Source organism: Vicia villosa, unplaced genomic scaffold (genome assembly GCF_029867415.1).
Source record: "Vicia villosa cultivar HV-30 ecotype Madison, WI unplaced genomic scaffold, Vvil1.0 ctg.002954F_1_1, whole genome shotgun sequence".
Classification (NCBI taxonomy): domain Eukaryota; kingdom Viridiplantae; phylum Streptophyta; class Magnoliopsida; order Fabales; family Fabaceae; genus Vicia; species Vicia villosa.
The window spans coordinates 159,821-231,287 of NW_026706075.1; the positions used below are offsets into that span (position 1 = coordinate 159,821).

General features: G+C 31.4%; 2 protein-coding genes across 2 annotated transcripts; both read left to right on the forward strand.

Moving 5' to 3' along the window:
• The first annotated feature begins 24,148 nt into the window (after nucleotides 1-24,148).
• Nucleotides 24,149-25,439, forward strand: LOC131640132 (uncharacterized). Its single transcript, XM_058910535.1, has 3 exons — nucleotides 24,149-24,417; nucleotides 24,729-24,799; nucleotides 25,029-25,439. Exons 1-3 carry the CDS (start codon nucleotides 24,245-24,247, stop codon nucleotides 25,274-25,276), a joined length of 492 nt encoding a protein of 163 aa, XP_058766518.1. The 5' UTR covers nucleotides 24,149-24,244; the 3' UTR covers nucleotides 25,277-25,439.
• Nucleotides 25,440-63,816: 38,377 nt separating this feature from the next.
• Nucleotides 63,817-66,221, forward strand: LOC131640129 (protein DETOXIFICATION 18-like). The gene is made up of 7 exons (XM_058910532.1): nucleotides 63,817-64,211; nucleotides 64,301-64,845; nucleotides 65,055-65,141; nucleotides 65,231-65,287; nucleotides 65,405-65,643; nucleotides 65,733-65,851; nucleotides 65,985-66,221. Exons 1-7 carry the CDS (start codon nucleotides 63,933-63,935, stop codon nucleotides 66,114-66,116), a joined length of 1,458 nt encoding a protein of 485 aa, XP_058766515.1. The 5' UTR covers nucleotides 63,817-63,932; the 3' UTR covers nucleotides 66,117-66,221.
• Nucleotides 66,222-71,467: the final 5,246 nt, after the last annotated feature.

The following is a 71,467-nucleotide window of genomic DNA, read 5'->3' on the forward strand; positions in this document are numbered from 1 at the left end:
GATATAGCGACCATTACTGGCCTTCAAACAACTGGGAGATCTTCCACCCAAATGAAAGAAATGGTGATACCATCAATTTCAATATTGATTGTGACAACTTTGGACACTATAAAATTGATCATTACGACATGCCACTGTCGAGGTATCTGATGAAGAACATATTTCTTTCTTAGTGTTGTGGTTGTCACTTTTTATTTTTTGTTGGAAATTCTTGAAAGTAGCGAGGATATTCTTGACCTTATCTAATCAATTGCGTGAAGGTCTAAACATTTGGCTAAGCAAATTCATATTTGGTTCTTTGTATGAGACCTTTGGGTTATATATTGATTCTCTCAAAACCTACAAACCTGGAACTAATTTTCTGCTGGCTGGCCTCTACTGGTTACTTTAGTTATGGATAAATTCTATGTTAGAACCATCCCTACCAATTGACAAACTAAACAACGTAGATGAAAAAATCAAGAATAGAAAGGACGGAGGCACTCCCTTGTCCTCGATGACTCCCACTAAGAATGGGAATACCTTACAAGAGGCTTTCATAGGATATGTCATGATGTTTGCAAAGTGCCATAATTATAATTCATACATGGCTCCTTTTGCCAAGCGAACTCATGGTCCTTACTGGTTTACTCGAGAATTTCATGCTCCTAGTGCTGATCAAGAAGCAGAATCTCTTGCAATATAGGAGGCGTTCCTTGTCCCAAAACTACTTTCGACCAGGTTATGGGTTTCTAAAGAGAATATAAAAATACTATGTTACCAACCCAACCTTGTATCTCGACAATTTGGACTCAACCAACTTCTGCCCAAATCCTTCTTCAGTAGAAAGAACGAACTATGTCTCTGCAACGTCAACTTTTATGAGGATGATTCTGCTGACAAAGCGTAAGAAAGGTGAAACAAGCAAGGACCTATAAAATATTACTGTTATCAGCATTCTTCCCCTAAGACACCCATGCGAACAACAAAGAAGAAAGCAAAGATCTTTGAAACTGATTCTCGAAAGGCCTCTCCTACTCCAAGTGTTTCCCCCAAGGCTAAGATAAAGAAATGAAAAGCTAAAAACTCTGAACGTGCCAATTCCAACCACGACATTGGTGTACCTAAGGTAAATTTCTTTATCACAATTTTCCCGCCTTTGGTAAATATTTTCCCAATACTGACCACTTGATTATTTGAAGGGGGTCCTCCTTGCAACCCCATATTAAGTATCAAATGCACACTCCTCGTTACTCCTAGTTTCCTCTCTGTTCAACCTAAGTCGAACAAAGGTTCTGGTGAAGTCGACTAGCCCTCAGAGTCCTAAAAAGAAATCCTAGTCCAGATGTTGAGTATCAACGTACCCTTGGGTCTCTCTCAAACACTAATAGTGACGGTTTAAACCATGAGAGGATGAAAATTCCTGAAGAAGGAATACCTGAACCAGAGGAACCCGACAAAGATTCTTCCCCTTATAACTATGACCATGGCAAAGACGTTCATGAAGACCAAGAGATCTTTGAATCCTCTGAAGAGAAAAGGATGAAAAAGGAATAAAAGGTGTTGAAATTAATTTGAAGACTGCTACAACAATCGATGATCCCTTTGATACAAATTTGACCGTCAAACCTCTTCCAACAACTACTAACTCTTAGTCTCAAGAAGAACTGGAAAATTTGAAGACAAAACCTTTTGATTTTTTGAAGCTGATAACGAGCGCTCAAAGTAGCTCTACTGAAAAATGTTCAAGTTCTTCGACAATGTCTGGCAGAGATTCTTGCGTCGAACCCATTGAAGATATTCTTCGACAACTGAAGACAAAAATCATTGGTGTTGACTTATTTACAACAATGTAGTAGGACCTTGTGTATCACTATGGAATTAAGAGTTTACTAAAGAAGATCTACATCCTTAGTGTGCCTTCTACCATTGTTGGTTTTGTGGTTGGGTTTGAGCCTTTGCTTGATCAAGTCATTGTAGATCTTACTTGCAAAAGTAATGTGCAACAGAAGTTATTGCCCAAACAAGAGACTATATCCAAAGAATGAGACCTTGTTAGCAAGTTCAAAAATCAGGTAGAAAAGTTAGATAAGTCTTTCTGAAAAGGGGATGAGGAGTTTGAGGTTTGTGCTGCCAACATCCTCAAGTGGAAACAACAAATCGAGGAGTTGCAATTGAAAACGAAAAAGGCTGAAGAGAGGAAAATTGAAATCTGAAGCCTAAGTCGAAAGCAGATGGAGGACGAAGCATTGGTCGGCGTTCAACACTGGTAAAACATTCAAGGATTAGACGTGGAGATTGAAGGCTTTACTTCATTCGTATCATTAACTGAGTGTTGACTTGCAGCGTCGAAAATTAAATATGAAAAGATTAAAGCTTCACTTCCCTTTTTAACTTTACTTTGTAATATTTGAATATGCCACTTGTGGAATTTTGACCTTGGGCTACAAACCCTTAGTCTTGCTTTATGGAAGTTTTAATTTCATTCTTCATGTATTTTTATTTCCTGCAACATAGGCATATATTCTTTCAAATATTTTTCGTTTATTGGCGGGATTCGACCCTTAGGGGGCAGTTCATCCACTTCATATGCATTGTTGGAAAATGCTTGTATGGGCAAAATTACTAAGCCTCGGTCTTTTGTGTCAATGGGCAAAATTACTTTCCAATATTTCTTTTTACTGTAAGCTTTGGCCACTCGCTCTTTTTGTCGTATCAGAACATCTAGGGCACCCAATATTTCTTCGTCTAAACAACCACCTTGTCGAACATCATACTGTTAGTTTGGTTCTACATCTTTGAAATAGTTTTGATGATAACAAACACATAATTTTAATAAGAACATATATGCTCCCTAATCATTTATTTATGTTATAGAAGTTCTGATACTTACCCAGATCAAAGAATAAGAAACAAATTCTAAAAGAAGCACAAGAACAAGAAGTATTTGCCACTTGATCTCCGTTCTAAGAAGATCATGTTCTGAAAGTCACTACAACAAGCTCTCCAAGATCAAAGTAGTGAGGTTATCGATTGCTCAGGTTTTAACTGTGATTTCTCAGAAGCAGAAGTTTTGATCAAGCTCTGATAAGAAAAATGCTTCTTGCACCAAACGCTGACGTAATGCTCTGATACATAATATTCTGATACTTAGTTTCGTTACAAGTCATTTAATTCAAGATCTTCTAGTAACGGCTGGAACTTTAATTCTAGGGACAAAATCCTTATTTTTGGAAAGAACTTAAAACGACTTATATCAACCATCCAAAAATGAAGAAGTGTGTCTTGGATCCAAAGCTTCACTATATATTGAAGACACTACTGAAGTTTGAAACAAGAATTCTCACACACAAACAATTACGAAGAGCTCTCAAATTATTAATCATTCTTTTATTTTTTTTGTGCATTGTTCTTAAACATTGTGTATACATCACAGTTGTGATATAGCTTTCTAGAAGCAATTCTTAACCACTTTCTAGTTGTAAGTTTATAATTGTTTTTCCTTGAGAAACCGGGTTGTAGTTTGAGTCTCAAGAAGACATTGACGGTTGTTATTGTGAAAGTTGTAATCAAGTTTGATTTAGTGGATTAAGTCCTTGTAAGAGAGAGGCAAAATCACCTTGGCGGATGGACTGGAGTAGTTTGAGTTCAAACGAACTAGGATAACTAAACGTGTTATTAAGTTTTTATTTGTTTAAAAACCCAATCCAACCCCCATTATTGTGTTTTTCTATCCTTCACATACCCCAATAATGTTCAACTGAGATTTCAAATTTCCTTTGAATCTTGACTGACTGCAAGTGTATTTCTATAGGGAGTACCGTATCATGCCCATAGGTGAGTCGAAATGGTGTAAAATTAATCAATTCTTTAGACGAGTTTCGACATGCCCATAATACTTGATCTAGGGTCTTATGCCAATTATTTGGTTTCGGACCTATGTGTTTTTTGATCAATCCAATTATAATCTTGTTGAATGCTTCGACTTGGCCATTGGCTTGTGCATGGTAGGGTGTTGAGGTTAACAGTTTAAACCCTATATCTGAGACTAACTCTGTCATTTTTCGACCCGTAAACATTGTACCTTGATATGTGGTAATCCTTTATTCCAAATCTATATAATATGATTCTAAATAAAGGTAATCATTTCCTCTTGGTCGATGTTAGGTAAAGGAATTTCTTCTATCCATTTTATAAAATAGTCGATTCCTACTAGGATATATCTATGCCCCCTTGATGACGAATGTTTAACTTCTCCTATAATGTCCAAAGCCAATCCTCTGAAAAGGCCATGGTTTGATTATTGAGTTTGGAATTCTTGGAATCCTTTTTGCAGAGTCTATGCTACCTTTTAGCATAGTTAGCCAATAAACTCCAAGTCGAAACAATAGCCACTTCATCTTATGGTCTGCCTGGTGAGCACCACATGATCCCATGTGAACTTTGGAAATATGCCTCACTTTTGGAAAGACATTTGAGAATGGTTCCTTCATAATTTTTCTTAAATAACTCATTTCTCAAAATCATATAGCTCAGATCTCTATATTTGATCTTTCGATCAGTCATTCCCACGGGATTTTCTAAGTAAACATGAATAGATTTTTGCCAATCATTATCCAACATATCAGCGATGGTAAAAGTTTCATACGTGGAAGTATCTTTAGTGTGGGGTATTACCTAGATTTTTAGATTTATAGTATGTGGAACCCCAAAGATTTCGAAGTATAAATCTCACAAGCATGTGAAATTTGAAAATTTTCGAGATGTTGCATACATGCCCCCACGAGTTTTGTTGTTGATGTTATTGTTAACGCATGCTTAGTGTCATACCCTAATTTTGACCCCCTTAGATGTCACATCATATGGCATCTCATACACTCCATCAATTCAAAAGCAAATACCCAAAGCAGTCACTTGTTCATCAAGTACTCAAGTTAAGGTTACCAGCCAAGGAAATTCAAGTAGAGGATCAATCAATGATTGAGGTGACCCTCAAAACAATCATAAGGCTCAAAATGCTTCATGCATTTACACATAATCTCTAATCTCAAGGCATCAAGACTCAAGTCCATCAAAGGCACCAGATTAGGGTTTTGAGCCTATCAGGGGCTGAAATCAGGGTTTTCACTTGGGAAGACTCATAAGGCTTCAAAGCATGATCCAAAGGGCTCAAGTATCTTCAAATGATTCCTCCATCAATATCTAATGCAAGATTTACTTCAATTCAATTTCAACAACCCCTAATTTCATCTGGCCCATAATTAGGGTTTTTTACCTAATTCACCTAGGGAGTTGACTTTTGATCAGGACAAGATCCCATGACTCAGATCATAGTTCAAGTATCTCTATTACTTCATCATAAGCCACTCATATCACTAATTTGGTTACGAGAGCTTGTGTCATCTAAAACTCAGGACAGTGCAATTCACTTGAAAAAGTCAACTGTTTAAACATTGCCCTTTGACTTTAGAGAAATTTGGTTAACTATGGGACTTCAAGGGTCAAAACCATTCACATATGATTATTGAAGGTATTTGATAAAATAAAATCAAGAAAATAAATCAAGAATAAAAATGTTAACAAAAGTCAAAGTTGGAAAATTCAAAGACTTAGAAAAATTTTAAGTATTTTCAAGTGCTTTAGCCATAACTTCATGGGCAAGGAACTTCCAATTTCAATTATGCAACTGAAAAATCTTCAAACATGAAAGTTATAGATGTTGATCCAATGAACAATTTGGTCACATATAACTTTTTCTCAAAAGATCAACCATTTAAGAGATATGGGTTCATGAAGTTCCTTCCAAAAATACTTAGAAAAATTCTAAGTCTTTTTAACAACTTTTTCACCAACTTCCAAGACTTTTTTCTACAAGATCCAAGATGAATATTTCCAAGACCTTAACAAGAGAGTTGAAGTACATCACTTAAGCTTTCTAAAAAGCTTTAGAACATGGTTTGATCTCACTTGAGCAAGAAGTTATGATTTTCCAAAGAAGGCACCATCATACTAGTTTTATGCATAACTAGTTTTGCCCTTAACCAATTTTTCACAAGTTCTTCACCAATCATGCACATGTTAATGCATTGTCATCAACGAAGATCAAGTGGTATAGTTTTGGATTATTACAAGAGAATATCAAAGTACCAAAATTTTCACTTGCCATGTGAAAAAGTAATGATTACTTTTTTGAAATCATTAGCAAATGATGAATCATCAAACTTATCTCCAAATTACCAACTTGATTACATCATATAATTGGAATCAAACTCAAAGTTAGGGAAAGGATAAGCTAGAAGATTGGAATCAAACCATAGCCAAAAAACTCATCATTACATAATTGGAATATTCCATCAAGTTGTTCAAACTCAAGCTTATTGCTCTCAAGGCTATCTCATTTCATTTGCCTATAAATTGAGAGCTCATTCTCATTCAAAATCACACCGAAGCAACCATAATTCTTGATTTATCAATTCTCCCACTTTATCATATTTTTCAAGGTTTTCGTGGTGTGAAGAATTCAATTCTTCAAAACATGGAATAATCCCTAGAAAGTGAGTATTCCTACACTTCCTACAGATGATGTAGAAGTGATTTAAGTCCTCATTAAGGTTCTAAAACATCAGAACAATCATTTCCATCTTTAACTTGGTGCAGATACAGTTGGAGTCGTGTGGAGTAATTCAGAAGGTCTCATTCCAATTGGAACATCCAAACACCTTCCATGATCATCATAGAAGCTTCCCAAATCAAAATCTTACAACTGGAACAACCATATATCAAGATACTTGATTCTCACTTTAAGGTTAGTAATATCAACTTCAAACTCTATGATCCATGCATCATAAATGTTAAAAGAAGTTCCTATCATGTTTCTGCACTTATAAGGATCATTAACCCTCAATCAATTGAATCAAATCATGCATATACACGATTTCATACTTAAATTTCAGAATTAGGGTTCTTCGTGTTCATACAAAAATTCTTAATCCACACTAAAAATAAATAAATTATGAGATCACCATCGTATTCCTTATTAAAAAACGAGCAAAATCCATGTTTGGATCACCCCATTTGTTTGAGAAATGAGGAAGTTAGAAATTTAAAAATTCAAAAGCTTGAGGTTGAAGATGAAGATGGTGGCGCGAAGGATTTTCAAAATTCTGGAAAAATATTCATTTTTATATATTATTAGTTGGATGCACGTCTTTAACAATTCAAGCGCGTAGCTCAGTTGGTAAGAGTTTTGAGTGATGAGTACAAGGGCGTGGGTTCAAGCCCTTGCAAGACCGAAACCTAATTTTTTACCACTATTTTCTTTCATTTTTTTCACAACTTCACATAATTAATTAACCAATCAAAATTAATTATTTTTAAATGTTTTCTCATTCATTCTTCATTTATCACATACATTTTATGATTATGCAAAAAAATCACAAAAATATTATTTATTTAATGTATTTTTATTAGGTTTAAAAGTGAAACTTTTTAAGTATTTTTAATAATTTAAAAAATAAAGTTTTCCTTTGATTTTCAAAAAACCTAGTCAATTGTAAATGATTTTGTGAATAAAACTTAAATTATTAAGTCCTAATTAAGTGTAGATAATGTTTCTTACCTTGATTAGTTTGTCTTTTTCACTCAAAATTGTTTTACAAAACTCTCGATTAAAAGAACGCTTAGGGTTTTCAGTCAACAAAGCCCTTCATGTTTTCAAATCAAACTGATTTCAAAATATTTCATTGGCCATCTCCTTGAGTATAAGCCGTATACTCTGTAAATATATCATTGGGCCTCTCCTTGAGTTGTAAGTCCCGAACCTTTTTTTGTAAATATTTTCATTTTGCTTTAAACCTTGTTTTCTGTAAAACTTTCACATCCTCTTTGAATATCTGGTACTAAGAGGAGTATTATTCCCGGTGAAACTGCTCTTAGACCATTGGGCCTCTCCTTGAGTTATAAGTCCCAAACCTTCTCTTCTGTAAATATTTTCATCTATTTTTGAAAACACTCTGGTTCTAAGAGGAGCATTATTCCCGGTGAAACTGCTCTTAGACAATTGGGCCTCTCCTTGAGTTATAAGTCCCAAACTCCTCTTCTTTTTTTTCAAAACTTCAACTGTTTTCAAATCAAAACTTCAACTGTTTTCAAATCAAAACTTTCAACTGATTTCAAACAAACTTCTTATCTATTTTTCTTTCATTTTCAAATCAATGTGCTTCTCATTGAGTATAAGTCTCATCCTTTCTTTCTCATCTCAAATTCTTATGCCTCTATTACAGTATAAGACCCAACATATTTTGTTCATACAATGAATAAATCTTCTGGGCCTCAGTCAGAGTGTAAGACTCAACAGTTTTCTTTTCTTTTATAAAACAGATAATTCATAAAACATCTAAAAACATTCATAAAAACATATAAAAAAACATTAAAAACTTCTCTTTGCATTCATATTTTATTGTCTATAACTTGTTATAATTGTCATATCATTTATACTTGTTATATCTGTCATCATATTTATTGTATATACTTGTCATACCTATTATACTTATTATATACCTGTCAAATATAAACTATATATATATATATATATATATATATATATATATATATATATATATATATATATATATATATATATATATTGCTTAGATCTCCATCAGAGAAAAAACCTAAGACAAATAAACCATATATATATTATAGGACTATGATTGGGATTGAGGATTACTTTGCGGTGCAGCCTCTCCTAATTAGACAACATATATTCTTGCTATAAGATGAATTATTCCCAGTGAAACATCTTGAAACCCTTAAATCAAAAATAGGGCACACCCACCTAAGAGGATTATTTCCTAGTGAAACCTCTTACCCCTTTTGCTTAGAGCCAAATTAGGCAAGCCAACATAGCTTTCTCTTGTGCTACAACAAGGACCCTCGATTAGCCTCCTCTTGGGCTCACAATACAAGGACCCACATGCTTCTTATAAGTTTTCTCCTTAGCTTCCTCTTGATGTTGTATGCAAGGACCCATCAGGTTTCCTATAAACATAGGACAGGTCTTTAGCTACCTTTAGCCAATCCCTGTGAGAAGTTCTATTCTTCATCCTAAACATCCAATACCCTAAGTATTTATCAATCCTCTATATTGAGTCAACCCCTTTGGAATAAGAGACATGGACAGTCTCTATCACCCATATCATTTTCCAACAGTCAAAAGGATTCAAATCTTTGAACCTTTTCCCCAGTTTCTCTCCTCAGTTAAGTCAGCCTCAATCTTGGGCTTTGTACAAGACACCAAAACAAACTGTCATACAGTCTTCCAAAATACAGTCTTTCAAAAACTCATTCATCAGTCTGAGTCAACTTTAATCTTGGGCTTTAAACAAGAAGTATCCCACTCCCCAAAAGAATCAGCTTCAGTATTTGGCTTCATACAAGACAAAAAAAATCTTCACTCAATAGAGTATCCCCTCTGAGCGAGCTTCAGTCTTGGACTTCATACAAGACAGAAATAATTCAAAGCCTATTCCTCAGAGAGTCATCCTCAATTCTCGGCTTAGTGCAGAACATATAAAAATCTTTCAGTCAAAATAATCCCCAGTGGAGACATCTCCAGTAAAGTCAGTCTCAAATTTCCATTTAAGCCTCAATCTTGGGCCTTGTACAAGACAGTCAAAAAATCAGATCTTCTGTACAGAAGTGAGACATGATTCATCTCTAGGGAAGAGACTTTTCTTCTATTTCACCACATTCAAAATTACAAACATTTATTCAAAACATTTTCCCATTTAGATGATGTAAGAGGCATGCTTTGTGATTTCAATCCAGACTGTTGTCCTTCTCTGATGGTTGAAAAACGGTTCTTTCATATAAGATGAATACTGGCATACTTGAACATCCAAGTAAGGTCCCTCTCCTATTATGAAAAGAACCTCTTTCTGTCACTTTCAAAAATGTTTGTGGTGGAATATTAGAAATATCTCTCCGTTGAGATGACGACTTGTTTCTTTTCTCTAAAATAGAGATATACTTTTAGCTTCAATCTTGGGCTTTGAACAAGACTTAAATATTCAATCCAATTTCCTATTAGTTCCTCGAACTACAGAAAGCTCCGACTTCCATTAGGGATATGTAGGCATGAGATTCACAAGGAATCTTTGCGAGCAAACAAAAAACCAAAAACAGTCACTTTCCCTGTCTTCTTTCAAATCATTCTCTATCCTATCACAAAGGAGAAACTTTCCCAATAAAAAGCAAACACAAACAACCATGGATAAAAAAGACAAAAGGGTTCCTGTAGAGTACTGCAGATACTTAGGGTGCTAACACCCTCCCTTTGTATAACCGACCTCCTGCGGATACTTAGGGTGTTAATACCTTCCCTTTGTATAACCGACCTCCCGATCCTTAGGAATCTCTCCTAGGTGATATCGCCACACCTAACCAACACTCAAGGGGTTTATTGAGATCTAAGATGTGGCTGGTCTTGCCTTCATAATTCGACAACACCATACTATGTGGTCGAAGGTCAGTGTCATATTTTCCTATCTTCCTCAGTAAAGATTAAGGCATGAGATTCACAATTGCGCCTCCATCCACAAAAACTTTATTGAAGCCTATGTTGTCCACTTTTGCCCTTATGAACAAGGGATTTAGGTGTTACATCATGGTAGTGTTAGGTTTCTCAAATACGACTTGTTTCTCTTCAACCACGTTGTTGTTCATTAAATAATAACACAATGGATTTTGGTTAGCCGCATCATCATATGAAGACTCTTCTTCTACTTATAATACATATGACACACAATCATATTCTACCGGTAAAACCGATAAAATATTGCAAGTTACTTGAAAATCATCTAGTGAACCTATGTCAAAATTGTTTGACATCATCTCGTCATCATGGTCTGCAACAGCGTCATCACAATTTTCCTTCAAAGACTTAGAGTTGGAGCCAAAGTTATCTTGTCTTTTAGTAGATTCTTAGTAGCTTCCTATTTTTATGTCCATGTCTTAATTTGAACACTTGATCCTGAAGCTCTTGGTGACACCTCCCTTGAGTCTGTGCCATTGGGTTTTTTTCTTTGTAATTCTGAGAGATATAGTAATTCTTTTTCACCACCTTGGAATTTTCTTGATAATAAGAGTCAATTCTAGTGTCCACTACTCTCTATTTCTGCTATTTTTGCATTTTCTGTTTCATTGGTCACACCCATTTTCCCTTGAGAACACATGTTGGAGGAACATAAGTTCTCTGGTAGTATGGTATGGTTTTTCTTGGAAATGATGGTTTCTGTGAGGGACTCCCCGTTTGACGAAGACAAACCTGGGTGCTGGTCTAGTCCTTCAACCTTTCATTGGATCCGACAGTCTAGCATCTTTGATAGCTTTTGTCGTTTTCTCGTCGTAAATTTGCACTGCACCTGAGGCACAACATAGTTTTTGAATCATTCATCTTGCAGGGATTCAGGAAATTGATCAATCCTTCTTCAGCTTGAGGAAAGACCACTTACATCATCCCGGCCACACTTTTCTCAAACAAATCCTCCGCCTGCTCAACATTCTCGACATCCATGTCTAGACCAACAACAATCTCGACCATTAAAACCTTGATAGACTCAACAAAGTTGGATTCTCTAACCTGGAGTATATCGACATCCAATTGAATTTTTTCTTAATACATTGCAGCCTTTGACTTTTTTCCAAATAGCAACCTTCCTTCGATAAATGCTTTATGCACCAAATCCATGAAAAGCATACATTGCAAAGTTTTAAGATCCAAAAAATTATGGTAATTACAAAAATATCTCTTTTTTCTCTGTTCCAATGGGGGATTTCTTAGGCCCGACGACACTATAATTTGCCCATCGGTGATTAATAAATCAAAGATTTCGTTACACTTTGCTATATTGAAAGTATATGTTTTTTTGACGATTTTCTCATTCTTAATAGGTTCGACTAGATTTTTTTTTCATTCGATGGTTTCAACAATTTGCACACATATGGAGGTCCTGGTTATAACTCAGCGACATGGACCTCGCTTTCTTAGACGTATTTGTCGACTAAGTCAGAGAGATACTCCTTTGTGTCTACATATGCAACTTTTTTCTTTCTTATTGAACTTATTTGTTCTGGCTTTCTCGGCTTTTAAATGCTCGACTTGGCGAGTCCTATCTACCAATTGGGCCATATCCTTGAGATATTGAGTATCTAGTTTCTTCCTAATGGAATAATCTATGCCTCATGCAGCCATTTCGTCTAACTCATGTTTAGGGACTTATGTAAAACATCTTGCTTTAAGGAGCCTAAACCTGTTCAGATAGTCATCAATCGACCCAAACATCCTACATTTAACACTAGCCAATTTGTTAAGACTTATTTTCGACTGGCCCATGTAGAATTTTTCATGAAACACTCGCTCCAATTTATTCCAAGTGTGTATGAATTGTGGAGGGAGTGTGGTGAACCAAACATTTGTTGTAAAAGAATTAAGAAAATATTTCATTTTCAAATTCTCATTATTTGCAATATCACCGACCTCGGTCTGATACCCAGCAATTGTGTTCTATTGTCGACTCATTGGTCTCTCCAGAGAACTTAGTGATTTTTGGGACTTTTTAGCCCCTAGGAAGTTATGTTTGTCGAACATATTCTATCTAAAGTGATATGAAATTATGCCTATGTAAGCTTAAATTAAAGTCACTTTAGAACAAAATTTGTTCAACCACGTTTGTTATATTGTTTTCATGAGTATCTTTTATTTCTTAAATTTAATTGTTCTACTTTTATATTGTATAATATAACTAATAAATTTTAAGTAAAATTTAGTTACCATAAAATTAATTTGTAAGATGGTGATTATTGTAATTTATAAATAGATTTTAGAATTTGTTCAATATAACGCTCTTAAAACACGTTTAGACTGAACTTTCCAGTGTTACCGAAATGATTTGATAGTAGGTGACCTATAAATTCCAATGCTAATTTAAAAATCATATTGCATCTAATTCAATTCTTATAAAGTAAACTTTTAAAACTTTCAGTAATTCATATTAAAAAATATATATATTCTAATGTCAAACATTTTCTTCTATCGATTTATAAAACTTCACTAATTCATATTTAAAAACAAAAAATTCAAATGTAAAACATTTTTTTTAAGTGAAGACTCATTTTGATCCTCATAAGTATTATACAAATCAAACTAGTCTTTCATAAAAAAATAACCCGACTTAACCTCTTACAAAATTTAACTGGATAATATTAGTTTGTTAATATTTTTTCAAACAAGTTTTTTTTTTTTTTTTTACTTTTAAACCGATTTTTTTCATACTTTTAAACCGTAACTGAACTGCGACGTTGGATTTTTTTTAAAATACTAAATTGATTTTTAATTTTAATTTTATTTTTTAAATATTATGAACTAATAATATCAAAAAGTCAAAATTGTTTCTTATAAGGAATTGAATTCAGTGTCCTTATAATACATCTTTGGGTCTTTATCACTAGGCAAATGTATATTCATGATAAGTAATTCCCGTGATTTCTACTAATATTAACAAATTTTGTACATAAATTTTTACCTATGAGGTCTCTAACCCAAGTCTCTTCAGGTTAAATAATATTCACTTTAAAACTAGACAAATAAATTTTTATTGTTAATAAAGTGACTATCATTTATAGATAGAAAAATTAATTTCTATTTTTAGTAAAGTAACTATTATTTATAACAAGACAAATCAATTTATATTGTTAATAAAGTGACTATCATTTACAACTAGACAAATCAATTTCTATTGATAGTAAAATGATTATCATTTACAATTAGACAAATCAATTACTATTGTTAATAAAGTGATCATCATTTACAACGAGACAAATCAACTTCCATTGTTAGTAAAGTGGTTATCATTTACAATTAGACAAATCAATTTCTATTGTTAATAAAATGACTATAATTTACAATTAGACAAATCAATTGCTATTGCTAATAAAGTGATCATCATTTACAACGAGACAAATCAATTTCTATTGTTAGTAAAGTGACTATCATTTTCAATTAGACAAATCAATTTCTATTGTTAATAAAGTGATTATCAATTACAACAAGACAAATCAATTTCTATGGTGAGTAGAGTGACTATCAATAACAATTAGACAAATTAATTTTTATTGTTAGTAAAGTGACTATCATTTAACAATAAACAAATCAATTTCTATGATAGTAAATTGACTATCATTTATTCTGAAAGGACTTGGGTCGAGACCCTATTAATATAAATTTTATATATTTTTTTAAATTCAGAATTGTTTAAGATTACTAGACACTACAAGAAAACTGCTCCCTAGCCACGTGAAATTGTGACATGATTATCATGTAGCTAAAATAAGGCTGTTGCGACGTGATAATCACGTCACTATTTTTTTATTAATAAAATAATGAAAATAACATTACATTTGTTGGGTGTCAGAATTTTTTAAAACAAAAAAATTTGCAAAGTGGGAAACATGTTGCTAAATTAAAATTAAAATTAAAAAATTAAAAAGGCGCAACTTTCAGAGAGTGGGAACTTTGAAATTTGAAAAAAAAAACTAGTTGTGACGTGGTAAACACGTCGCAACTTTTTAGAGGGAAAAAATCTGAAACGGATTTGACGTGGTGCAGACAGGGCATTAAAGTTTTTGACCATTGGCATGTGTTGCGACGTGAATTACACGTGGCAGGGTTGCGACGTGAAATTCACGTCGCTTATTAAAAATAGAATATAGTTTTTTATTAAAACATAATATATAAAAATTTATTAAAACGAATTTTTGCTTAAATATTTTAAAATATAATAGGAATGGAAATAATTTTAAAATAGATTTTAAGTTATTAAAAATAGAATTTTCAAACCAAGTGTTTGGGCTCGAGTGACAAACGAGTCTCTGCAAAAGACGATATTCGGGGAATACTGAGTTTGATTCCTGGCAGAAACAACGCTTGGCCAGTGCACGTGCCTCCGTAGCACATTATTCTTAATAACATAGATTATTATTCTTTAAAACAGAAAATATTAATAAAAATAGTATATATTTTATGTTATTGTTCTTAAAAACAGAAAGTATTAATAATAAATATTAATAAAATAGTATTTTTTATTAAAGATGAATATAATAGTTATGTATAAAAAATATTATTAATTTTTTAAAATAGAATTATAAATAAAATAATTGAAAAAAATTAAATTGAAAATACATTTTTTAAAGTAAAATATATATTAAAAGTAGAACATATATTATATATGAATATTTAAAATAAAATAAAATATAATTATATGTTATATTTCTTAAAAGAATGTTTTGTTGGTTAAGAACAATACAATGTAATGTAGTATCTTTTAAACCTAATATTTTTTAAAAAATAATTTTATATGTTTATTATATTTTGTGTTAAGAAATAGAATATAATAGTGAATAAATAAAAAAAATTATTATATGTTTATAAAATGTTTAGTTAAAAAACTAAATATTTATGTCAATATATATTCAATATGTTTTTATGTATGTTAAATATTCAGTTAATGTATATATAGATATATAGTTAATATAGTTTCAAAATAATTATAAATTTATAGTTGATATAGTTAAATGTTTAATTATAGTTACTAAAAAGATAATGATTGGATATATGTGCAGTATGGAATATTATTATTGGTATTATCGTAGTTGGATGTACGATAGATTGGAACCCGGAAGACGTGCACTTAAACCCAATTTTATAGTAGGAGTTAATGGGTTTATCTTGTGGGCGTTTGCTCAAGATTGTTGTCGAAGCGAAGGAGAAATTAGGTGTCCTTGTGTTAAATGTGGATGTAGACCTATAATTAGTGACCCAGAGGAAGTGGTCAGTCATTTGCATAGAAGGGGTTTCATGGAAAATTATTGGGTTTGGACGTTTAATGGTGAAAAACTATCGGGTAACGTACCAAAGACTAGCAATACGTATGCTTCAAGTAGTTGACCACCTATGGAATATGAGGAAATACCGCCAATGGATTATGAGTACAACTTTAATCGGATCGGTGACATGGTTGATGATGCTTTTGGTGTGAACGTGACCTATGATCAACCTAAAGATTTTGATGTGGAAGAGTTACCGAATAAGGAAGCACAGAGATTTTATCAGTTGTTTAATGATATGAATACGACGTTATTTGAGGGGTCGTCTGACTTGTTATCAATGTGTGTGAGATTATTGACCGCCAAGTCAAATTGGAATGTTCCTGATCAGTGTTTGGAATTCTTCGTAAAAACGATGTTGGACTCAACTGCAATGAAAGACAACTTGCCTACAACTTTTTATGATGCAAAGAAGTTGGTGTCGAAGTTGGGCTTAAGAGTAAGAAAGATTGATTGTTGCATTAATGGTTGTATCTTGTTTTATGACAAATATTTTGGTACTCAAGATGGATTGTTGGAGGAATGTAAGTTTTGTATGAGTCCAAGATATAAAGTTTGCAGTAGAGCCATTAACACTAATCAAGACCGTGCAGCAGTAAAGTCGATGTTTTATATTCCGATAATACCAAGGTTAAAAAGAATGTTTGCTTCAATGCACAGTAAAAGTTAAATGACATGACATCATACAAACAAAACAAGTCCAGGCATTATGCGACATCCATCTGATGGCGAAGCATGAAAGCACTTTGATTGAATACATTCTGATTTTGCCGCAAAACCTAGAAATGTCAGGCTTGGATTATGCTCAGATGATTTTTCTCCTTATGCTCAAGCGTCGAGAAGTGCGTATTCTTGTTGGCCAGTAATTGTAACCCCTTACAACCTCCCTCCTGAGATGTGCATGACAAAATCATACATGTTTTTGACGTGCGTCATTCCAGGACCTTCGAGTCTAAAAGCCGAAATTGATGTGTACTTACAACCTTTAATTGATGATTTGAAGAGGTTGTGGATCGGAGAATGGACTTATGATATATCCCATAAACAAAACTTTACTATGTGAGCTGCCTTGATGTGGACCATTAACGACTTTCCAGCATATGGCATGTTGTTTGGTTGGGGTACACGTGGAAAAATGGGTTGTCCGCATTGTATGGGATACACCAAGGCGTTTACGTTGGATAAAAGGGGGAAAAGCTCGTGGTTTGACTGTCACCGCAGATTCTTACCAAAAAAAATATCCATATAGAAAAAACAAGATAAATTTCAAAAAAGACGAACATGTAACAGATTCGCCTCCGCCTCGGTTGTCCCTAGGTGTTGTATGGGACCAAGTTTGTGAACTACCAAAAATCACAGATACTGGAAAGGCATGTAGAATTGAAGGATATAGGATCGAACACAATTGGACAAAAAAAAGTATATTTTGGGACTTTCCGTATTAGAAAGATTATTTGTTGCGCCATAATATTATTAGAAAAAAATATTTAGGGACCTCCCGTATTGGAAAGAAGTTTATTGACGGGGAAGGAGGTTCACGTCCATTAAATTTGGCACATGAACAACGAGAAACCGTAAGATAATTAGCGCTAAATGAGGTGAGACGCGACGCGACGGAACGTGAGGCGGCTTTGAAGGCCCAAATGGAGGCAATGCAAAGTGAGCATCAGCGACAAATGGATGTCATGGCGAAGAGGCAATCTGATATGGAGGCGCAAATGCGGCAATTTATACAATCGTTTGGTGGAAACCAAAACATAAATAGTTATACGCCGACGAATAAGGAGAACGAAAATGATGATAACTTTCCCGACCCAGACTGATCGTTAATTTAATTTAATTTTTATTTTATTGTTACTTTTAATTTTGAATTTTTGTGAGATGTTAATTAATTTATAATTACATTATATTTAATAATATTTGATTTATAATTTTAATTTATTAATTTATATATTTTAATATATTTAGTTTATTAATTTAATTTTTATATATTAGTATATTTAATTTATTAATTTAATTTAATTTATATATTTTAGTATATTTAGTTTATTAATTTAATTTAAATATTTAGTATATTTAATTTATTAATATAATTTATATATTTTAGTATATTTAGTCTTAATTTAATTTATTAATTTAATATATATATATATATATATATATATATATATATATATATATATATATGTATATAAATAATTTATTAAATGGTTTCAGAATTTCTTTTTAAAAAAAATTAGTGACGTGATTTACATGTCATTAATTAGTGAAGTGAAAATCACGTCACTAATTAGTTGTCACCCTCCCTCCTGCGGCGTAATCAGCCACGTCGCAAATTTCAGTTTGTGATGTGTATTTTCAGGTTGTGGCATAATTTTCACGTCACTAATGAAATTTTTTTTTGTAGTGAGAAATCATGAGAATTACTTATTATGAATTTACATTGATCTAGTGGTAAAGACGTAGGATGTAGTTTAAAGTGTCTGAGTTCAACTCCTTATAAGAAACAATTTTGGCTTTTTTATATTTTAATTCATAATTGTTTGAAAGTGAAATCAAAAATAAAAATTAATTTAATATTTAAAAATGAAAAACAAATAAAATACTACGTGGCAGTCTAGTCATGGTTTAAATTTAGAAAAAAAATCAGTTTAAAAAAATATTAACATAAGAATTAATATGGTCTGGTTAAATTTTATAAGACATTAAATCAAATATATTTTATTGTGAATGACTAATTTAAATTTGGTAGTTTTTGTGAGAGACCAAAACAAATATGGTAGTTTTTCTATCTGTTTTGATTTATTGGCTATTGTGAAATCTAAAAATCATTTGACATAACTCTCTTACATTTTTTTTATTCCCCGAACCTTCTTCGTCTTTAGGAAGAGTTCGTTTACCGCTGAAACCTCTCTTACAATTTGAACTCCTCTATTACTTTCCTTTTAATCTTAAATTTATAGTCGTTGAGATGTCAAAAATCGATTTAGCAAAATCAACTTAAATACTTTTATATTTTAAACTTATATGAATTAGTGACGTGATTTACATGTCATTAATTAGTGAAGTGAAAATCACGTCACTAATTAGTTGTCACCCTCTCTCATGTGGCGTAATCAGTCACGTCGCAAATTTCAGTTTGTGATGTGTATTTTCAAGTTGTGGCGTAATTTTCACATCACTACTCAGTTTTTTTTTTTTTGTAGTGAAAAATGATAAGAATTACTTATTATGAATTTACATTGATCTAGTGGTAAAGACGTAGGATGTAGTTTAAAGTGTCTGAGTTCAACTCCTTATAAGAAACAATTTTGGCTTTTTTATATTTTACTTCATAATTGTTTAAAAGTGAAATTAAAAATAAAAATAAATTTAATATTTAAAAATGAAAAATAAATAAAATACTACGTATAGTCTTGTCATGGTTTAAATTTAGAAAAAAAATCGGTTTGAAAAGAATATTAACATAAGAATTAATATGGTCCGGTTAAATTTTATAGGACATTAAATAAATAATATTTTATTGTGAATGACTAATTTAAATTTGGTAGTTTTTGTGAGAGACCAAAACAAATATGGTAGTTTTTTCTATCTGTTTTGATTTATTGGCTATTGTGAAATCTAAAAATCATTTGACATAACTCTCTTCCATTTTTTGTATTCCCCGAACCTTCTTCATCTTTAGGAAGAGTTCGTTTATCACTAAAACCTCTCTTACAATTTGAACTCCTCTATTACTTTCCTTTTAATCTTAAATTTATAGTCGTTGACATGTCAAAAATCGATTTAGCAAAATCAACTTAAATACTTTTATATTTTTAAACTTATATGTGTTGTAAGTGTCGGATCCTTATCACAATTATTAATGGTCCAAAGAAATCACATGAATCATTACTACCGACCATATAATAGTAGGTGGCATCTTTAACACGTGAATTATGAAGTACAGACCATATAGGATGGGGGAGACATATTTTTTCGACTTCCATTTTTAACCACAAAAATTATATCTCTGACAAGTAGCAGAGATTTATGGGTCTTTTTCTAACCCATCATTTTTTTTTTTGTAATATTTCCTTTTTAATAAACAACACTTCATTAAAAAAAATTATAGCGTGTTCCATAATCTGAATAGATTTTAAATATTATTATTGACCAAACTTCCTTTCTTTCAAAATACACGGTATAGATATATCAAACTGGTAAAATGGGCAATTTTAAACGGATCAGCTCTGGCGCATCTTAGATTGTTTAAAGTTCAACTAAAAAAATATTATTGTGATATGGGCCAAGAACTATTATCCGAGGTCGATTTTAGATGAATTTTGGATATTCTGGCCGACCTTACACGAATTTTTTTATTAAAGATTAAAATAAAATCTCAAAATATTTTTATAAATAAATTAAAATTTATATTATTTTAAACATATTATATTTTTAAGTACTATACTATCATATAATGTGTCTTTAAATATAATACATGTCTAAATTGAATAAAATGATACTCAAATATTGAACATAAGAGAAAAATTAATAGAATACGGTAAAAGAATATTGATTATATTAATATATAAATTTAAAATAGAGAAATCGAATAAAATAGCGATAAAATTTAGGGAGGTGAGAAAAATTAATGTGTTATTTTTTAGTAAGAAATATAGATATTATATATTTTTTAAAAATTTATAGTTATGCGTGTCTAACGGGTACCCACGACTTATATGAGTTAGCTTTAACGGGTAGTTGACTTTTTAGAACTGAATTAAAAGACTTTGAAAAATATGAGTTTTAATTTTAAGATACCTTATAACTTTCGAGTTTGACAGACAGATCCATATAGACTAACCTATTTTTACAGTTTTATAAATATGATATGATGTATAGATAGGGGTGGCAAAACGGGCTCGGCCCGCGGGGAAAGCCCGTTTTACCCGCACTTTTTCGCGGGGCGGGGCAAGGTTTTAGGCCCGCTCTCTTTAATGTGCCCGCCCCGCCCCGCCCCATTTTTTTGTGGGCTTTCGCGGGCATTTGTTTTTTTATAGAATTTTACTATTTTTAGGCCTAAAAAGCCGAATGCCCGCGGGCTTTCCCCGCCCCGCCCTCACTTTTTTGCGGGGCGGGGCAAGATTTTAAACCCGCACTCTTAAAAAAGCCCGCCCCGCCCCGCCCCGTTTTTTTGCGGGCTTTTGCGGGGCGGGCCTAAACGGGGCGGGCATGTCCGTTTGCCACCCCTATGTATAGATACCAATTCAAACATTATGCAAAATACCATTGTAAAGTTAAATATAAAATTAAATAAGATTAAAAAAATGATATCTCCATACTATATTTAAATCTCAAAAATATAAAGTATTCAGCTTATTAAATTAAAATAATAAGAGTGACATATTATTATCCTAGAGTCTAATATCTTTATATTTTATTCTCACGCGCAAATTTGAGTATTATCCTTCATATTTAAAAGTTTGATGTAAGGGTTGGTCAATAAAATCAATGATAAATAGACATTAAATAAAAATGTACCACTATCATTGAGGAATGATGCATAAGATATTTTTTCTTTAAAAACTATTAATCACTCCAAAATATTTTTAAAATATTAAAAACATGCTCTTAAATTGATTAAAATAAATATAAAGCACTCATTTGACAATCCAAATTTTATTTCTTAATTTTATAAATTTTTATCATTAAAACAACAACTTCTACAATTTTCTTAGCAGTCAATTATATACATAATTATAAGCAATGTACATATTCGAAGCAAAAATATAATTACTTGTAGTTTACTCATTGGTAGTAGACAACAGAACAATTTAAAATACACCTATGGGTGTTTATCCAAAAAAAAAAAGAAAAATACACATATTGTAACAGATTTGCAAACAGTTTTTGTAGCAGATTTACAGCATAAAAGCAAACACATAAATCAATTTAATCGAGAATGCATGCTCCTAATTTCTTCACATGATATGGATATTTAACACCACGTAGGTAAATTCACGCACGTCACGAAGGTGATTTATATGTCAGAAAGGTCCTTCTATTGTCATGAATTGCAACAATCACAAATGATCACACATTAATCATAATATTTTTTTCGTATTTTATCAAAGCATCTATTAATCACAGAATAATAATGTTCTCACTTTCTCCCTCAGTGTTTTAAAAACCGGACCGGTCATCAAACCGGTGAGGGTGCTGGGTCACTGGTTTATCGGTCGAACCACTGGGTCACTGGTCGAACCGCACGACCAAACCGAATTAAACCGGATTAAACCGGATAACTCGGTTGAATAGACCTGTCATTATATAGGTATAAAACCGGTCGAACCGAATGATTTAGTCTCTAAAAAAATATAACTAGCTTTTAAATTTTTTAAAAATATCATATCATAAATTCACAATTTCATAACTTAAATTCAAATTTTAAGCAAATGTATCACACATAACAAAATAGTAAAAAATTACAAAGTCTAATTACAACATAATCTAAACAAAGTCTAATTACAACATAATGTAATTGAATAATTTATAACAAAATAACTCCAATGTGTACCAAATTTAATTAAAAATAGGATCCTCCTAAAAAGAAAATCAAATAAAATTCAATATGTTTATGCTATTTAAGAAAATTTAATAGAAAGATAACAAATAGATAGGGTGGAAATAGGCTAGGCTAGGCTAGGCTTTAGAAGGCCTGAGCCTGGCCTACGATAAACTTAGAAGGCCTAAGCCTGGCCTAAGGCCTATCATAGGCTCGGTTTTTTGGCCTGGCCTGGCCTTTTTAAAAGCCTGGCCTGGCCTAAAAGCCTATATAAAAAGCCTGTATCTCATTAAAGTTTTCAATTAATTTATATAATTTAAGAAGTCTTGTAGGTCGACCTATATATACATATATAAGTGGACCTATTTAGCATTTGTTATATATATATATATATATAGGGTAGTCTATTTAGCTTTTTTTTCTTCTAATATATGCATACATGGACCAACTTATTTAACATATCTTTAATATATATGAAAATATAGGCCGGCCTATAAGGCTTCATAGGCTTTTTTAGTAGCCTAAGCCTGGCCTATTTAATGAAATAGGCTTTTAAAAAAGCCTAAGCCTGACCTATTTATTAAATAGGCCTGGCCTGGCCTAGGCCTATGTAGGCTGGGCCGTAGGCCGGCCTGGCCTATTCCCACCCCTACAAATAGACAATAAAGTTTTTAATTTGTCACTAAAAAACTATGTGAGAATGCTATTTAAGTAATACACTACTAAATATATTAAAATAAAGTTAAAAAAAAGTTTAAAAGAAATGTTAAACAAAAGTTTAAAAAAAAAATTTAAAAAAAGTTTAAAAAAAACAAAAAAAAAAGAAATTAAACCGCCGGTTTTCCGGTTTTCCCGGTTTCCACCGGTTTAATAGCATACCCGATCCGACTATTGAACCAGACCGATTACCTGGCCGGTTCCCGATTCGACCGATCCGACCGGCCGCGGTCCGATTTTTAAAACACTGCTTTCTCCCAACCAATTTTATTTATAGCAACTTTTTTCTTTTATTTTAAAATTCCTAATCTTGCAGTAAAAAAATTACTCTTTTGTGTTAATAATACAATTTTCGCATAATTTTAAAATTAAAAATATTTTATAAAACATCTAAATCACTTTAGCATCTAGAAATTACTTTAAGCCAATAAAATCTCAAATTCCAAAAATTATTAATTATATAATATCTACATTCATATATTTATCAAATCATATATTTTATTAAAATTACTTATCACAAATTATGGAGTATTTTTTAATAGTAAAAATTAAACGTATAGCTATTTCTTTATAATTTATTAACAATAAATATTATAATTTATTAACAATAAATAATATATAATTTTTTATTTTTTATTTAATAAAATATTAAATAATTGGAATAAAATTAATAAAATATTAAATAATTGGAATAAAATGCATCCAATGTGTAATTTTATCTTATTAGAGTGACACCAGATTGACCACTTAAAATCAATAAATTAAATATTTAAAATAATTAATTATTAAATATTTTGATTACTATCGACAATATAATAGTAGCTGACATCTTTAATAACACGTGAATTATTAAGAAAATTTATTTGCCAACCTCCCTACCTTCTAGTCCACCTCTGGTGAAAACCCCATACTACCCCTGACTTCGGAAATGCATTTTTGAAAATGCAAGAAAAAGGTGTTTTCGGAGATGCATCTCCGAAAACGCCTTTTTTCTTGAAAAAATTGTCTTATTTCGGAAGTTCATTTCCGAAAACAGTATTTCGGAAGTTCATTTCCGAAATGCTGCGCGTTATGCAGATTTATCAAAACACTCCCCCTCCCCCATTCATTTACCCTAACTCAAATCAAAAACAAGCAAAGGCGAAAATTTGTGCAAACACACTTCCAAGGCTGCATCAAGGCTCCAATCACATTGCTATACAACATTCAAAAGCCCACAAATCACTCAATTTGTAAGTTTTAAATTTGTTAGATTCATTATTCAAATGCATGTTATTTAGGGTTTCAATTGCATAAATGATATATGGACTGGTTGTTAGTAGTATTTAGGTTGTTTAGAAGCTTTTTGAATTGGTTTTATGTTTGATTTTGGGGTCTGCCATGGAAGTTGCAGAAAACTCCATCGCAGGGATGTTTCGGAAGTTCATTTCCGAAAACACCTCCATCCCAGTTTTCGGAAATGAACTTCCGAATTGTATCAGAAGTTCAAATTTTTTAGTTTTTTATTTTGTCTCGCATATTAATCGATTTCAATTGTTTACAGGAACATGTCAGACAACCAACCAGCACGCATCAGACAGGGTAGGGAGACCCAGACTGCGTCGGCTAGAGAGGGTAGGGAGTGTCCGTTTTAATTTGCAAGTACTTTATTTTTAACGCCTTTGTTTATTATGCCTGTTTCTTTGAAGTTTGTGTGCATGCGTTCTGACTTCTTTGACGGCGTGTCGCTGGTTTCCAACGTCTTTGTTCTTTAATGACTTGTCTGTTTCCCAGGCGTTTTTGTCCCCTTTCTTCTTTTATAAAAGGAGGTCTCATGGACCTTTCTTTCTTCATTTTTACGCAGGAATGGGTGGCGCTAAGGGAAGAAAGGGTTCTTCAACCTCGTGCTCTCGCGGAGTGAAGGAGGTGAAGGAGAAGAAGAAGGTTTTGACTGGTTCTGCTTCTCGTCCCCTGGGGGTCCATGGCTCGGACGTGCAGGCTCAGTCTTCAGGCGTGAGAGTCATGATCAACGCTGATGGTTCTGAGACCGAGTGGGATGAGGATTGGTATAATTATCTTCATTCGGAGGAGTTCGCTCGTCGGGCAGAATAACGTGTTTTTGTTTTGTTTGATGTGTATTTTGTAACGCTCGTCGGGCAGAATAACGTGTTTTTGTTTTGTTTGACGTGTTTTGTTTTGTTTTGTTTTGATTTCGGATTGTATCTTTCGCACAGTGTTTTTGGATTGGATTTATCATCTTAGTATTTTCAGTTTATCTGTTGCTTATTTTTATTTGGCGTTTGCGTTTAACATGCGAGACAGTTTAAGAAAAAACATAAAAAAAAACACAGTTTCTGCATAATTCGGAAGTTCATTTCCGAATTCACCCCCATGAGGTGTTTTCGGAAGTTCATCTCCGAAGACACCCCCCATGAGGTGTTTTCGGAGATGCACTTCCGAATTGTGGAAATTTTTTTAAAAAAAAAAGCGCTTCGAAAGTTCATTTCCGAAGCAGGGGTATTTTGGGATTTTCGCTAGGGGTGACCCCCATAGGGAGGTGGCTAAAGAAATTTTCATTATTAACATATCTCTGCCAACCAACTAGCTCAGATTTTGTTGCCACATCAAATATTATTATAATGTATAATAGATAAAGATGACAATTTAGCTCATATTTTATGGGTATTGAAAAACAGGGCCGGCCCAAGGACCAAGCTATCTAAATTAGGGTTTTAGGTCTCAAAAGTTTGAGCTTAAAAAAAGGCCTCAAATTTTTTTTATTTAATTATAAAAATATATAATGACACTTGAGTTACATATATAATTGTAGTTGAGTTAGTAAAATATATGCCTCTTTTCCTTTTGGTCTTGACTTCAGAGACGTATACATTATTATCCATTCGGTGTCATATTCGTACTATATATTTATATAATGTCATTAGTATTATTATATAAAAATGCACATTTATCAACTTTAAATAATATATCGCTATTAAATTATCACATATTTTAATAAATGTGTTTATTTATTTCTTATAAACTCAACAATAATATCTATAATTTTTTTAATATTGTTAAAAAACAAGAAAATTACATTATTATGTAATTAATTGATATAATTTTATTATAAATGCGGTTAAACGAATACGGGTATGATTACTGCATTGTCATTAATAATAAGCTACGAAGATTAACACTATGAAGGTGATTTATATGTCACTAAGGTGATTTACATGAATTGTAACAATTACCTCCCGATCGCAGATGTGAGGGATGGAACCGTGGTTCTCGGTACCAAGTCCAGCGTCAATCACCACTGGACCAATTAACGATTGGTATAAAAGAATTACTCTTTCGTCAAAAATACAATTTTCTCATAACTTTAAAACTAAAAATATTTTATAAAACATCTAAATCATTTAAGCATCTAAAAATCACTTTAAGCCAATAAAATTTGAAATTTTAAAAATTATTAATTATATAATATCTACATTCAGATATTCATCGAATCACATTATATTAAAATTGCTGGTAATAATTTTGTTTTTATACATCACAAACACTAGAAATATAATCAATCATTTCACAGATCCATCGACTTCAAAGAAGCTTGACTTATATCAATATTCTGCATATTTTTTATGAACTTAGAAAAAACAAAATTATATTATAAAATATTTTATTTTACGTAAAATGTAATGAAACATGCGTGCTACATATATAAGAAAGATAATTGACTAGGTAAATTATGAAGTATTTCAAAATAGTAAAAATTAATCGTAGAGCTATTTCCTTATAATTAATTAACAATAAATAATATAAATTTGTTAACAATAAATAATATATAATTTATTAACAATAACTAATATATAATTTATTAATTAATAAAAATATTAAATAATTAAAATAAAATGTATCCAATGTATAAGTTTTATCTTATTATAGTGACACCAAATTAACCACACTTAAAATAAATAAATTAAATATTTAAAATAATTAATTATTAAATATTTTGATTACTACAGATAATATAATAGTAGCTGGCATCTTTAATAACACGTGAATTATTAAATACATTAATACGACTTCAATTTTTAACAACGAAAATCATATCTCTGCCAAGTAGCTCAGATTTTGTTGTCACATCAAATATTATTATTGTGTGTGATAGGGACCTTATTGATTACTCTAGAGTATTTTTAAAACATCAAGAACACGCTCTTAAATTGATTAAAATAAATATAACCCACTCATTTTACCATCCAAATTTTATTTGATATGTTTTAGAATTAAATTTGTAAAAATTCTCCTTAGTATTTAGAATAAAACAATTACATCTAAATGAATGAAAATATGAAATGTTAGGTTTATTATTCTTCCATAATTCATAAGGAATCTTATCCAGAATAGGTTTGATAATGGTTATGGCCATATCTTGACTTATGGAGAATAAGTTATACATTAATCCATCAAAAAGCAAAACATTAGTATTAGAGGAAAGAAAATTGTTACCAATTGTTCTGGAACCTATGATCTTCCCTTTCTGATCACCACTGATACTTACTATGCCTTCAGGCTTAGGTTCTAGGCTTTGGAACATATGTCTTCTTCTCGTCATGTGTAGCAAGCAGTCAGAGTCCAGGTACCATAACTGGTGTCTTAACTTTGATGCTAAGGATACCTCTTCTACGTCTGAGTTAAATTCTGATTCTAATTTTGATTGGATCTTCTCATCAGATCCTTTAATGATGGCCATCAGCGCCACATTAGCTTGCTATTCTTTGGAATCATCTTCTGAAAAGTCAAATTCATCCCATGTTGCCATAATCCCTTTCTTATCGCCTTTGAAGAAATTCTTCTTTGGCCTCTCCTTATGGAGCTTGGGACACTCGTTCTTGTAATAGCCCGCCTCTTTGCACTCGTAGCAAGTAACGTATTTGTTGCTATCAAAATTATTTAGTCCAGAAGTAGACTCGAAGCGACCATCTGTCCTTGTTTTTGCTCTGAACTTGTTTCCTTGCTTCTTCTTCCAGAGTTGGTTGACACTTCTGGAAAGAAGTGATAGCTCATCTTCTTCTTCAACATAATCTTCTTCTGATTCTTCCTCCTCTTCATCCTGAAGAGCTTTACTCTTCTCAGACTTTCTAACACACTTTAGAGCAACTAATTTTCCTCTCTTTTGAGGTTCATCTTGTTCCAGCTCTATTTCATGACTTCTTAAAGAGCTAATAATTTCTTCAAGAGAGTGTTGTTAAGATCTTTGGAAAATTTAAGTGCAGTTACCATCAACCTCCATCTTGTTTGCAAGCTTCTGATAATCTTCTTTGTAACGCCCAGAATTTAATTAATTATTTAATTAAATTGATCGAGGATTTATTCATTGGAATTAGTTGAAGTCGAGGTTTATCGGTATTATTCTACAAACATAATGGATTAATATGTTGATTTGAGCAGTTAAGTTATGGTCAGATTAATTAGTCGGATTAGTCAGAGAAGTACAATTGTGAGTTAGTATTGTTTAAGTTATGGATCGATGGTAAATGTGGAATATTATTGGAAATAATATTCGGTTATGTTGTGTGGCTAATTATTTATGTGTGTCATTTGGCTTAATTGAGTAATTAAAGAGATATTATGAATTGGGCCTAAGTGAAACAAATATGACATAAGAGATTGGATTGTGGGTTAAGCCCATTAGTGAGAATGGATAGTAAGAGTTAGGGTTTTAGAGGTTTGGTCTCATAACTTATTTTGTGGAAATAGAAGAGAAAGAAGAGAAAGAAGAGAGGAAGAGAAGAAAGCTATGGCATGAAGAGAGGGATGACTCCATTGAAGATGAGGCTTTTGCTAAGGTAAGGGTGGGGTTCTTACTCTCTAAGGGTTGGCATGATGATGGGTATGGTAGAGATTAGGTTTCATAATTGAAATCTATGATTGTGTTGCAATGTTGATGAATGTGGAATTGATAATGTTGTGTATGCTTTCTATTCTTCAATTTCATGAATTTAGAAAAGTTAGGGTTTATGAACAAATGCATGAATTTATGATTTGAAATGTGTTTTAATTGATGTTTGATGATGTTATGATGTTAGAAGATCCATAATAGGTGTTATATTTGTGTTTATAACATGTATTCTATTGTTGTTTGTGATGGTTGGTGTTTTCCAACTTGATTGGGTTGAGTTTAGGGGATTTTGGATGGGTTTCGTATGCTGTTTTCTGTGTTTGGGAGTTTCTGAAAATCGCCAGTTCGCGCCGCGAATTTTGTTGGCGCCGCGAACTGCTTGGCAGAAACTTAGGAATATTTGATTCACTCAGTTCGTGCCGCGAACTTTGTTGGGGCTGCGAACCCTGTTTTGCAGAACTTTTTCTAAACTTTGAAATGATGTAACTTTTGATTCGTAACTCCGTTTTAGGCGCCGTTCGAAGCGTTGGAAAGCTAACGCAATGAACTATACCATGATGCAATAAAATGATACATATGATATAGTTTCCTATTACTTTTATTAGGATTAAGTGATGAAGTATGTTGTGTTAATATATGAAGTATGCTCTTTGCGATGAATTGACATAACTATGTTGTAGTATAACTTGATGTATGTTTTCTTATGATGATACAATGTTATTGAGATGATGATAAGTACTTTCCTTGTGAAGAATGAGATAATGATGTATGTGATGATATGCATGATTAATAAAGATGTTGTATGCTATATGCGATTAACTGTGCGTATTTGATATGTATGAGTCGACGATGATGCCATGCGATGACTTAACAATATATATGAAATTGAATATAACATATTATGATGATTACTTGAATTAAGGAATATGATGAATGTGTTGATGTTGTTGGCAATATGATGAATCGTTGATGTTTGTTATAATATGATGAATTTGTGGTTGTTGTTAACATGATGAATTTGTTGTCGTTGTCGCTAGTATGTGGAAATTGTTGTCGTTGTCGTAGACCCTATGGTCAATGTTGATAAGTTGTATTGTGATGTATTTTGAGGTGAATTATTTTTGTATGATGATGCAACATAGTGACGTGATTGAGAAGTGATGCATTCCTATGAATGATGATGATTTTGTTGTTGTTGAAGTTCGACATTATATTGATAATGTTCGATGGTGATTTAGATGATGTTGTGATGTATTAATTATGTGTGTTGTGTTTGTGTGAATGTTACATTTATTGAGTCACATCCATTGCATAAAGAGACGATGGCCTTAATGGCAAAAGCGACGGTGGCCTTGATGGCAAATAGCGACGGTGTGCCCAATGGCAAATTTTGAGACGGTGGGAGTTTTACTCCAAATGGTACCACATGCATTTGCATAAGTCGAGTCACATGTGAATTGCATTTGAGTCTTATTTTATTATGTTTGTGGTGATGTGTTGACTTGATGATGAGATGTTTATCGTGATGTGTTGGGATATTACTTGTGAATTGCATATATTGTCATGGTTGATTGTTGACATTGTTGCCATTCCATAAGTTAATTATGTTGTTTGAATTGTTGAGTCGATGATATGTTGTTGTGATATGATGATAACATAATTGTAAATTTGAATATGTTGTCTTAACTGATTAAAGATATTGTTGTCGTTTGGAAAGTTGTATTATATTGATAAGTTGTTTTGCGGTGAAACTTGTTGTAAGATGTTATGTGATGCGAAGTGGTGAAATTATGTATGATCTTTATCTCCTATATTATTTATCATGCATTCCTTTATATTGTAAGATATCTCACCCCTTTGCTGATATTTCCCCTAACATGGTAAATGGGCAGGTACTCAAGATTAGTCGTGGATGTTCGAGGTTATTGATGTGAAGTCTTTATGTTGCTTTATGGCTAGTCGAGTTGGTGTCCATTGCTCTGACACGTAGCACTCGGGGGGATTAGTCGTTATTACTTGATTGTTGTATTCTATGATGACATTTGTGTTAAGTTGAATATAAAGATGTTTATAAGTTGAAATTGGATGATGTTGGATAAAGTCTTGTTTTTCGAATGCTATGTATCTGTGTTGATTGCAATATGAGTATGTTTGTTGGTTTAAGTCGAATTGTGACATCCCATCTTTGATGAATATTTTTAAATGCACTCTGATTTTCACTTATAATTACGGGGTAGATTTGGGGTGTTACATTCTTCACGTGATCTGGAGTAGAAACCATTTTTTCAGAACCTTTAGTCCTACAACAAGAGTTTGAAAACTTGATAACATGTTCTCAATAGTTTCATTATCTTCCATCTTGAAGGCTTCATACTTTTGAATCAAAGCAAGTGCCTTGGCCTCCTTTACTTGAGTGTTACCCTCATGAGTCATTCTTAAAGAATCAAATATAGACTTAGCAAAGTCTCTATTTGTTATCTTTTCAAACTCAGTATAAGAAATCACATTCAACATAATGGTTCTAGCTTTATGATGATTTTTATATTTTTTCTTTTGTTGGTCGTTCATTCTTCTTCTTTCGATATTGTTTCCACATGCATCAACAAAATGTTCGTAGCCATCAACTACCATATCCCATAGATAAACATCATAGCCTAGAAAGAAACTTTCTATTCTATCTTTCCAATAATCAAATCTTTCTACATAAATGATTGGAGGTTCGGAGTTGTAATGATCTCTTTCATTGATAACTGGTGGCGGTGGTGATGGAATGGCCATTGTGTTTCACAAAAAAAACGGATATTTATCTGACATGATTAAGTGTTTGATAAACAACAATACCAGAACCAGAGCGATGATGCCAATTGAAGGTGATAGAAACACAATAAATGGGGGTTTTAATTGGATTTCAAGGTTTAGAAAAAAATCTTCCCAAGTCAAAACCATAGAACACAAGAACAAAAATAAATGACACAATTATTTTTATCTTGGTTCACTGTTAACAAAGATAATCTAGTTCACCCGCCAAGGTGATTTTGGCTTCGCAACAAGGACTTAATCAACTATAACCGAACTGATTATAGAAACCACAACAGAGACTGACTGTCAGTGTTGCAAACCTCAAAGACTACCCGTCAATGTCTTCTTGAGAAATTATCACTATACCCTAGTCTCTAAAGGAACTATCAACTTACAAGTTCAAATACAAAGATTGTGTTTACAGAGTTATTTCTGTAAAGAAGATTACACAAATTTGAATACAATCAAAAACACAAAAGTGTTTAGCAAGTATATGAATTAAAGCTCACTTGCTGCAAGTTAACGAACACAAGTTCACTTCCTTCTATATCCAAAAAGAAGTTCGTTGAAGGAAAGAATAGGAAATATCAATTCCAATTGTTTTGTCCACAGAGGTCGGCGAGGGACTGGTCGACAATATAGTACCGTAGTGGAGTCCTTGCGCCACCCTATCCGGGTAGTGGAAACATATGTAGCTCGTACTATTTCCTCACGTAAACCAATTTTGATCTTATATTATAATCTTCAGAGGCTTATGATAGTTGATGATGAAGCATTCTTAGAAGGACCAAAACTTGAATCTTCAGAGCCTAAGTCTTCAGAACTTTTTCATCGAGAACCTTGTCTTTAGAGTCTTCAACACTTTGTCTTCAGAATCTTCGTCTTGAGAATATTTAAAATTCATTCTTCCAGAACCTTGTCTTCAGAATCTTCAGAACTTGTTCTTCCAGAACCTTGTCTTCAGAATCTTCAGAACTTGGACAACACAATCACAAAGCTAAATGAGTCTTTAGAAGCTCTTCCACAAGAGTCACAATCAGAAGCTATATCACTAATGTTCATCTAAATCGTTGTTATATAAACATTTTAGAACTTGACTAAGTCTGTAAACACCACTGGTTTCTTCCAGAGCCAGAGTATGTTGAGTTCAAAACCTGATGATATCACACGCCTTATTTTCAGAGTCAGAACCTGTTAGCAAAAGCTACACACTAGACAGAAACTGCTGGAGTACTAAATTGTTCTCTAAGATATCATGTAATGATATCATCAAAACATAATGCCTGATGCATAACCAAATCTTATTCTTACATAGTGTACCTTCCCTCAAGCTCCAAACTAACATTTATCATCCCTCCAATACATGTATCTATCAGACATGTACCATACATAATCAAGCCTTATGGAATTTTAGATTAGTACATTTATCTCATTATAGGTTGTAAAAAATGTCCCAATTGTACCTTAATATTATTCATGATAATAAAGCAGTTTGTGATATCAGTCATTTTGCTAGACATAAGAAGTTACCATTCAATTCCAGCACCTCAAAAGCTTCCCAATGTTTTGAATTAATCCATTTTGACGTTTGGGGCCATATAGCTATTAGTTCAATCAAAGGTCACAAATCTTTTCTTACAGACCTTGATGATTTCAGTAGATATGTGTGGATCATACTACTCAAATTAAAGGTTGAAGTGTCTACACATGTTCAACACTTTGTCACTTTAATTGAAAACCAATTCAAAACATGTCCAAAATTTATCAGGACTGATAATGGTCCAAAATTTATGTTATCTTCATTCTATGCCTCTAAAGTTATTATCCATAAAAGATCTTGTATGGAAATTCCTCAACAAAATGGAAGAGTTGAAAGGAAACACCAACATCTTCTCAATGTAGGTAGAGCAATCTTATATCAATCTAAACTTCCCAAAACGTTTTGGTCATCTGCTATCTCTTATGCAATATTTATCATCAATAGAGTCACAACTCCTCTTCTTGATAACAAATGTCCATACAAATTAATCCATAGTTACATTCATGATATGAATACCATAAAGGTCTTTGGCTCCCTTTTTTATGCAGCAACTTTGCAACAACATAGAACCAAACTTTCTTGTAGATCAAGAAAGTATATTTTCCTTGGATAAAAAATGATTTTAAAGACTATGTTCTCTTAGACCTAACCACTCTTGAAATCTTTTTATCTAGTCATGTTACCTTTCATGAACACATACTTCTATATCATAACCAAACACCATCTAAAACTCCTTAGTGAGAATTTTTTACTGATATATCTCACAAGTTACCTACTGCTTCCACACCATCACCTACTCACCAACCTCATGACCTACCTATACAAACTCAATTATCCACTCCCTTATTACAACCGAATAATCATGATCTAACTACCTTACCTACTGATGATCCTTATTTGGATATTGACCAAGATTCACCTAACATAAGTTCAATTCCACACCCCTCTGAAATCACCCATACCCAAGTATCATTCAGTTTACGGCATTCACCATCACATCTCAAGGACCATATATGTGCTTCATTTCATGATGCCTCTAATCAATCATCAGGTACTCCCTATGCTTTGTCTAGTTATGTCTCTTATTCTAACCTATCTCTTACTCACTCCTAATTTATCCTATCCATTAGCTCTCATTCTGTATCAAAATCATACACCGAGGCTAACAAATATGAATGTTGAAAACAAGCGATGAAAGCTAAACTGGGTGCTCTTTAACAAACTGGCACTTGGCAGTTTGTGAATCTTCCTCCTAATATCAAACCTATAGGCTGCAGATGGGTTTATAAGATCAAACATAAAGTAGATGGTAGCATTGAAAGGTTCAAAGGCCGCCTTATTTCTAAGGAATACAACCAAATCTAAGGGTTGGATTTCATTGACACTTTCTCCCTAGTAGCTAAGTTCAAAATTGTCAGATTTATTTTAGCTCTTGCGTTGATTCATAATTCGAATCTACACCAATTAGATGTCAATAATGCTTTTCTCCATGGTAAATTACATGAGGTTGTTTACATGGTAATCCACCAGGTATCGCTGCTACTAAATCTAACCAAGTTTGCAAATTGGTTAAGTTGATTTTTGGACTCAAACAAGGCAGTCCCCAATGGTATGGGAAGCTCACTTCATTACTTCCTTCTCATTGACACACACAAGCTACATCTGATCACTTACTATTTGTCAAAGGCAATCAATCATAATTCATAATCTTCTTGGTTTATGTTGATGATGTTATATTGGTAGGCAACTCTCTCCATGAATTTGCAGCTATCAAAACAATACTCCACAAAGCCTTCAAAATAAAAGACTTGGGAATTTGAAGTATTTTTTTGGCCTGAAAGTTGCACACTCCAACCCGAGAATTTCTTTGTGTTAACGCAAGTATTGTATTGATCTTCTCACGGATTCAGGATTGCTTGGTGTCAGACCTGCCTCGACCCCCTCAAATCCTTCCATCAAGTTGTGTAATGATATTGCCACACCATTTGATGACATTCCCTCATATCGAAGACTGATAAGTAGACTAATTTATTTGAACACAGCACGACCAGATATCATATACATCACATAACAACTCGACCAATTCATCTCTAAACCTTGCATCATCCATCACCATGCAGCATGTAGAGTCTTGTGTTATCTTAAATTTTGTATTGTGAAAGGTTTATTCTTCCTACGCAACTATTCCCTTTATCTTCTTAACTTTTTTGATGCAAACTGGGTCGGATGTAAGGACACATGCTTATCCATATCAAGTTCATGTTTCTGCATCGGTCAATCCCTCATTTCATGGAGAATAAATAAGCAACATACAATTTTGAGGTCCTCTTTTGAAGCAAAATACAGGGATTTAGCTACTACCACATGAGAGCTTCAATGCATCATATACCTGTTACGTGAATTGCAAGTCTCTGATTTTTAAAACACAATCTCTGATTTAGACTGAAGTTTTGAGTATGAACTAAAAGATTTTATAGCAGTTGGCCTATAAATTTCAATACTAAAAAATTTTATTGCGTCTAACTCAATTTTTACAAAGTCAGTGTATAAAATTTCAATAGTTCATATTCAAAAATAAAAAATTCAAACCTACATCATATAATTTAGCATCGGTTTTTATTTATTGACTATTGTGAAATCCAAGAATAATTTACTACTCCAATTTTAGTTTAAAATATATTTTAAAATTCTTAAATATATATTTTTGTTTTTCTATTTTCCCCAAAATAAATTTTAGTATTGTATTTTTAAAGTTGGGGTTTCCTTTCTATTGTAAAACTTTTGAAGAATTGTTCATTGAGCATTATATTTGGTATAATCATTAATCATGTAGTACTAATCTGACAACTTTGTAGCATTGACCGTTTCATTGAACTCCTCTAATACTTTTTCTTTGATATTTATCACTCACAAAAAGTTTTTAAATTTTATAAAGTCGTTGAGGTATCGATAATCAACTTCGCAAAAACTTTTATATTTTAAAGTTTTTGATGTTATTGTAAGTATCACTTCCTTATCACAAAAATAGCAATGGTCTAGAAAAACTCTCATAGATTTAAATAAAGGGGATCAAAAAATCAAAACCTCACGACTTCAATTTTTATATCTTTAGCAACACATGTGATCCAACTGTCATAGATTTTTGTTGCCACTTCCAAGATTATTATACTCTGTCACACTCAGGTAATGTGAATAAATTTCAATGATATTAATTTAAATATCTTGTGTAGAATGCCATTCCATATGAATAAATCTCATGTGAATAAAGTTTATATTATATTCACAACTCCTTTGGCCACGTCTTGGGATTAGGTTTTTATGAAATCCATTTATATTATTGTAAGCAAATTATTCTTGACAAAATCCTTTCAAAATATTCTGAATAGATATGGATCAGGTGTTGCGATCAGGTTTTTATGAAATTCATTTATATTAGAGAATTTCTTTTCTAAACCCCTACCTTCTTGTCATCCGCGACGAAAACCCTTAAATGTTCCTAAACTTTGAAAATGTATTTTGGAAGTCATTTTTTTATGAGAAAAAATGTGGTTTTGGAAATTCATTTCCGAAATAACAAAAAAAAAAAAAGGTGTTTTCGGAGATGCAATTCCGAAAACACAAAAAAAAAATGTGTTTTCGGAGATGCATTTCCGAAATAACCAAAAAGAGGTGTTTTCGGAGATTCATTTCCGAAATCACTTTTTTTAAGGGTGTCTTTGGAGATGCATATCCGAAATATTCCAATTTTTGGTTTTGGAATGTTTCGGATATGCATATCCGAAAAAATGTAATAATTATTAAAAAATTAAAATCAAGGGGTATCAATACAATTAATAGCATAATTAATTATATTAATTAAAATATATTATTAAATATATTTCATTATCATCAAAATATAATAATAATTATTAACATCTTTTTTTAAATTAAAATATTTTGTAGTTATTTTTTATAATTAAATTTTTTCTGCACATTTTGAAAATTATCTATTACTTTATTTACAAATAAATTATTTGATACTTTATTTTAATTGAATAGAATAGAATTTAATTTTAATAAAATTAAAAAAACAATGAGAATATTTTAAAAAAAATTAAAAGAAACTTTTTATTTTATATAAAATCAATTTGATAGAAATTATAGTAGTAAATGTAGATAGTACTGTGTTAAGTGAATAGAATTAAAATTTAAGTGAATCTCTAATATGTAAATATATTATACATATAAATATTAATTTTATTCTTTAATTTAAATGAATATAATTAAAATTTAATTTAAATAAAATTGAAGAAAATAATGAGAAATTTGTTTAAGAATTAAAAAAAAGTATTTTTTTTTTCATTAACATCAATATGATAGTAAATTTTTAGTAGTAATATAAGTAGTACGTTAGTTGATCAAATTCTTAGTAGTGTTATTTATAATTAAAAAAATAATTAAATTCATTTTTGTAAGAGTAGACTTATGTGTTATTTATTTATTTATTTGACATTATCTGGAATTGATTATTCATGTGAGAGAAAAATAATGTTTTGTTAATATATAGAATTGATTAGATAGATATAAAAAGAATTATTGGTCATATGAAAAAATAAATATTTTATTAAGCTTGATCCCTCCTCTATTGATTAACATCCCAAAATTTTTAATATTTTGGGATTTTGATTAATTCGGATATGCATATCTGAATTAATCAAAATTCCAAATTTTTTTGTGTTTTCGAAAATGCATCTCCGAATTAATAAAATCCCAATTTTTTCGGAGATGCATTTCCAAAATCTGGAGATGCATCTCTGAAACAAGGATAAATTTGGATTTTCGCTGGGTTTTCGAATTAAATCACAAGACATTTTATGTTGTTTTGTCTCTTTTTTATTTGTGTCATGCTAGTATTTTGTGTTGGTTTCAGGTATTTAACAGGTAGGAGCCTATTGCAAGAAAACAGAAAAAAACAGAAAAAATATCAAGACTCTGCACTAATGGCGTTCACAGCGCCATGACGTGGCAGCCATGGACACCACCAAAGAAAACAATAAAAAGCCAAGAAGCTACACGTCAAGCTTATGGTGTTCGCCACAGGGGCATGGCGTCCGCCATGAACTTTAAAACATGGAAAATAGTATAAATGTGAATTTAGTTCCTCCCTATTTGAAGATTTTTTTCCACTCATTCAACATGATTTCAAGACACTTTTACTAGATTTCACTCTATAAATAGGCATTAATTTCCAATTTTAATTATCCAAGATTTTTAGAATTAATTGTTAAGAAGAAAAATCACTTTTGTAAAGCAAATGTTTCTCACACTGAGAAATTGCTGCAATTTAAAGTTAGATTCAGAAGTTTCACATGAAAAAATTTGGATCGTTCTTAGTGTAATTGTGTCGGCATATCTTTTTTGGAAATTTATTCAAAAGTTTTTCAGTGCTATATTTTGTTTACTATAACTACCTTGCATGTGTTAGTTTTATATTATTATAATATTCATTATGATTAACATGTTTGGTATATGTATGCTAATTAAATACAATAACACTAACATGAAAACTATGTCCAACTAAATTATTAGAGCTTGAAATATATAGACCGTGTACCGACGGTGCTCGCAATTAAGTCGTAAAAATTATGATTAAATTTGAATTATTTTAGAGATTCATTTTTTTTAATCTATCTTTAATTGAAAGATTTATTGCAAAAGCGTAACTTAGAGATATCGGTTCTGATTCGAAAGAACAAAACCCACATCTGGCTTAAGTAAAATTCTGATTTTGATTTTGAGCGCTGTAAAAGCATATTTTAATTAATTTTCAAGAATAAATATTTTCAAAAGGATTTTAAGAACAAAAACGAACTTGCAAAAGTCGGTAATACTGTTAAATTTATTTTTCACTCTAAAATAACTTTTCAAATAGTTAAAAGTAATTGATTTTCAAAAATAAAGTTTTTCACTTTTAACAATACTGACACGTGAAAGCAGCGGAATAGATTTTAGGAAAAACATGCTTTTAAATTAATTCTTTTACTATGAGAAAATATTACCCCAATTTAGTTATCAAATAAAACAACATTGCAAGTATTGTAGGCTGACGAGAATTGCATCCCGGTCTCCTGTCTTATAACTTGTTTATAAAGCTTAGTTTAGTTCTTTTGCACTCAAAACTATTAATCATCGCATTAGATTTAAACAGTAATAATATATAACAGTAGGTTGATACTTGATATTTGATCCCTGTGGGTTCGATAATCTTTTAATTTTTCACAATATTTCCGTGCATGTGCGGAACACATCAAGTTTTTGGCGCCGTTGCCGGGAACCAAATTTGTCGATATCGTAACTTCGTTTTGCGCCTTATAGACTAAGGAAAATTTTAGATACTTTCTCTTTTCATTCGTCGGTTGTATGCCAAGTACTCTCACTTCAGAGGACGAGCTAACACAACCTATAAACGAACCATAGTGTTTTCTTCATTAGAAACCGGAGTCGAGCAACTTCTCGCCAAATTCATTCCAGTTATGGCTGCGAATGATAATTGTCCTCTTAATGACTACGCCTTCACATCTTGATGTGGATGATCAGCAAGTGCATAGAATCTATTGTAGTTATAAAAGTTATTGAACCCACATGGACTAATAAACAATCTACCGTTATCTATTAATACTATGTAAATCTAAGGCTAATGTCTTTTAATAAGAGGGGAATGTTATTTTCAGTGTACCTCTGGCACTCAGATACATTTTGGCACTTAGTTTTGGTTAATAATATTATTTGAAGGAAGTATTAACTTAAAAACAATGCTCACTTTCGCATAGCTCGTGTCATATTTCAAAACCGTAAATGTCATGTTGTTGCTCCACAGGTTAATTACAAGTTTGAAACAAGTTTTAAAAATAAATGAGTCCTAATTAATTACTAAAGTGTTGTAGATATTTTTAGAAATTAAAAATTTACTTTTTATTAATCGGATATCGGTCTCACAGTGTCGCTCTATTGACCTAGGGATGTCAATGGGGCGGGACGGGGCCGGGGATACATTCCTATCATAATCCCCGCCATCGAATATATTCCCCATCCCCGCTTCGGGTCTCCGTTACGATTTTGTCCCCCATCCCCGTCCCCGCGGATCCCCGCGGGTCCCCACGGATCCCCGCGGGTTCCCACGGATCCCCATGCGGAGATCTATAGACATAATTATTATTATTTTTAAAATCAAATTAACAATAAAAGCTTCAAAAAATAACGACGAGAAATTTATAAATTACTCCTTTACTATAAATATATTGTTTTAACAATATTTAATCTATAATATTGAGTGTCATGACCACCAAAATTTCAAACTTAAAATAAACTTGAAATAATCATTTAGATCTCAGTCTTTTACTAACCATGCATATATATTTTAAATTTGTGTATAAGATTAATTATATGAAATGACAAATAGACTTACATAATAATTTAAAATATATATATATATATATATATATATATATATATATATATATATATATATATATATATAATAAGGACATTTGGCTATTTTATGCGGGGCGGGGACTCCACGGGGCGGGGGATATTTACGCCACCCCCGTCCCCGAAGTCCTTCGGGGAGACTTTGTTCCCCATCCCCGTCCCCGCGGGGGAGAAATTTCCCGTCTTTGGGACCCCAAACGGGGAATCCCCACGGAGATCCCCGCTAACGGAGGCAAGTTGACATCCCTATATTGACCTGTATCTAGGTTTCGCTTTTGCACAAAATTTTTAAATTTAAAAACTAAAAAAATGAAGAAATAAATTAATAATAAAAATCAATGTTAATAAAATTTATCGAGTCCCGTCAGAACGAATGTCCTCGCATTCCGAGCTCTAAAAGCTTAGCGGAACATAATTGACATAAAACTCATGTCATAATTATTATTTATGCAAGTTAGGAATTTAAACATGATCAGGATTATGATTCTAAGTAGTGTATATATATATATATATATATATATATATATATATATATATATATATATATATATATATATATATATATATATATATATATATATATATATATATATATATATATATATGTATATAGGGAGCGTATCCGGTGAGAACTAATAAATTTGTGAGAAATGAGAACTATTAATATCAATCGTTAGATCTTATTAACGTTTAAGATTTAAAGATTCCATATTAAGAGCATCTTATTGAATTGTTTTCTATTAAACTTAATATGTAAATATTCCATAAAAAGAAATTCTTACTCAAAATAATTATATTGCAATAATTACATCGTTATTTAAATATTATAATTTTTTTATCATAAACATATTTAATATTTAGTTAGGATATGAATATAAAATATTTGTTATAAAAATACTTTAAATTTAGTTATGATATGAGTATAAAATATAATTTAAATCTATTTAAATTTTTTCATTAAAATAAAAATGATCAAAACTATAAATATTTTTGAAGACTACAAAAAATCCAGAAGAATAATATTATATTTAAAATATTCATAATCATATATTTTTTACACATATTCCTAATAATAAAAATAAATAAAATGATTTCATAAATTTCTTTAAAAAATATTATCTCTTAAAAAAATAATTTGATTTAAAACATATATTTTATCGTTGTATCTTCCATTTTATATAGTTATATATATTTTTCAAAATATATTTTGATAAATAAAATTTTCTAGATTTGCTTCCAAAATCAAATGAGACTTCCAGTATTTTATTAACAATTTAATCATTGCAATAAAAATTATTAAGTAAAAAATTACCGTAAGCTATATAGCTCTTGCATTAAATTATCATTAGTTATAATTGTCATTTTTTAATATTAAATATAATTATAACAAATAGGAAAATATTTTTATAAGATTTTTTTATAAAATTTTTAAATATTAATCATAGTTTAAAAATATTTAATAATCATAATTATTTTGGGTAAGAATCTCTTTATGAAATTTTTACATATTAATCTTAACAAAAATAATCCAGTAAGGTGTTTCTTGATATGGAATTTTTAAATCTTAAACGTTAATTAAATCTGACGATTCATATCAATAGTTCTCGTTTCTCATCATAGATATTAGTTCTCACCGGATACGCTCCTTATATATATATATATATATATATATATATATATATATATATATATATATATATATATATATATATATATAGTTTAGTTTAAGTTATTTAATTTATAAGTTGTAAAAATTGTCAGAATATACATACAAATTATTTTGAAAAATATATGAGTATATGATCTAGTACACTTCACATACACATATATATAATGTTGATTATCTACCTGTGTGTTCGCATGTATATAAGAAATATATAAATTAAGTAGTGTCGACCCGTCAAAAATGTATATTTTAGTAGAAAAATATAGGAAATAATTAGGTAGTCATCTATCTGTGCGTTCGTATATGTCGCACAATGTCGTTATAAATAGTAAATAAATATAATATAGTGATATTTAAAAAGAATAACAAATTTGTCAAATTATAATAGTTGTCAGGATATACATAGAAATTATGTTGAAAAATATGAGTATATGATGTAGCACACTTCACACATACATATATAAAATCGATTTTCTACCCGTGCATATGCATAGGTCGTGTAATATTTTTATAAATAGTAAATAAATATGGTATAGCGATGTAAAAGATATACAAATTAAGTAGTGACGACCCGCCAAAAATATATATTTTAGTAGAAAAATAAATGAAATAACTAAGTAGCTAGCCATCTACTCATATGTTCATTATATTCAAGTAAAATACTTGTGATGTCACCCGAGTTCGTCTATTTATTAAAATAATTATATCAACAGTTGACTTTTCCTATTTATAAAAATTATTGTATCCACAATTTCTTTTTTTCGTTTATAATTTTTTTCTATCAATCATAGTTTTTTTTTCTATTTATAAAAATATTTTTGTCAACAATACACTTTTCCCGTTTATAAAATATACTTAATTAATAATATTTCCATTTTGCAATATTTCTCTAAATAATTATCATTATAATATAAAAACAACTTAATTATTCTTATATATTTTTATTTATTTTATCTTAATAATTTAATTATAAATTATTTTATCAAATATAACTATATTTATTAAAAAAATCAATATGATTAATTACTTCTTTCAATAATTATTATTTGTTTAATATTAGACTTTGATCAAAGTGAGTTGTTACTACACAAATATTATATATTCAATGTATTAGAATGTAGTTTTTTTTTTCTTCTTTTAATGTGAATACAATCCAAAAACATATTTAGAATAAGTTTTAGTGAAGTACAATTCCTCTATGTTTTTTTTATGCATAAATTTAGCCATGTCAATGTTGTTTACAACTCATAATCAAAAACTTCTGTACCAAGAAAAAAAAATGAACTATCTAGTTTAATCTCATACATACACCTTTAATATTAAAAATTCAAGACATATGTTTAATCTCAAAAAAACTTCACGAATGTTACCAAATCAAGACACATGTTTTGATTATAGTTCCAATTGTTTCTCCAATAATGCATGGGATTAAGTAAGCAAAGAAAAACTTCAAAAGAGAGAATACAATTTTCTCTCAAAGATACAAATAATGTTAATTACAAACATTATAATATTCTTTCATAACCATAAATAGTTTCAAAACCACTAAATATATACACATTCTTTCATAACCATAAATAGTTTCAAAACCACTAAAGAAAGCATGGACAGTAACAACAACTTTTTTAATTGTAGAGCCAAAGTAAGCTACATCAATCTCACACATCTTCATTAAAACCATTGAAAATATATATTATACGGCAAATTCATTGTCTTCTTCTATATAGTTAACTATATAGTTAACAACAATCATTGGATCTTTAGCAGGACCACTAATAAATTGAAAAGAACACAACTTCATATTACTCTGAACAGGTGCATCATTGACTCAGCAACCAATCAACCTCTTAGTATCTACAAAAGAGAAAATAATCTTAAAATCACAAACTCGGTATTATTTGTCTATATGTCTCTTATGAAGTATCAACCGCCTCTTATAAAATCCAAAAACATAAGTCCAGATCGCTTGAAACATGTAACACAGCAAAATTTAAACCACTAAAAAAGGACTTAACATATGATTACCTCCATATTGCATATTATTTAGTTTAAAATCAAAAAATCCATTGAATTTTTCTTACATGACATCTTGAGTAGTAAATCTTGTAGTTATCAATGTTGGACTTGGCTTGGGAAAAAATGACATCTTGAGTAGTAAATCTTGTAGTTATCAATGTTGGACTTGGCTTGGAAAAAAACTTACATAAGATCCAAATGCATAATATGATTGATCAATTCATAAATTGTTGACAGTTTAAACTTTAAATTGTTGTTTCAATTATATTATAAAAAGTAAGTGTATCACAATTCAAAAGTCTTCATAAATCAATTTGTAAAACAATGCAGTGATCATCTAAACTACTTATGCTTATAATACTGTTTATTCTCAAATAGATCCATTAATCAATATATGCATGTTATATAATAGCTCACCATTTACTAAACAAAAAAATTCATCTCAGTGAAATTGATTTAATTGAATTTTAAACAAATCGAAAATCAAAATAAATGACAGATCCAAAGATTTCCATCATAATTTCAACACCACGGTCATAATCGGAGTTAATAATCTATGAGGGAATATGCAAAATTTTAAATAATCCTCTAAAACATTTTATCAAACAGTTGGTGTGCATATGCAAAATAGGAAAGTTGTGAGAAATGGTGAACAAATTGTACCTCTCTCTTCACGTGAAATAGGGTTTGAGGGTGAGAAAGGAAGAGAAGTAAAACGAAACAATATCAAACATTAAATTTTTGAAAAACATAAATATATAACAAATGGAATATTGTAAGGCGAAGAGGAAAACGATATCAAACGCATGATTGATGAAAAACGAAAAAGTGGGAGATGAAGGAAGAAGCATACGGTATGAGATAGATTTTAGATAAATTTTTCGAAAAGAAAAGGAAGATTGACAAATGCAGTGTATAAGTTTTCGTTGAAGGAGTGAAAGATGCAGTGGATTCGGAAGGAGCATACTGAATGAAACTTACATATTTTGTTTGGAAGGTTGAATGAAGAGATTGCAAAAACACGTTACTGGACATGCTATGTTACATTCACCTTCTTAAATAAATGATTGGTATGAGTATTTAGGAAGAATGAGTTTAGGGTTGAAGGAGAGAAATGAATGTTGTTGAGGTGTGGATGAGTTAGGCATGAATGTAGTTATTATATGATTGAAGACGCAGACAAAATTGAATGAGGGTAATGGGAAAGGATTTGTGCAATTGAGTCAATGCAAACTTCACTTGGCTCAAGGTATTATGATTCAATACAAAAGGGAGGATTAATTGAATTTGGAACGTTGGAATCTCAATGGATTATTAATTGTTTGCAGATTTTGTAATGATTAATTAATTAAAGAAAATGACTATTAGGGACATAAATTAAGAATGTTAAAATGGGTTAATTAAGTTAATTAGGTCATTATGTTGGTATATTACTTTCTTATATTGTTATTAGATATATAATGCATTTTTAGTCCCTCTATTTATATTTTTTTAACTTTTTAGTTCTCCTTTAAAAAAATTCAATTTTTTATCCCTCAACTTTAATGTTTTAGATTTTTTTTTATCCTCTTCTGATTTTTGGATATGTGACAGTGATGATTAGGATAAATTATTTATTTTTAATGAGGTGGCATTGTTGATTGGGATAAAAATTAAAAAAATTATTAATTGATATTTTTAATAATATTATAAAATTATATTTTAAAAATAAAAAATAAATTTTAATTTTAATTAATCGTTGTTTTAAGAATAATTTTAATTTTAATTAATTAATAATGATCATTTAAATTTTTTAATTAGGAAATTTTTTAACCAAATATTTTAACTATAATATTATGGGCTTATGGCCATGTACTTGCAGCATTTCCACTTCTGAAGCCTATCTATGTGTTATCTTTTTTTTTGGTAACTAAGAGGGCCTCTATGCGTTATCTTTATAAACACTAGATTTGTTTTAGTACTGCATAGAAATGAAGCACGTATTCATAACTAATTTGAAATTTATTATTAATTTTTATATATATTAGGCATTTCAATGTTAGGCATACACTCCTGTTATCTACCGATTGAATGAAATAAAAGAATCAGGGAAAACTGATTGAATGGAAAGTATAGCAGGCAGTCGAAGCTAAGGTTATGCTTTGAAGTTATCAAATCCAAGAACAAATGGAATGAAGATAAAGCTATTATGTGCAAACAATGAAATATAGGCTACACACCTTTCTATATTTTACCAGGAGATGAAAACAATATTTAGGGTGAGTTAATCTTAATCCCCAAATTGCTTTTAGTATTTATAATTAATATTGTTATTGGACTCTCTAAGAGTATTATATAATGTAGTTTTATTGAGAAATTTGGAATCGATGAATGAATTGAAAAAGTCTTTATTTTCTAATTAGTTTTATTTATTTTTTTATTTCTTAACTTTTTCTAATTTTGTTAGGGTTTAGATTTAACTTTTTAACAATTGGCGCTTTCATTCTTGACATCAAGACCTCCTACGACATACCCATTTCCCTCTTCTTTCACTACTCCATTTTATCCTTATCCTCCTAACATCTCCAATGTCACTCCCTCATTTTCATCTTTTTCATGGGAATTTCTTCCATCTTATTCCACCGACATTTTCCTTATAACTCCATCACAAAATTTATCCTACACCCATAGATATACACCACATCTACAACCTCCGTATACCATTGTAACAATATCAAACTCATCGGATTCACACTCACCCGTTTCCCCACAAAAAACAATTCAACACTCCATTCACATTTGATTATCACCAACAACCTCAATGAAAGCATCAATTGTTAGGACGCTAAATCTAAACCCTAACAAAATTAGAGAAAGTTAAGAAATAAAAAGACAAATAAAACTAATTAAAAGATAAAGACTTTTTCATTTCATTCATTTATTCTTTTCTTTTTTTGGAAAAAAAGGGGGCCAAAGCCCAAGGAACAAGAAAGAAACTACTCAACAATCACTCTAGAAGTGTGACTACCAATCATATCTTCAAGCAGATATGATTTTAAACTCTCAGGAGCCTCCTCGAAGAACTTGAGACCACTCTTGGACTTCCTCCCTAGTTTAGCTAGATGGTCTGCAACAGTGTTTGTTGCTCTACCGGCATGCACAATTTCCACCGCCTCATGCTTAGCAATTAACAGACGAATTTTCCGGATCAAAGCCAGCCCAGAACGGTTATTCTTATCAGGTTTCTTGATGACATCTACAACCCGCTTGGAGTCAATATTAAGAACAACCTTCGCGAGTCCTCGCGATGACGAAAGCTTAAGACCTTCGAACACTCCCCACACTTCCGCCAAGAAGACACTACACCTGCCAATGAATTTGGAGAAACCACATATCCACTTACCATGGCTGTCACGAATAACCCCACCGCAACCAGCAAAATTCCCATTACCACACGCACCATCCACATTCAGTTTTACAAAATCGTCCCTAGGAGGAGACCACTTTGCTAGCTCAACATTCTGCTTCCCTCCTAAAGCTACATGATGCAGCATAACTGCATTCCCATAGTCTCTAACTCTATCCGCAATAATACTTCCAGTATTGACAGGCCTTGTAAAATCGTCCACATGAATCTCTTTATTCCTCCATGTCCAATTAGCATGACATCCCATTTCATTCATTCATTCTAAATGTCTCTATGGGACTACATTATATAATACTATTAATGAGTAATAAATGCAAAAGCCCGACAACTATTAAAAACCCAAATACAACTCGAGTCCAATGACAATACTAATTATAAATACTATTATATCCGTCTATAAAAAAACTCTACATAAACCTTAAAAGCAATGTCACCAGGTGACATGGCCAATGAGTCCCACATCGGTTGTTTCACAAATTCTATAAAGATTTATTATAATGCAAATCAAGTTGCTTAAGTGTGTTAGTATGACAATGGGCCTGTATAGATTGGATTCAGGCCTAATAAGTTCCTATTAGAAAATTTTAAAATATTTTAATTAAATATATATTAATTAAATTTATTAATTAATAATTTTTCTAAAAAAAATATTTAAACATATAATAATAATAATAATAATAATAATAATAAATAATAGGACTCATATTACATTATCTTTGATTTTCACTAATTACATATGTGCTATAAATATGACTCATATTGTATCAGGATCTCACTCACTCAAAATATACATAATAGAATATATTCTCTTATTCTCTTTCTAAAAAAAAATTTAAAGCCCTAAATATCAGAGGTAATATTATTTTATTCTTAGTTTCTGAAGAATTTAACAAATATCCCTGAAAGGATACTAATTAGTCTGTTATTAAAGGATAATATTGAGTTTATTATATAGTTTCGGAAGAACTTAACATTTTTGAAGGAAAACAAAATAATAATTTAATCATATAGTGCCTCAAAAATTTATTAAGCATTTTTGAAGAACTTATCAAACATTTTTACATGATAGAAAAATAATAATTTATTATATAGTTCTTGAAGAACTTATCAAGCATCTCTAAAGGATAAAAAAATAACAGTATATAGTTCCGGAAGAACTTATTAAATAACTCTAAAGAATAATATTAGAAATCCCAGAAGGATTGCATCTATAATTTTAAGGAATCTCAGAAGAATTGCATCTATAATATTAATGAATCTCAAAAAGATTGCATTTATAATATTAATGAATCTCCGAAGAATTGCATCAATTATGTTTAAAATTAGCAAAATGATTGATCTAAAAATTATGTTTATTAATAATATTATACAATTCTAGAAAGATTGAATCCGGAGGATTTCATAAATATTTTTTTATATCGATCTAAAAATTTGTAATATGCTCATAAAATAATTGTCATTCTAGAAGAATGACACAAATAATTATAACCCATAAGGATTTTATAAATATTTTTTGTTATATCGATCTAAAAATTTGTAATATGCTCATAAAATAATTGTCATTCCAGAAAAATGACACAAATAATTGTAACACATCCCAAAAGGATGGTTATATATTTTAGATCATTGTTTATAACAAATAATTTAACACCATATATCCAAGAAGGATGTTTATATTTTTTTAGATCATTGTTTATAAAGTTATAGTTTTAACGCATTCCAGAAAGATGATTATATTTATTTTAAATTATTGTTTATAAATATTTATATTATTCTAAAAAAATTCTCTAACATTTAACTGTGTTAGACACTTCTTCAAATTGTTAGAATATAATTTGTTCCATGTTTGAGATTATAAATCTATATATTTTACCAAAGTATTTGCTATATAATATTTTTGTATTGTCTTTGATGATTGAGCCATTGTCTTTGTGTTTGGTATTAAAATATTTTATTAGAAAAATTTTCGTTAGGTATAATATATCACTTAATATATTTTACTGCAGCTATTAAATTTCTAAATTAAGAAACTTTTGTCAAATATTAATGTGTGTTTTATATTTTAAGATAGTTTTTGTATTGCTTAATTAATTTCATTTGGTTCAACAATTTTAATGATATTATTTATTTAATTTTATATTATATAATAAAAGCTTATAGTAATTAAGAAATATGATCTTATTACTTTGACTCATCCTCTATTGACTATCACGTTTATTTAGTAATAATGTGATTTTTATATTTGTATGAAATTTATTTAATTTTTATGATAAAATAAAATAAAATTACATAAAGTTCTTTTGACTAAATGTGTGTGACCTGAATAATATTATTATAAAATAATTTAGATTTAATTTATAACAATTAAATCAAATAAAAATATGTATGTATCATTTATGAAGATTTATTTATTAGAGAATAATATAGTTGATTCAAACAATTTAGAATAATTAAAATACATATATGCATTATTGTAAATCAGAAGTTTATAAATCACACTTAAGTGTGTTGTTGGCCAAATCGGTTGGGTCATCTCAAATGTATTATGATGTGAGAATTAGTTTTGAAGAATCAGAAGTTTCTTCAATCCAATAAAATTTGTGTGTTTCCAAAAAAAATGAGAAATTGAGTTTTTATGATATTAATTGTTGCATCGACTAAAAGATCATCCATATGTCTCTACTCACAACCAGAAGATTGTGAAATTATTTTCTCAACTAATTAGACTAAGATCTTGTTTTCTGAATTTTTTAGAAATTAATGTATAAGTATCACATATATTATTAAAATTGATATTGAATATCCTGTAATATATGTTTATAAAAAAGTAAATGGACCTGAAGATCCATTCTTAAGACATCTAAAGTTAATTATATGGTTGATACTTATGTGATCATCAATTCTAAATTATATATTTGAAACACCAAAATATGGTATTAAGATATTTATTACATTAAGCCAACAATTTAGCGTATGATAATTCTCCCTTTAACTTACAAATTATTTTAGATTAATAACTATATACATCTCATCTAAGTAAACTTTTGGATGTGTTGTGATTTTTCAATTGCTTCAATATAGTACACTAAGATGAGTTTTGAAAGAATGTTGAGAAAATGTGTTTTATATAAATTTTGTATTTGAAGATATATCTTGATCCATTAATTAGATACTTGTTTGAAGCTCGGTAGGTTGGTTATCAATTGATAAATTAAGTTTCTCAATATTAGGAGGGAGAGAATAAGCAACTAAAAGTGTGAACCAGAAGTTCAAATGAACATTTGAAATAAAATATTATATTATTATTTTGATCCTAGAAGTTTAAAACATTATTCATTTATAAAGTTTATGAAAGAAAATTATTAGCCGCTAATACTCCATTCGAAGTAGATTATTCTATTAGACAATCTAATTTTGCAAATGAGTTGTAATTGCGCCAGAAGCGTGGTAGGAAAATCGTTTCCAATGTTAAAAGTGTTCTACCTAGAAAAGAAACTAAAGTTAAATATGACTCAAGTGAAGATTTGAAAATTCTAAGAGCACGTTAACATTATTTATTTTGCAGTTTCAGAAGAACTAATAAAGTACTTGAAATATGAAATAAAGAGATCTCGATAAGTTATGTCATCGAAATTAAGATAACCAAATAAAGTCGACATTGGCAATATATTTGTATACAATATAGCGCTAAAGATGATAAACGTTAACGAGGATCATGAAGCAAAGTCTACCAAACATTGTAGAAAAAGTGAGAATTGGTCAAAATGAATAAATCATGAATCAAAGTCTATCAAAGATTGTAGACATAGTGGGAGTTGACCAAAATGAATATATTCAGTTGAAGAATAATTAAGCTCACTTTAAAAGTGAATCGTTTTTGGACCTGTAGTTCGAATACCTCGAGGAATAAAACCAATGAGATATAAATGAGTTTTTTTAGAATGGTATAAATCTTGATTTGTTACTCAATTATTTTCATAGAGACCTAAGATCGGGTTTGATGAAACATATCCACCTGTAGTGGATTCAATTAATTTTTCGATAATTAATTAGTCTTGTAGCACATAAAGGGCTTGATTTGAACATGGTGGATGTTGTAACATATTATTTATATGGTTCACTTGATAAGGACATAAAATTGAACAAATATCTCTATGGGCTAAATCAATATGGACACAAGTGATGTAATTGTCTCAATGGATATTTGCTAAGGGAGAGATATACACAAATAAGTCCATAAGTCCTTGTATTTTTATGAAAGGTTCTAGAAAATAATTTTCTATAATAGTTGGCTATGTAGTTAACATAAAATTATCGTAACTCCTAAAGAGATTCCGAAAGTTATAAATTGTTTAAAGAAATTATTTGAGATGAAGGACTTGCGAAAGAAAAAGTCCTTACAAAATGAACATTTAGAAAATGAAACTTTTATATACCAAGAAGGCTATATAGAAAAAAAGTTAAAATATTTCTATATGAGAAAATCTCGTATATAAAAAAATGTTAATATGTTCTTATATGATGGACAAATCTCGTATGTTGTCTACTTCTATGATGTTAGATCATGGGATGTGTAGGTGATTCTTTCAGTCCTCGAGAAAAGGAGGAAGAATTGATTGATATTGAAGTACCATATCTCAGTGCGATTGGAGCACTGATGTACCTTACTAATTATACACGCCCTGGTATATCATTTGGGATCAATCTATTAGCAAGATACAGCTCTTCACCTACATGAAGACATTGGAACAAAGTCAAACATATACTTCGTTATCTTAGAGATACAATAGACATGGGTCTGCTTTATACCAAAGTATCCAATTAAAATTAATAAGTTATACAGATGCAGGTTACTTGTCAGATCCTCACGATGGTAGATCACAAACAAGTTATTTGTTTACGTTTGATGGTACAACTATTTCATGGAAATCAATTTAATAAACAATATCAGTAACTTCATATAATCATGAATAACTTTTAAAACAAACAATAATAGTAACTTCATCTAATCATGAATAACTTTTAGCACTACATGAGGCAAGTCGAGAATGCGTTTGGTTAAGATCCTTAATCCAACACATACAAAATATTTGTGGTATGTCTTATGGAAAAACAAATACAACAACCATATATGAAGATAATACTACATGCATCACTCAATTGAGAGATGATTACATTAAAGGAGAATGAACAAAAATCATCTCTCTAAAGTTTTTTTTACTCGTGATCTTCAGAAGATTGGTGATATAAACATCCAACAAATTTGTTCATGTGATATCTTGCAGGCCATTCAGTGCAACAGTGCAAAAAGACCATTCAGTTGAGGGAGAGAAATGAATTTGTCCTGTTGAGGAGGAAAAATTAATTTTTCTAAAATGGATATTGTACTCTTTTTCCTTCACTAGATATTTTCCCGCTGGATTTTTCCTAGTAAGGGTTTAACGAGGCATATCTTGAACAAACATCCAAGGGGAACTGTTATGGATAATGGATGGTTTCCTCCCAATAATTTCATTTCTTATTTGTAATAATCTGTATTGATTAGTAACAAGGTAGTTTCTTCTCAAAGAATGTTGTACTCTTTTTCCTTCACTACAATTTTTCCCGCTGGGTTTTTTCTAGTAAGGTTTAAACGGGGCATATTATTTATGGACATCCAAGGGGGAATATTGTAAATGGTATGATTATGGATGTCCATCAATTAAGATATTTCAGTTTGATTTTCCATTTATTACATATGTCCTATAAATAGGACTCATATTGTATCAGAATGTCACACACTCAAAATATGAGTATTAGAATATACTCTCTTCTTCTCTTTCCCTCTTCTATTGTTTTATTCAGTTTTATACCATTATAAAAAATATTGATTAATAATTTTTTTAATTTTTTATCCCAGTCAATAATGCGACCTCATTAAAAATTAAAAATTTATTTTAATCATCACAGCCACATATGCAAAACTGTAGAGGGACCAAAAAAATTTCAAAAGAAGTAAAGTTGAGGGACTTAAAAGCTGAATTTTTTTAAAAGGGGACTAAAAAGTTAAAAAAATATATATAAATAGAGAGATCAAAACATGAAAAAAAAAAAAAAAACAATTCAAGTATGTATATATGTATGTAATATTACTTGATGATAATGATGTGTGAGACTAGGAAACAAAAATAGTAATAATTGAAATGGATTAAGCAATTAAACACAATAATAATATTAAGACTTAAAGTAAACAAGTGAAGACAATTAAAGAAGGTAAATGCTTACTGAAAATAATGTTGTGTGGGAAATCGAAATCGGAAAAACTTGAACGGAAAAATTTTGAATTAAAATAACGGCAAGATTAAATTGCAATTGATCCAAGTACAAATAGAGCACTTCATAATTTTCAAACTAATGGTGTACCAATTGCCCGATGTAAACAACTGATTACTTTTACATGGTAAATTTATATTCCTACTTAATACTAGAAAAATTTGTTATTACAAACCTAAAAACTAAGCCTATTTATAGTGTTCCAACTGCTGCATAGTCAGTAAAATTTGTGTAGAATTCAGGTGAGAAAAAATAGCTAAAGTGGGAGAAGACTGGGTAACTCAATTGCTATTTTTTGCTCACAAAGTCCATGGCGGGCGCCGTGTCCTCATGGTGAGCGCCATGAGTGCTAAGTGGAGGACGTGGCCAATAGAGGGGCCATGGCAAGTGCCACGCGCCTGTGGCGAGTGTCATGATTACTAAAACGCCCTTCTTGGCTTTCTTTATGATGAGGTGTCCTTTTTTCTCCACTTTTAGTCATTTTTTCTGCGTTTTCTCATGTGCCAAATGGTTGATAAGCTTAGCCACCATGTCTTCAGTCATGCAGATCTTCTTCCCCATAACACTTGAGAAGATTTGGTTGCTTGGAGAAACACAAGCATATATCCAATATTCCTTAACAATTCAGTGTAAACTGGGCCTTGAAGACGATCACAGTAAGTTTACCAACCTTGAATTTTGATTTCAGCAGAGAAATTAGATTCATTTTCCTTAAGATTCTTGAAATCTACAATCAGTTTCTTAAGAACTCTTAATTCATCGACTAGAGTTGATAGATGAAGTCCAGGAAAGCATTCTTTTAGTTGAAGTTGTTGAGTAAATGTCACTTGTTGAGTTGAAGCAAGTTGATTTGATAATTCAGTGACATATTATTGTTGAACAATTGAAGATTGTTGTTGAGAAGCCATTGCGAAGAACATGAAGAACGAGGGTTTGGTTGCAAAGAACTCGAAGGTTTTCTTAGAGAAAAGGTGTGGGATAGTGGCAAAAGTGTGTGAAGTGAATTTAAATCGAAAATATTTTAATGCAATGATGAGAAAATTTTGAATAGTGCAAAAATTTCGAAAAAAAATGGAGGCGTGAGAAAATTTTAACTTAATCCCAATAAATCACTGTACATAATGTGTCACTCAAGCGTTTTGGTGAGTTTCAAGAAAAGACAATTGTCCTAAAGTGAACCACAAACCCTTCACTTGCTTGACATCAATTAATGTAGCAAAAAAATTCCTCACACACGAGCCCTTCACACTTCAGAAGTCTATATGTTCTGAAAACACATATTCTCATAGTCTCATTTTTGCATTATGAGATATAACCATTTTGAAATCTTCATCTTTCACATTCTTTATATAATACCATCAATAAATGTTTCATAATGAATATAAATATATCTTTAGAAAGAGGTTTTATAAAGATATCAGCCCATTGATGGTCTGTATCAACAAATTCCATGTTTAAAACTCCCTTTTGAAATCTCAATATGCTTAGCTCTTGAATGTAAAATGGGATTATTAGATAAACATATACCAGAAGTATTATAATAGAGAATAGGAATGTTACTCTCATATATCTGAAAATATTCTAGCTGGCTCTTTATCTAGAGGATCTGAGTGCTACATCCAGAAAGATCAATATGCTCAGCTTCTGTTGTTGATAGTGCAATTGTTGACTGCCTCTTGCTGGACCATGAGATTAGATTGTCACCTAGAAACTAACAGCTTCCAGAAGTGCTTTTCCTTTCTAGTCTATCTCTAGCATAGTCAGCATCATAATAACCTACTAATTGGTATTCTTTGGATTTTCTATAACACAAACCAATATTAGTAGTACCTTTCAAATACCTAAAAGTCCTCTTAATAATTGTTAAGTGAGATTTTCTAGGATCTGATTGGAAGCTAGCACATAATAAGACACTGAATAAGATGTCAAGCCTAGAAACAATTAAGTATAAGAGAGAACCTATCATACCTCTGTATACCTTCTGATCTACTTTATTGCTTACCTTATCCTTCTTCTGAATACATGTAGGATGCATATGCGTCTTTGCTACCTTGCATTATGACATGTCTATCTTCTTCAAAAGTTCCTTTGTGTACGTGTTGTGATGGATAAAAGTCCCTTATGGACTCTGGTTAATTTGGATTCCCATAAAGAACTTGAGTTCTCCCATCAGACTCATTTTGAATCCAGCCTGCATAGACTTAGTAAATTCCTTGCACAAAGTAGTATTAGCATAACCAAATAAAATATCATCAATATATATTTGAGCAACTAGAATATCATTTTTGAATGTTTTACAGAACATAGAAGTGTCAACCTTTCCTTTGGTGAAATTATTTTCTAAAAGAAAATTGCTTAGTCTTTCATACCATGCTCTAGGAGCTTATCTCACACCATACAATGGTTTCTTAAGTTTGAAAATATTTTCTGGAAATTTATGATTTTCAAAACCAAGTTGTTGGTGTGCATATACTTCTTCAGTTATGTAACCATTCAGAAATACACTCTTAACATCCATCTGATACAAGATGATGTTAAGATTAACTACAAAAGAAATTAAAAGACGAATAGATTACAACCTGGAAACCGATGCAAAGGTTTCTGTATAGTAAATCCCCTCTTGATGACTATAACCTTGTGCTACCAGTCTAGCCTCGTTTCTTACCACTTCTCCTTTCTCATTCAACTTCTCTTTAGAATGTTTAAATGAGGATCTGGTTATGAATGGTGTAGTCTTGTCTCATAGAATCAATTCTTCAGAATGCGAAGATCTTTGTTTGTGACATCTCATAGGAGTTTGAACTTCAATATCTTCTGGTTGAAAAACTTCAAAAACTTTATTCTCATAATCTTTTGCAGCAACTTATTTATCTTCATAACCTAAGTAGGTAATCTCTAGATCTGCAAATTTCTTAACTAGCTTTGACTTTTCAGAGTCAAGTTTATCATCAAATCTAACATGAATTAATTCCTCAAAAAAATTTGTTTGAGTGTTCTATACTTTGTAGCCTTTTGAGTGTTTAGAATATCCTAACATTAAATACTTTTGTACTTTAGAATCAAACTTGCTCAGATTTTCTATAGTGTTCAGAATAAAATAATCACATCTAAAGGGATGAAAATATGAAATGTTGGGTTTTATGTTCTTCCATAATTCATAAGGAGTCTTACTTAAAATAGGTCTTATGGAGATCCTGTTTTGAATATAGCATGTTGTGTTTATTTCCTCAACCTATGAGTGCTTAGCCATGTTATTCTTATTAATCATGGTTTTGGCCATCTCCTGCAAAGTTCTATTCTTCCTCTCCAAAACTCCATTTTTCTATGGATTGCTAGGGAAAGAGAAATAATGGGAAATTCCATTCTCATCAAATAATTTTTCAAAATGCTTATTTTCAAACTCTCCGCCATGATCACTTCTGACTTTCACAATCTTAGCATCCTTCTCGTTTTTCACTTGTGAGAAGAAGATAGAGAACACAGAATGTGACTCATCCTTGTGTTTAAAAATCTTAACTCATATCCATCTACTGTAGTCATCAATAATGACTAAACCTTACTTCGTGCCACTGACATAAGTAGTTTTCACTAATTCAAACAAGTCAATGCGCAAAAGCTCCAAAGGTCTGGAGGATATCTATAATGTAGATTATCTATTCCTTAGGCACCCACATTCTTTTGTGTCCTTTCTTGTTAGTACTCCTAGATTTCTTAACAAACTTGGGTTTAGGTGCAAGTTAATCATATCTATAAGAATAGTGAACACAGTGTTTTGGGTTTTCCTTGGTTTTTAAAATAAGTTTTTTTTTAGGAACCAATCCATTTTGTGATATTTTAAGGACAAAATGAGAATAAAGAGTTTTTGGTTTATCATCCTTTTTTAAAGTAGTTTCATCATCAAAATCATAATCAATTTCTCTTGTTTGGTTTCAACTAACTCCATGGATCATAGAGGATGTTATGCTTCTGCCTATTCCTCTAGCAAGAAAATTTTGAAAATATTTGTCATACTTCTTTATGAAACTATGAGAGTCCACAAAAGCATCTGAAAGAACTTCTTCTTCAAGTTTTGAGATCTTTCTTTTTAGGGCAGAATCGTCATTTTTCAAAATAAAAGTTTCTTCATTTAAACTTGAGAAAGCTTTCTTAAGCGTATAGTGTGCTTCAGATCAGATACATGGACTTGTTTCAAACCCTTGTAATTGTTACAGATCTTCTGATACTTTTCAAGAAATTCAAAAATACATAGTTCTAATCCAAAATGAGATAGGTTAGAAAATACCTTTTCAGAGTCTGACTCAAATTTTGATCTTAATGCATCTTTTTCATCAGATTACTTGATGCTTGCCATCAGCGCCACATTTTCTTGTTCTTCCTCAAAGTCGTCTTCTGAAGAATCAGAATCATCCCAAGAAGCCATCAGCCCTTTCTTCTTCCCTCTGAAGAGTTTCTTCTCGGGCTTATCCTTTATGAGCTTGGGAGAATCATTCTTATAGTGACTTGGCTCCTTGTAATCAAAGCATATGATGTCTTTTCCAGCACCAGACTTGTTCTGTCCAGAAGTAGATTCAAAGCAACCACATATCCTTCTTAAACCTATGAACTTTTTTATTTTCTTTCAGAGTTGGTTTAACCTTCTGGATGAAAGAGACAACTCATCATCTTCTTCTTCAAAATCTTCTTAAGATTCTTCTTCTTCTTCTTCTTCAACGTGAAAGGCTTTAGTCTTTTTAGACTTTCCCGTAGACTTCAAAGCCACAAATTTTACTTTTCTTTGAGGCTCATCTTCTCCATGCTCAATCTCATGATTTCTAAAAGAACTAATAAATTCTTCAAGAGTGGTGTTGTTCAGATCCTCGGACAATTTCAGCGCAGTTACCATAGGTCATCATCTCTTAGGTAGACTTCTAATAATCTTCTTAACATGATATGGAGTGGAGTGTCCTTTGTTCAGAACCTTCAGTCCTGCAACAAGAATTTGAAACCCTAAGAACATATTCTCAATAGTTTCATCATTCTCCATTTTGAAGGCTTCATACTTTTGTATCAAGGCAAGTGCCTTGGTTTATTTCACTTGATCATTCCCTTCACGAGTCATTCACAATGAGTCAAATATCGTCTTGGATGTGTCTCTATTAGTAATATTTTCATACTCAACTTATTAAATAAAATTCAACAAAATGGTTCTAGCTTTGTGATGATTTTTGTAACATATCTTATGTTGGTCAGCAGTCATCACTCTTCTTTCAAACTTGTTACCACTAGCATCAACGGGATGAAAATGGCCATCAACTACCATATACCATAGATATATATCATGGTCAAGAAAGAAACTTTATATTCTATCTTTCTAGTAATCAAACTTTTCTCCATCAAAAACTGGAGGTTTGACACTATAATGATCTCTTTCATTAACAGCGGGTGCAGCTGGTGGAGGGACATTTCCTGCCATTGTATTTTAAAGAATTTATAGATCTTTATCTGACACGGTAAATTGTTTGATAACAATCAATACCAAAACCGGATCTCTGATACTAATTGAAGGTAAAGGAAACACAACAAAGGGGGGTTTGAATTGAGTTTCAAGATTTAAAACTTTTGGTTCAACCAAGACAAACAATCAAGGAGCAAGGAATAAAAATAATGACACAATATTTTTATCCTAGTTTGCTGTTAACAAAGCTACTAGAGTCCACCCGCCACGATGATTTTTCCTTTTCAATAAGGACTTAATCCAATATAACCTAACTGATTACAAACCAAAAATACTATCTGTCAATGTCTTCTTGGGAAATTCTAAATATACCCTAGTCTCTCAAGGAACAAGATCAACTTACAAGTTGAAATACAAAGGTGTGTTTACAATGTGCTTTTAAATAAGCAGATTACACAAATAAAATACAAATGAAAACACAAAAGTGTTTTTGAGAAAGTATATGAACAAAAGTTCCTTGATTTTAAAACTTTTCAAATAAACAAACTTTCACCGTAATCAAAAGTTCTTCCAAGTATTCTTTATATATGAATCAAAAGATACATCGAAGGGTGAAGATGGAATTATGCAATTCTTAGTTGTAATCTTCATAACGGTCAGCAGAGAGTGGTAGACAACATTGCACCATAGTACTGGCCTTGCGCCACAAAACATATGTAGTGGAAGGAATATATAAATTCTACCATGTGTTATTTCTCTCACCTAAAATCTTTAATCTTCTCTTCTAATCTTCAGAGGCTTCAGAATGTAAGTTGGTGAGACATGTTTAGAAAGATCAAATGTTGAATCAAAGTCTTCAGAACCTTCAGAACTTGTTCTCTATAACCTTGTCTTCAGAGTCTTCAGAACTTGGTCTTCTGAACTTATGCCAAAAATATAAGAGCTCGAGAGTCTTCAGAAGCTCCGTTATTAGAGTCAGAAGCTATTTGATGAGAATTCTATCAGAAGCATAGTCAAAGAGCGTTCTAGAACTTAAATTGTCTTTATAAATCACATGTTGTCACTCTTCATGGTCGGAGTGTGTTGATTTCAGACACTGACGACGTCACACACCATATTACCAGAGTCATAACTTGTAAGCAAAAGTTACCCACTAGACAAAAATCATTAGGGAAAAAATTCTTCTCTAAGAACAATGTATTGTTATCATGAAAACTAAAGGCCAGATGCAGAACCAAATCTTGTTCTTACACCAACATCTGAACCTCAAGCCCCTTCATCTGAGCCCCGAATAAGTTACCAATCCCCTCATATAAACTCAACCTCGGAGGCGAAATGCACTTAACCTCGGCTACAGAATCGAGGTAACGAAGGGCTTCATCAAAAGCTGTCAGTTTACCCCTCGATTATTAAAAAATCGAGGGGTAAGGTTATTTGCACATTGGTTCGACCCTTAGCAAATGTTTTTTTATATTTTCAAAACTAGCACCAAATACCTCTTGGTTTATGAACAAAATCGAGGGGTAAGATAATTTTTTCTTAAAAAAGTACTCATTACATTATTTACACAGAATATTAATAAATTAATTTGTTTACAAACTAAATCGTTTACCAATAATATTATACTATTTACAAAGAATATTAAAGTAAAAATTAATTTGTCAATGAGGATCAGATGTTGGGTGAAAGTATATTCTCAATTGCATTTGCTGTCATTTGTTACTGATATAAAACAAAAAAAAAGGTAAGATAAATAAATGATTTTTTGCGCTAATAAATATTTAAGAACACAAACGTTATATCCAAATAATTTTTTGCCCTTACAATTCATCATAGAGAATTTTTCAAGGCAACTGCTTTTACATGAAAAAGAAGTAGATATAGATAGTTTCAAGTGGTTCGTATTTCACTATCAATTTTGATATTCAGAATTCTTAATAATGGATGTCTTTTAGGTTTCACGTAGATCACTAAAGGTAGTGTCTTGAGCGTTGATACTCATTAAATGAAGAGTAAATAATTGTGTAAGAACGATGAATATCCTCAATAAACACGCTTAATTATCCCATCGATTTTGACAAAAATCGAGGTAAAAAGTACTTACCCCTCGGTTTCAGTTCAAAACCGAGGTGAATAAGTTTTTTTTTAAATTTAATTACATTGTTTACATAGAATATTAAAATACATTGATTACAATAAATTAAGATTCATCATCATCGTTGTTATTCCTAGAGAACAACAAATTTCTGTTGTAATCTAGATTTTGTTGCATACCTTTTGTGTGCATTCTTTTAATATCCAATGGATTGAATGCATCCAACTTCTAATGACTTATTCAAGATTGATCTCCTTTCCTTGTTTAACTTGAAGCATATATGTTTTTCTGCACTTGCAATCCATCATAGAGAACTTTACCAAATTTTTTTTAAGTTCTAAGATTTCGTTATCTTGAGCAAATATTTTTATGGCAAATGCTTTCACAAGAAAAAGAAGAAAATATATAGTGATTGATGTAGATAGTTTGTTGTGGATTGGTGTCTTGGCAATATTAGTATTGTTCCTTTATGAATGTAGGCTGTAGATTCACTGTTGTAGTTGTGTAACAAAATCCATCGGTTTTATCATAAAATCGAGGGGAAAAGTATTTTCTTTTTTAATAAAATAAAATAAGGAAACCCCTCGATTTTAGAAAAAAACCGAGATCATAAGTTTCAAGCAAAAAATGTTGAATAATAAAAAATTGAAAGTGACATGTCATGTTTCCATTTCAATTTTTTACTAGTCACCATTTTTTTTGTGCAATTTACATTGTGTTTAAGAATAAATTTCTCAATATTGTCAACCGAAAAAAGCAATGATGTTTTCTTTGATTGAAAACATAGGAAGGTTATTCTAAAAATACAACAACAACATTAACACCATTATGTGAGATAGATTGCAAGAGAAGATAAAATATTTTTGCAAGATAGAAGAACACAGAACATTGAATATTTTTTATGTCTTGCAATTCATCTCGAAGAATGAGACATACGAGTTTGAGATGACTACATATAAGTTAGGATTAGGGTTAAATATGTTTAACGAGTGCTTTTATAGTAAAATTTGATTATTTTATCCCTCAGTTATTACGGAAACCGAATGGATAGATCATTAGTTTACAAATAAAAAATAAAATAAAAAGAAATGTTCCACTTATAAAGAAATAAAAACATAAATTGCATAAGTTGGGAGTCGAAGCATGTTGCGGATTATTTTTCCCCTCAGTTATATTAAAAATCAAGGAAATATGTAATTTTTATTTTTAAAACAAATAAAACATGGCGCGCCTTAACATTATACCTCGATTTTTTTTTGGGTGAGATGAAAATGTTGTCATGCAATGTATTATTTGTAGTAGTGATGAGCAACATGTTGACGATCGCCTGAACTACTATCACATGGATGATGAGGAAAAATGCAAGCTCTTGGCACTAACTCTGACATGGTTAACTATGATCTTGTTCAAATCTTCCCCAACAGAAGCATTTATTTGTGGACTAACTTGTCTGAGAATTTCATTGCTCGCTTCACAATTCAGAAAAGACAACCTGTGATAATCATTTATTTTCCTATCAATCTAAGAACCAATGTGTCGTCTGGCGACAATCATTTATTTTCTTGTCAATCTAAGAACCAATGTGCCGTCTGGCGACGATCATTTAATTTTCTCTTGATCTACGCACTTGTATGTAAATCTAGAGACGGTCAGTTTGTTTTTTATCATCTCGTTTCTTTCTGCTCCCGAAGGACAAAATTTGATTCTTTTGTAGTTAATTATTTTTCACAGTTGAAAAGTTTACAAAAGAAAAAAAGAAAATACATTTTGTCATTTTAACAAATTTCTTTAAAGGGATAGAAAAAGAAAAACTTTTGTTTATTAAGCAAACATGGCTCATAAAAGCACTGAATTTATCATAATAGTACAACCATAAGAGATCTCACATTAATGGTGATGATCTCAATGTGATATGGTAAATGGGGCAGTATGCATTTATTTTCTACTAACACTTTTAAAGGTCCAATTATTGGAAACGGATCATCTCGTCTTCCGCCAAACCCAACGGCTTAGGGACTATAGAAGAAAAATACGTTTTATCCTCATTTTGTATGGTCTATCTATATATACCACATTTTTGCGACCTCGTGTTTTGAGAGATTTGAACAGTAAGAAAATCTCTCTCAACATGGCGACAACGTCAAGTAGCATTTCAGAAACACCTCTATTACTTGCAACTCATGATGATAATGGAAACCACAAGACAGAGAGATGGTGGAACAAAATCTTGGACATGCAGGAAGCCAAACATCAACTCATGTTTTCGCTGCCAATGATTCTTACAAACTTGTTCTATTACTTAATCACATTGGTCTCTGTCATGCTTGTTGGTCACCTCGGTGAGCTTGAGTTAGCCGGTTCTACTCTCGCTCATTCCTGGTTTAGTGTCACCGGCTCCGCTGTTATGGTAAGTTACCATTTTTGTTTGTTTCCTTAAAAACTGTATTTAAGGTTGTCACATGATTAAACTCTTTGCCTTATTTTTCTTTGTCTTAGGTTGGTTTAAGTGGTTCACTGGAAACACTATGTGGACAAGGATTTGGTGCAAAGGAATATCACATGTTGGGAATTTATTTACAAAGCTCATGCATGATATCTTTTATTTTTTCAATCATTATATCCATTTTTTGGTTCTATACACAACACATTCTTGTGTTTCTTCATCAATCAAAAGACATTGCTAGAACAGCAGCACTCTACATGAAGTTTCTTATACCAGGAATATTTGCATATAGCATCTTGCAAAACATCTTGAGGTTTCTACAGACACAATCTGTAGTGATGCCACTGGTTTACCTTTCAGCTATTCCAGCATTGCTTCATGTGGGAATTGCTTATGGATTTGTTGATTGGATAGGTTTGAATTTCATAGGTGGACCTATTGCAACTTCTGTTTCAATGTGGATAATAATGATAATGTTAGGTTTATATGTCATCTATGCAAAGAAGTTTGAAAATACATGGAGAGGATTTTCAATGCAATCTTTTCATTACTTGCTTACAAGCATGAAACTTGCTCTGCCTTCTGCAGCAATGGTGTGGTATGAGTTTCTAAATACCTTTCACTTTATTTGTCCCTTTTGATGATCAAACATAGAAAACATAGTTTGCTAAAATTGATTAAAAATATTAATCTCTAGTTTGAACAATATCATACTTTTTACGTTTAATGTAAAACTAGTCAGAGATCCCTGCCGTCGCCCAGGTGCATTATTATGAATCTTACTATTTTACTTTATATTATTTCTAGTTTGGAGTATTGGGCTTTTGAAATTATGGTTTTCCTAGCTGGATTACTGCCTAACTCACAAATCACAACTTCATTGATTGCAATATGGTATGGTTCTTATACCTTTACATTTTTGTTACTAAAATGAAGAGAATAAAGATACATATGACCTATTCTTCAAAAAATATATTATGCAGTGCAAACACAGAATCATTTGCTTACATGATCACTTACGGTCTTGGTGCAGCTGCAAGGTTAGTTGATCTAAGTTAACATACTCTCTTTCTCTAGTATTGTTTTATCTTTCGACATAAGCATTTTAATCTACATTCTTGTACTTATATTGAAAAGTATGAACTTAATTTTAATAGCACAAGAGTTTCCAATGAATTGGGAGCAGGCCAACCAGAAAGAGCTAAACATGCAATGAAAGTCTCTCTAAAGCTCACTCTTCTCCTTGGATTGGGTTTTGTTTTGTTACTTGCATTTGGTCATGATATATGGATTCAACTGTTTAGTAATAGTCCTACTATCAGAGAGGAGTTTGCTTCAATAACACCCTTGCTTGCTATTTCAATATTACTAGATTCTGTACAAGGTGTCTTATCAGGTTTGAATTCTTTATCTCTTTAAACTTATTCTCCGCAACATCATCATCAACGGACACTCTTAGAAATAAACGCGTCTTAAATAATGTAGGAGTTGCTAGAGGATGTGGTTGGCAGCATTTAGCTGTTTATGTCAACCTTGCGGCTTTTTATCTCGTTGGTTTACCAATTTCATGTCTCCTCGGATTTAAGACCAATTTGCAATATAAGGTAAAATAGTGACTTCATCTGGTTTTAAATATAAGCAAATACTTGCTCGTGTTATTGCCGAGAAAAATCATCTTGATTTTGCATTCATTTGTATATTCATCGTGTTTTCTCTTGAATTTTGTTTATGATATAGGGTTTATGGATCGGACTGATTTGTGGCCTTGTGTGTCAAACTGGGACACTCTTACTTTTGACATGGCGTGTCAAATGGACTAAACTGAATCTCTCAGGGGACAAAGTTAAAAACCAGCCTTTTATTATTTAAAACTTGAATGTATCGAAATTAGAATTAAATAAGTATGTGTTTGGAAACATAATGACAATTGTGTTAGATACAGAGTGTAGGGGAAACTATAACTTGGAGCTTCAACTTACCAGAATTGTACTTTCTTTTTCTCAAAACTATATTCTTAAATGTGTTTTAGTTGGTTAATTTTCTTTTGAAATGTCTCAAGTCATTTATTTAAGCTAAAATTTGATTTTAATACTTCTATTATGAGTTGGTACATTTTTTTTCTTATTTTATATTTGACAACTAACAATCTTGTTTGAATTCACTTCGCCTGATGAAAATTATGAAGGCCGGAGATTTATATAAACCAAATGAATTCAACATATCTCATGAAAACTTTAAAAGGACATCTTAACATGTGATTATTTTAGGAAATTTATTTGTAGACCCCTCTATGGAGAGAACCTCTAGTGAGAATTCAAAAGTACTCTGTTTCGGAGATGCATCTCCGAAGTTGTTTTTTTTTTAAATTTTCTCGGAGATGTATCTCCGAAAACATCAATTAGGGGTGTTTTCGGAGATGCATCTCCGAAAACACCAATTTCACATTTTTTTGTTGTTTCGGAAATGCATCTCCTAAATATGCAAAAAAAAAAACCTATTTTTTTTGTTTTCTAAACAATGTTTAGTCTCGTATTTTATATTAAACGACAATACTTAATGTAAACAGTGCTTGATATAAACTAAATATAACATGCAAATTAGAATAAAATACTAATATTATATATTAAAAAAATAGTGTACGAAAATGTCAAAATAATACAACCCGAATACAAAAAAGTCAAGACTAAAAAATAAATAGGCAACAACTACTGGGTATGTCTGACCCTAACTCCATGGGACCTCCTTTGTCTGGTATATGCCGTCGCACCGCCCGCGTCACTGACCATCCTCTTCGCGATGGCAACCGCCTCTGGACCGCCTTGCGCGATGATACCTCAGTCCAATGCATCCCGCCCAAGCATCTCTATCCGCTGGCATATCAGTAGAAGATCAGTGGCATGGTCATCCTCAGCCTGCTGGTTCTCCAAGATCTCCTCATATGCTGGAGCCCGGAACCAGCTACCACATCATTAAACCACTGGTCATCTGTTTTAAATAGATCAAAAATCTTCCGCGCGTGGTTCACGAATTTTAGCGTCGACCTATCCTGTTACCATAAAAACAAAAAGCAAAAAAATTGTTAGTTTAAAAACGGTTAAATTATAAAGTGTAATTAAAAAAAACTAAATAAAAAATAGTTAAATTATAAAGTGTAATTTAAAAAAAAAAAACGGTCCCTCCCAGACACGCCCAACAGCGTGGTCATGGTAGTAAATAAGCAAGGAAGTGTCCCTGGGATCTCCCGGGTAGCCCTACTCCTCCTCCTCCTCCTCCTCCCCGTGCGGAGGGTCAACATCAGGTATCACCTCTTCCTCATCCTCCCGTACCTCCTAATGGGAAGAACACACCCGAGCCAGTCGAATCCTCGATCCAGATGAGGAACCAGGCTCATCCATCTGGACGGGTACTCATTATCTACCTCGTCCCTGGGTCGATGCCAGCTGTGTCGCCTGCTCGCGTCTAGCCGACGCTGTCTGAGTCTCCCTACCATGTCTAAGTCGCGCGGGATTGCCTGTCCACCCACTGAAAAAATTGAAATCCATTAGAATGTGATACAATCAAAAAATTTATAAAAAAAACATATCTTGGTTAAATTCGGAAGTACATTTTCGAAACTGGTCAAGAAGGTGTTTTCGGAAATGTACTTCCGAAACCCCCCTGGGAACTCCATTCTTACAGAACCTCCACACCTTGCCCTAAGTGGTTCAAAATGTAATTTTTCCTATCTAACTATAATCAATGACATATAATAACTTAAATATACTACATTGACTAATTTCTAACACCCCTAATATCAATTTCAATCATAAATTTCAAGTTTTGAAAACTTACAAATTTGAGGTATTCTTGGAAGTGCTTTAGAAGTGGTCTTTGAATGTTGGAGAGCAATAGAATGTTGTCTTGAACTAGCCTTTGTAGTATGCTTCTGCAAATGGTTGAGAAATCCAGAAAATTTAAAGTTTAGGGTAAAATGGAAATGGGGGGAGGTTGTTTTGTTTAAACTGCCAAACGCACATTTTTTCAGAAATGCATCTCCGAAGTGGTGTTTTCGGAAATATTTCCAAAATCAATGTTTTTAGGATAAAAAAAGGTGTTTTCGAAGATGCATTTTCGAAATCACTTTTTTTTAACTTCAGAGATGCATTTCTGAAATAAAGGGGCATTTTAGGGATTTCACCGCGGGTGACCAAGAAAGCTGGGAGGTCTATCAAGAAATTTCCTTATTTTATATACAAATTTCTTTCAGCTTGACAAATGACAACAAAAACAACCAAGCCTACAACAACCAAGCCTTATTTCATTAAGTTGGACCGACTGTATAGATAAAATTTTCTAATAATATTTGGCAATTTTTTTCCATCTTTATACCTTCTTCTACACTCTTGAAAACACAAAAATACCCTTGGAAATTTTTGGAGATACATCTCTAGACACACCTTAAATCACACCATCATTCTTAAATCAAGCAGCTACAAAAATTGGTTCGGAGATGCATCTCCAAAAAACCCATGACCCCATTTGCTACATGTTCTTCATTGTATTTAGCGTTGTTTCCTAGGACAGTCTGTCTCTTTTAACCAATATTAAAGTCATATGAATTGTATCCTCGATTTTTGGCCCTAGCGTTCTTGCATTTTTGGCCTTTATACGGCTTAGCGTAAACAACTCGGATTTTAGGAAAATCGACTCTCGACCAAAATTTTACCGTGCCACTTAATTAGGAAAAAAATCAGGGATTAAATTCCTTGTTTTCTATTTTATTTGATTTATTTTCTGTTTTTTTCATATTTTTTCAAACAATATAAAAAAAATTGTAGACATTATTACTATTTACATATTTCTATTTACATAATTACTATTTACATTATTACTATTTACATAATTTGATTTTTAGTTGGATTTTTCGGATTTTATAATTTTATTTTAATTCTTTTTCTATTTTCTAATTTTTCTCAATTTGGACATTATTACTATTTACATATTTCTTACATTGCTAATACATGAATACTAAGTCTGCTTATCCATATACGCCTAATACTAAGTTTAAAAAAATACACTAGAAACTTTTTCGTTATGCATATTCGAAAATACTCTTTTTTGTAAAAAAAAAAAAATTAGTTCATTCGGATATACATCTCTGAAATTAAATATAATAGGGGTGAATCACTCGTTGGCGTTCAATTTTGTGGGAAATTGGGGGCATTTTTGAATTTTCGCAAAGGGTTTGGGAGAAGGCATAAGGATGGAAAAATAAAGTGCTTAATATTTTATCCAGGACCATGTTTCTATCCAAATCGTTAATCTAGAGATCTTTTTCCGTTTGAAAAATTAAAAAATAAAATTATAATATTTTTTAAAATAATAACTAGCAGTGTAGTCAAGCATGAGATCTTTAGTAGGATCGGTCGGCTTGTGAAAGATAGTAAAACTCATCGTTAGCACAAAACAAAAAACCAAACTAAAGAGAAAATTGGTAATTTGATTTATATATTTATACACACACATATACAAGAACGTGAAAAATTATAATTCAGGCCCAAAAAAGACCCAACACATTTTATTTACGATCTTCTTTCAAATAGCTCGATCTTGACCACACCGACTACTAAAATGATCTTTCTTTGATTGTAGCATTCTCGAACATCCTTAACATGTAATGTGTACCGAAACTACTTGGAAACTGGCCGCCAGAATGGGGAGTGTAAAATCTATCTTCTTGGGATCTAAGACCCTGCAGGCCCGCGAGGTCCTTAAAAATACCACAATCCTAAAGTTGAAAAGAGATTCAATCCATGAAACAAAAACACCACATACATGGTTTCTCAACATCTTTGAGTGATCTTACTCTAACATCACAATAACTCTAAAAATCTCTAACAGTCCTATACCACAAAGAATTGTCAAGTATTGTATTTTAACAAGTACAAAAGGATAAAAATATGATGAGCATGAGTTTATATTTTAGGACATTTAAATATACTAAATTAGTTCGAATTTAAAATTTCAAAGAATTCAAAAACACAAACTAGAATCTAAAACATAGTAGATATTTTTGTCATTTTCAAAAATTTATATTTAAGGGATAGAGGAAAAATGTTTGTTTACTAATCAAATGTGGCCCATAAAGTCCACTAAATTTATCGTTTACAATCCATAAAAAACTTAACATTAATAATGTCACATGCTAAATAGAGTAGGGGTTTGCTTTTTCCACCTATATAGGTGCTCCTCCACCTTTGCGTTACTATAAAAAGCGCTTTTAACCTCTGACGCAAAATGCATTTTATCTCGGCTAAAGAAGTGGGGTAACAAAGGGAGTCATGAAAGATAAAACTTAACACCTCAATTTTTAAAATTTTGAGGGATAAATTTATTTGCGCATGGGTTCGAACCCCATCATCTGAATTTTTATTATTTACAAAACTAGCACTTTATATATCTTGGTTTATCAATAAAATTGACGGGTAAGTTAGATTGTTTTTTTATAATTAAAACTCATTATATTGTTTACACAAAAAATTAATAAAATAACTTATTTACAAACTACAATGTTTACCCAAAATATTATATTTTTTACACAAAATAATAAAATAAAAATTAATTTACCCTTGAAGATCATATGTTGGATCTTCAATTCCTTGATATTTTCGGCAAGATCAAATATTGACTTTTAATATATATTCGATTACTTTCCCTTGTATTTATTTCTGATATAAACAAACAAGAGGGTTAGATAAATAAATGTTTTTTGCTAAAATAAATATTCAAGTATACAAACTGTTCTGGACTGGGCCAAGACTTGGCCCAATCCAACTTCGGCCCACTGGACCTTCGAGGCCCAAACCAGGTTGCACCCTCCATCACGTGAAATGGTGCTCGTCACCCCCTTGCTCGGCAAAGGTGCTCCTCGCTGACATCCCTATCGAGGACCATGCTCCCCGCGAGCACCCTCCTCGCCAAGGATCCTGCCCCTCGTGGGACTCCTCCATATTCAATCCTCCGAATACTACGGAGTACACGTGGCCCCTAAAAGACCGCGTCTCCCTTGGATTCCGGAGCGGTTAACCAGGACAGAGGGCATCACGCACCTCCGATATTTCTGCCTAGGAAACCTGGCAGTCTCCTAGTTGGGCCTGGAAATCCAGTCCACTAGCGTGATCATGGCCCAGCGCTGGGGGCTATAAATACCCTCTCTCAGTAGAGGGTCAGGTATTCAATTC

Excerpts from the sequence above, each read along its gene's own strand:
- LOC131640132 (XM_058910535.1), top strand. The coding sequence starts at position 24,245 with ATGCTGCGCGTTATGCAGATTTATCAAAACACTCCCCCTCCCCCATTC. Across the intron at positions 24,418-24,728 it reads GCCCACAAATCACTCAATTT|GAACATGTCAGACAACCAAC; the intron begins GTAAGTTTTAAA and ends AATTGTTTACAG. Across the intron at positions 24,800-25,028 it reads GACTGCGTCGGCTAGAGAGG|GAATGGGTGGCGCTAAGGGA; the intron begins GTAGGGAGTGTC and ends ATTTTTACGCAG.
- LOC131640129 (XM_058910532.1), top strand. The coding sequence starts at position 63,933 with ATGGCGACAACGTCAAGTAGCATTTCAGAAACACCTCTATTACTTGCA. Across the intron at positions 64,212-64,300 it reads TCACCGGCTCCGCTGTTATG|GTTGGTTTAAGTGGTTCACT; the intron begins GTAAGTTACCAT and ends TCTTTGTCTTAG. Across the intron at positions 65,288-65,404 it reads GGTCTTGGTGCAGCTGCAAG|CACAAGAGTTTCCAATGAAT; the intron begins GTTAGTTGATCT and ends TAATTTTAATAG.